The sequence below is a fragment of the Melanostigma gelatinosum genome (assembly GCF_949748355.1).
Source record: "Melanostigma gelatinosum genome assembly, chromosome: 15".
Lineage (NCBI taxonomy): Eukaryota > Metazoa > Chordata > Actinopteri > Perciformes > Zoarcidae > Melanostigma > Melanostigma gelatinosum.
The window spans coordinates 25059507-25131595 of record NC_136648.1 but is presented as its reverse complement, the minus strand read 5'-3'; the positions used below and the strand labels follow the sequence as shown (position 1 = coordinate 25131595).

General features: G+C 42.2%; 2 protein-coding genes across 2 annotated transcripts; one reads left to right on the top strand and one right to left on the bottom strand.

Moving 5' to 3' along the window:
• Window positions 1–3037: 3037 nt before the first annotated feature.
• On the top strand, window positions 3038–6005 carry LOC306789032 (homeobox protein engrailed-2b-like; the record flags this gene model as incomplete). Its single annotated transcript, XM_079284791.1, has 2 exons — window positions 3038–3539; window positions 5689–6005. The coding sequence occupies 2 exons, from the start codon at window positions 3038–3040 to the stop codon at window positions 6003–6005; spliced, it is 819 nt and encodes a 272-aa protein (XP_079140917.1).
• Window positions 6006–16378: 10373 nt separating this feature from the next.
• cnpy1 (canopy FGF signaling regulator 1) lies at window positions 16379–36979 on the bottom strand. The gene is made up of 6 exons (XM_079284877.1): window positions 36853–36979; window positions 33546–33648; window positions 31570–31685; window positions 19026–19238; window positions 17037–17133; window positions 16379–16545 (listed from the first exon to the last, which is right to left on the bottom strand). The coding sequence occupies exons 2-6, from the start codon at window positions 33637–33639 to the stop codon at window positions 16505–16507; spliced, it is 561 nt and encodes a 186-aa protein (XP_079141003.1). The 5' UTR covers window positions 33640–33648; window positions 36853–36979; the 3' UTR covers window positions 16379–16504.
• Between the last annotated feature and the right edge of the window lie 35110 nt (window positions 36980–72089).

The following is a 72089-nucleotide window of genomic DNA, read 5'->3' as shown; positions in this document are numbered from 1 at the left end:
ACACACATGCATCAAAGCCGAACACTGTTAGGCCTGTGTGTCCGTGAAGAGGATAACTCATCATCATCAGAAGAACAGCCAACAGGACGCTCGGGCCTGTTCTATAGGCCACATTAAATGCAATGAACTTATTGCGCTTATTGCAGCTTTGAAATGAACGGGCAGTGTGTCTATAAATGACCATATATGGACATATAGGCCAAAATCAGTGATCTCTGCAATATACTCAGAGGTCGGTCTTTGTGAGCAAACAGTATTTATTAAGTCGTGGATGGAGCCAGTCCAACATCTCATCATTTCACTTCGTTGCTTAATATTTATCTGCACATGAATGTGAAAAAGAAACATTTTAAGCGACGCATTAGCGACGGTCATGTGTTAGTATGTCAGCGGCTTCAAATAAACAGCCGTGCACTTACAAGCACGTTAACGGAAATGCTTTGTATTTTCCCTATGGAAGCCCACAATGTTCAATTCAAGTCAATTCAATTCAATTCAAGTAAAGTAAAGTAAAGTAAAGTAAAGTAAAGTAAAGCAAAGCAAATTATATTAGATGAAATTTTATTTTATTTTATTATATTTTATTTTATTTTATTTTATTTTATTTTATTTTATTTTATTTTATTTTATTTTATTTTATTTTATTTTATTTTATTTTATTTTATTTTATTTTATTACATTTAATTACATTTAATTAATATTGAATACTGGCATGAAAGCTTCAAAACAACAATGTTGCCAAATCATCAAATACAAAACTACGCAATAACAATACAAAAATACATTATTCTCTCCCTCTCTTTGCGCGCGCGTGTGTGTGTGTGTGTGTGTGTGTGTGTGTGTGTGTGTGTGTGTGTGTGTGTGTGTGTGTCACTAGGTTAAATGTGACTGTCACCACTTCAGCAGTATTCAGTTTGTTCTGAGGCTGTTCAGGTAACAAACGCATTTTCCTCTGAATTTAGCCGGAATGTTTCACTCAACCAAGCCAGTGTGCTGACACATGGCGGAGTATCACACACACGCGCACACACACGCGCGCGCACACACACACACACACACACACACACACACACACACACACACACGCACGCACACACACGCACGTATTGCGTCATTTTCCTCCAAGTCCACGCGTTCATTCACAGAGGACTCATACAGATCTTCGCCTCAGTTCGCGCTGGAAGCAGCGAAGCCGTCTCTGTTCGCCCGCTCGCGTGACAAAATGACTTGGTGCATGCACGCGCTGGTTTGTTACATTTGCCTCATTATCAGAGTGAACTGAAACATTCCCAAATGCAATGTAAAGAGCAGTCGCTTAGCAAGCACAAACTTACTTATTATTAAACTAACTGTATATTAATAACTATTACCTATAACTATATCCCACAACCATAAATAGTGCTGAGCTTGTGTTGGGAAACTTGACCCAACAAACTAAATAAATTCTGTTTTTTTAGTCTCTCATATTTAAAAAAAAAAAGATGAAAACATAATGATTAATATAATAAGGACCTCACAGTCCTAGTATGCAAAGAAGACGCTGGGCCACTGAGCCTGGTTCACCCATCAAGACCTCTGACGTCACTGGGACACAAACACATGCAGGCATTAAAAGCAGTGATGGCTTAGGCACAATACATGATGTAATGTCAATATTTACAATAGACAACTAAATGTTGCATAAATCAGGAAACTGGCTGATGAATATTCATATTATTCCAAAATGACTGAATGAGTCTTAAAAATAAAAGCAGGAGACTGAGACGCTGCAGTCACTGTGTTGTGATCCACTATATTTTATACTCTGGTGATATGACTGATGGGTGCTGCATTCAGGCTCTGTGGGAAAGATGGTGCAACAGCGCCTGCAGGTCATCCCAGTATTGCAACTAAATGTGAACGATACATTTCATGGTGCAAAGGCCACCAATAAATACACCTTACCTCAGCCTGCGTTAGCACTCCACAGCCGCAATTACATTTAATTACTTTTTCAATTCAGTCAAGTTAAATAATTATTCCTGCTGTTAAAATCCAAACCAGGCTGTGACACTTAACAGCACAAACAGCCCATAACTCTTTGGGCCACTGAATATAGCCAAACATCAGCCTCTCTGTCCTTTAACAACGCACCATGTTGTGTAGAAAAATGAAGTGCGTTGACTGTTTTACATGTCTTTGTTTTAAACTGAGCTATAAATCATGTTGGGCCCACACCACCAGCTCTCACAACAACTTGGAGTTATATGTTGAGCTGCATTCAAGGACGTGCAGCTGCGTTAGCTTGGTCTTGTGTAAATGTCTCTTATGGTCATGTGATGACTGTAAGCGGGCCATTCCTTATTATCTGAGAGCTGGGCTGAACAACCTTAACATATTAAGAATTCAATCTGTGCCTTCAAATGTTCAAGTATTAAGAAATGTCGGCTGTAACCTGAATGCATCATAGACTCACTGGGTGGATTGGAGTGATCTGCATCTCCAGGGAATTCCGGGAAGCTCACGTGACACCAACTCTTCCAATCTATTGGTCCGAGGCACGTGTCTAAGAGATCCGTAGAACAACGTCATCACAGTGTCTCGCAGCCAATCATAAATGAGAACCAAAATCCATAGTGAAAGTATTTCAGCGGCGTCTTCATCAGGGCAGTTAGTTCTGCTGGAAGCATCGAAAATTGTGTGCAAGGACCCGGAAAAATTCAAGAGGCTAGACTCTAGTTTTATTCAATCTTTTTACATTTTTGTAGATACATTTTTGTAGCACCAGGTCCAGCCATGAGGAGTAGGCTTTTACCAGAAACTGAAGCATGATTTTTCTTTGTCAAAATCATAAAAGGCGCGTTTTCACAGCAAAATAAATATCCGCAATTCTGCCCCAAAAGGAATTAGTCTAGCTCATCGACGTGTTAGCTTTTGGAGTCAGAAATATAGCAGGCGAATTAACTGATAAGAAAGTGAAAGGGACAACACGAAATTGGAATTACTTTGCAGCAGGGCGCAGAGAGAGAGGTGCTGAGGGTGAGCAGGCTTCATCATTATGGAAGAAAATGCTCGCCGAGACCCAGAGCGCCCTGAGGACTCCGGCGAGGAGTCCAACCGGGCAATCCGACCTCTCCTCCCACCTGGCAACCAGCAGTCCCACCGGATCACCAACTTTTACATCGACAACATTTTAAGACCGGACTTTGGCCGAACGAGGAAGGACGGGACTCTGGTGCGGGATGGAGACTGTCTGGGAGTGATCATAGGAAGAGAGGAGCAGACAGGGAGAAAGTCCTCCAAAACCGGCAACCCGCAGCAGGGTGGAGCGGGAGGCGAGGAGGAGGAGGAGGAGGACGACACGGGAGCATCCGACGACCAGCATCCGGACACTGAGACCAGGAGGCCTGACCTGATAGCCGGTGATGTGGCCGTGAAGGGTCGTGGGGGCGGTGGGGACCGCTGCAGCAGCCCCGAAGCCGGCTCGGCCCCTGCGTCCAAGCCGATGCTGTGGCCAGCCTGGGTTTATTGTACCCGCTACTCAGACCGTCCGTCAGCAGGTTGGTGGGGGAATATTGTTCGGCCACTTTTTGTTAGTTGAAAGACGAAAAAATAAATAAACAAACAATTGGAGGTAAATTAAGGACGCCTATACTTAATTTACCGAGTCCGTTAAAAAGAGGTGAATTACAGAAAGCAGAGTTCTTCTTCCAGAGAGAGAACAGATCAGATTCAAAGCTGTGGAGGGTTAATGCTTTAGAAAAGAGAGTGACATTTTATTCGGTCAGCCCTGCAACCCCCAATCCTACTTAATGGACATATCACTTGTAACAATTGACAACGCAGTTATTGCACCATCATTACTATATTATCTTAATTATTTCACAATTTAAAAATTAAAAAAAATTATTTAACATTCCTAGAAAAGACATGGAAATATTTCACATACAACAAACTACTTTAACACAAATTAGAAAGTAATTCGAGTTATTTTGGGTGGAATTGTGGTTTTTGGCTTTAAATGACGATAAAGTGCACGAGACGATACGCTGTTGTTGAAGATTGTTGAGCAAATGAAATTAAAATTAAATACGAGTCGAACATAAAGTGAGAAATATGGAGAAGTGAAGTAAAACCAAGTTTAACGCCATTGTTCCTCAGTCTTCTTTGTTGATGGTGCATTAGCATATTTCTTTGACAATGGGGGGTCTAAAGTGTGTCCCAAAAAAACAGCAGCATTCGATGCGAAATATTAAACAGAATTTCAATGTCGTTTCATCCGCCAACGAAATAAAAAACGCTTTTTGACAACATGTCTACGTTATGAACCAGATGTGAAATGTTTGGGCTTTGAGAGAGTTGCTATTTGAGACGTTCCGCGTCTGTCGTTGTTTCGTCGCTCCGCTGAGCTCTTTTAAACGAACAGGTTCCGTTTGATAAGATACAGCGGAACCTTTGCTCGATCCAGTTGTTTGAGGTGAAAGCAGCGCACTTGGACTTTTCCTTTGTCGTGCTTTGGAAAAGGCCTTCAACTGTTAAATAATGTTTCTCCAACAAACTAGCAGCCAGCGGAGGGAAGATGTTGCGATGAGGAGCGTCTGAAACAACTCAGACCGAAGCGGAAACAGTCACATGTTGTTGACTGTTGTATGAAAAACAAAAACAAAAGTTTCCATCGAGGTCTAGGCCGAGCTTATGGAAATGATCACAAAGGGCCTTGAGAGAGGTCAGCGAGGCTTCTGCTAAACCAAGCGCAGCGTTGAAACCCTTTTATATTATATCATACGATTATATTTGATACGATTGTATAAAAGTGTAATGATTGTTGTCAAACCAAACGGAGCCCTTTGCTGTAATGGGATAATACATGACTTTGAACTGTTGGATGCTATATTTTTACACTTCTGTTCCGAAGCTGAAACATATGTGATTGCGTTCCTTCTCATTCATTTGCTCTTTGACTTCGTCACCATAGAACCATAGAAGCGTCCGGATATGATAAAAGAAACAACGCTCTTTTTAGGAAACGACTTTTTCTTAAATGGAGTTCCTATGGTAACAGGGAGGGAAAGAGGCGCCTAACTCCCCATCCTCCATCAGATCCTAACCCCACCCCCATCTGCACCCCCCCCCCCCCCCCCTCCGGTCTCACTGAAGTCTGCAGCAGAGCCGGAGGACGTGCAGCCTGCAGCCTGATGGCTTCTTACTCTAAACTCCATTTCAGTGCTGTTGAGGGCGGAATGAAACGTTGTGACTGAGGTATATCTCAGAGTATTTCGCTTTAGATTGACATAACCTCCTCTTTCAAATATTTGACTTACCGGTACAACAAAATGATAAAGTATCATAGAATATATCAAGAAGTATAACTTTAGTTTGATCAAGAAAAGTCAGGTCGAACCCTCATAGCCCGTGAGATCGGTTCATCATGTTACTGAGAGGTAAATCCTTACAAATATGATTTCATAACTTTTGTATTGGTCAAACACTAAAATTATTCCTTGACCTCGAAGCATATTATTGAACTTATTCCTTTATATCATGGCACCATGTTATCATAAACCTGATGAATAATTTGTTACATTATAACGACCGTAATAACTAAGGTAATGATAATTTCAGTTATTATTATGTAGTAAAGTGATCAGTGATCAGATCCTGTTTTCAGAATCCTAACGTGTTTTGTTTTCACCCCCGCCCTCACCCAAGGGCCCAGATCCCGTAAGCCAAAGAAGGCCCCGACCCCGAGTAAAGAGGACAAGCGGCCCCGGACGGCCTTCACCGCGGAGCAGCTCCAGCGGTTAAAAACTGAGTTCCAAAACAACCGGTACCTGACCGAGCAGCGGAGGCAGAGCCTCGCCCTGGACCTTGGCCTTAACGAGTCTCAGATCAAAATCTGGTTTCAGAACAAACGGGCCAAAATCAAGAAAGCCACCGGAAATAAGAACTCTCTGGCGCTGCATCTCATGGCGCAGGGACTGTACAACCACGCGGGGTCCAAGGATGGCAAGTCGGACAGCGAGTAGAGGGCCCCTGGGACCGGAGGGGGTTCTGAGCCATGCAATAAAATCACTCCAGTACCAGCATTCATATGTAAAACTCAACCAGAGACGATATTGGGACATTTGCTTTGACAGTGTGTGTGCGCGCGTGTGTGCGTGCGTGCATGCTATACGTGTCGTCGGGGCTGCAGTAGGCTGATGACAATATCCAATCCGAGCCAAAAATTCGACTGCGTTCATGTTACAGCCAGAAGTCAAAACCAGCTATGGGTGCGCGTGCACTCACCTTTACTGTTAAAGGTGTTAAACGGGTTAAACCCGCTCAGACGGCCTAGTGCGGCACATCAGGGACTCTTCAACATCACCTCAAAAGGACAGCACCGTTTCCTCGCTGCTGTAAACATGCATGATGTGATGAGGCGCTATAGTTTGCGACATGCTGCCATTTATACTCGGGACGAAACACTGATGGGACTCAAATGATGCGCGAATAAAATAAGGACTACTTGACATTTTTCAACATTATAATTAATGTCACCATACGGTGACGTCACACGACTGGAGTTGTATTTTCCAGAATAGCGTTATTGACGCATATAGAACGCATGCACTATCGGGTCTAGCGCGAGAGTCGAGGTCCATAGACGTGGACACCCGGGACACATCAGTGACCGGGGCTTTGGCCCGATGGTTCAGGACTTTAGAAAGAGTCCCTCTGCCCTCCTCCGACATTATGTAGCCCACAGACCCATTCAGAGACACGGACGGCTGTTCTCCGTGGACACACTGAACGCTTCAGCTGTAGAGAAAAGGTCAACATAGATGGACCGAGTGTCTCTGATGTTGTAAGAGGCGGGGAAAGCGAGTTAACGACATCCAATAGGAGCCGAGAAGACAACGAGCTCGAGGCATGGGGAAAGTGGACTGGACATCCGTCACGCGCACTGTCCCGTTAGGCTCGTCTGTTGTGTGTGAGGAACTTTAGTGGTTATGAAAACTATATGCTGAAATCCAAAGATATTTTTTTTCTGCTGCATTCTGGGAACTGTGAATTAAGAAAATAGCCTCTTTCGTGTTGTCTGTGTTTTGTACTTTCTGACTTGATTGGCTCCGTTCTGCTCTTTTTCCCTCTTCGTTCTTATTGTGTTCTGTCGGCGTAGACTGCAGTGAATGTCTGTTTAATACTAAATAAGTCCTCACTGAAGAGCTGGCAATGTGCCCCGCACGCGACTGAACACAACAACCCATTCCAGGTCCCATTTCAATTGATCAAGTGTTTTTATTTAAGGATCACATTCGTTTTGATTTAGATTTTCTATTCACGCTTATTTGAAAAGATAAATTACCGGGACACTCGGATTTGTTATGAACACCTCCAAACAATCATCATTCTGTCCTAAAGCCAGACGTCCGTCAAACATGACTCTCCCCGTCAACGCAGACCGTCGGCCGCCTCTGGTCCGCACCCTCCGGCCCAACCATGGACCATAGTGCAGGCTGTCATGTACTTCTACGAATGTTCAAGAAAACAAGCAAAGTGTATGAGTTGTTAACAGAGACCATTATATGTTTTATTTATACATGGAACATCTGCAGCCATGAACCGGGGCTCTGGAGTGTTTACATAACTTATTTTTCCTGCAATAACTCGTGCGTCAGAATGCTGCACGCGTCAGGCCTTCTGCGGGTCTACATGATGTGGATCCAAACCAAACGGTGGTCTTACGATGCTGTGAATGTTTCTGTTGATTTTCTCGACTGAGGTCCGTTTCTCTTGCATTCAATCCCGAACCTGGACGAGCATCTGCCTTAAATCTCAGTAATACAAGCAGCGGATATTTACTGTGGTAAAGAAAGAGCAGCTGTGTTTTCTACAATTACATTTTGACATCAGGATTTTTAACGAACACAATTGGTGTTTTTCCCTCTGTGCTGACGGTCTCTTTTATATGATGTAAATTATTTATATCATAACAGTGTGATGGTAAATAAAAGACAGCAATGCAAATGTGTATTTCCAGAAGGTCATTTTATTAGATACCCTGAAACACACACAAAGAAGTCACACGGACAAACATTTAGTATTTTGCTGTGAAGTTGATTTGATGAGTCAGCAGGTGGTTGTATTGAAATATCTTCCTGATGATTAGCATGACAAAGAGAGACGGAGGAGGCAGACACATGGAGGACACTTCTAGTCTGCACAGCGATCATACAGACTAAAAACCAAAGCCTTCTACTCACCTTCACTTTTAAAAATACATAACCAAAGACAGAGAACTGATATCAACATACTGTATCATGTGTGTCTGCAGGCTGGAATAATGGGTCAAATGATACCCGCGTTCATGACCATGCAATAATATCACAAAGTGAAGCTCATATTAAATATAACAAAATCTATCCAGTCTAATGTAATGTCAGTTCATATGTTGTCCTCACATGTTAAATACACTTTGTTAATAAACCCCAATGAAGCTCTGATATCATGTTTTTAGACGAGTTGAAGGACTTCTCTGATAAAAGAACACTTCTTGGTTCACAAGCATGTTGAACTTGATTGCATTGTGTCAGAGGTGTATTTTAACAAGTTATTTTTCTATGCTCATAATCATGATATTTTGGATTTTTGGAGATACGAAGTTCTTAAAAAACAGATTATGTAAATAGTCAGATTCAGTCATAATCATAATTGCTGGTCTTGACAGTTCTGACACTCCAAACTGGGACCAGAACATTTTGAGAAACTGTAATTTAGGCTGAAAATCATATAGTACACCATCGTGACATGAAATCAATCACATTCATTAAAGAGACGACTCCGGCCTTTCTGCTCCGGCTGGGCCAACACCGCTCTGATGCAATGACATCATCATACAAGTATGAAGATGCATTGTGCTTTATTCATGTAGCAGCGTGTTTAGCAACGATCAAACTCTCAAGCAGAAGCAACATTCTTTGCTCCAGGTCATCAGAACTCTGATCTCTGATGACCTATGAACTGGATCATATTCATGTTTAACTCAGTTTCTGTGCTTGATCACACCAACACAATAAGAAAGACTTATTATAATAAGGAAGAACTGAACTGGTCCCAGAGGAATGATCTGAGAATGAAAAGGTATCAAATAATGACTTCGATAATGAAGATTGTGAGAACAGAGTTCTGAAGCACAACATATAACCTTACACATGAAGAAGTTAGCATGTCATCTTTGATAATAAGTGTGCTTGTGTCTGTCTATCAGAGTCATTCAGAGGATTTGAGAAAATGTTTGTGGAGTCTTGTATTTTTGAATACGCAGCATCCACACAAACTGAGGGTTCCTGTCTTCTACACATGACAAACCAACTGACAAAGTACTGAGAGTTCTGAGTGTTTGCAGATAAAACAGTAAAAAGGCAGGCGACGTCTGGAAAAGGCAGGCGACTCCTGAAAGCTAAAGTGTCCATCAGAACACTGAGACCACCGAGTATCTGAGAGCATCACGGATACTTTCTGCATGTTCACCTGAACATCTGCCCGAGTTGGAGAAATAGAGAGTGATATGGCGAGCAGGAGGAGATCCATCAAGAGAAAGCCAGAGGGTTTCCTGCGACTCGTCCACTGGCAGCAGCATTGACCGGAGTTCTGTGAATGGCTGCTGAGGCCTCATCTGCATTTCCTTTCTTAGCTGGCTTGTATGTGGAAGTAACGCCCAACGGCCGCTGACTTGATGAGCTGAGCTCCTCTTGACTTAAGAGAGGAAAGAGGGAGAAAAGCTGCGAGCTGGGCTTCTGTGCACAGTGTGGGGCTGTCAGTCTAAAGGGCTGTGTGTGGGGGGGGGGACCTGGATGAAGGTCAAAATGCTTTGGGTGTCCATGCAAAGAGCAGCAGGTGACAACACTACAGCCAAGAAATGAACATCATGGCTCTGATGTTGCATCAATTATATTCTGTTGAAATTAAGTCTATTTCTCAGATGTATTCTGATATTGGGTCTGAGCCAAAAGCTTTTTATAACTTTCCAAATGTCAAGGATTTCATATCCAACCTCTTAGAAACATGATGAACCATTTGGAGGAAAGAGAGCGGTGACAGTGAAACCAAGCACCGGCGTCGTGTCTGCTTGTTGAGGCAGATGCTGCTACATCTGTCCCGTTGGGGGAAAAACATTAAAAACAAAACACATCTTATTTACTCAAAGTTCATCCATCTCCTTGTCATAAACTTAACCCCTCCAGCAGGCAGAGGCAAAGGGCAGACGAGCAGAGAAAAGAAAAGTACATATCACAAAGTATTGATGTCCCCTGTGTCTCCGTCAGACAAAAGACGGCCGTCCTGTCCCCCTTCCCCCCACTGAGTCATTTAGCCATCGTTCTCTAAATGCTTCCTAGTCAAACGTGGAATATGGAATGAAGGGGACGAGGGCTTTGTGGCGGAAATATAATTACGGCAGCTAAAAGCTGGTGAAGGAGGAGAATGGGGGATGACATCAGACCAATTTCACAGCCGGGCCTCGCAACACTGATCAAAGCCGGCTGCAGCCGCCCAAGAGCCAGAAGAAGGGACTTCACTGTGCTAATCTCCAGCACAAACACATTTTAATCTTGTTAGAATACAAGTTAATGCTCAGTGACCAAACTTTATAATATCGGAGCAAAAGGACAAGAACACTAAATCACACTTTGTCTCCAGGTTTCTATTTAACAAGTGAAGGTTGAGCATCAGAAGAACAGTTGAGGATTCTCAAGTCATGATCCTCTGCAAACACTGGACGTACATGTCCTAAAGTAACCCATAGACCTAGCTGTGCCATCATTGGCTGTAATGATACATCTCTCGGTCATGACACACATAAAAGATAGTGCTCTGCTCAATAATCAATATTCAGAAGAGGATTAGGTCATTATTTCTCAGAGACAGAGCTGCTTTGGGAGGCAGAAACCCCTCATCAGCTGAAGGAAGGACATCTGTAGTGAACCGTTGCACACCTCATTACCTATGTCCCAGGTGAATGTTCAGTGTCCATGCAGGACATTAGTGTGTCCTGCATGAGGTGGTGGACGGGTTGGTCCACTTTCATGCAGGAGACAGAAGTTCATGTCCCATCACAGACCAACCATAACCTCCATCTCTTCCTAACAGTGGAAACGTGCTACTTTTCATGTGGATGTCCGATCAGTGCTGATGGTGAATGTAGTCCACTGAAGAATCAAATCCCGCAGTGCTGTTGTGCCTACATGTACCAGCATGCATTGTGCGTGAGCTGCGAGCCTGAACGCACTCAGGGCTGCTCGCTCTGGTTTGTTGTCGGCAACAGTATCCAACACAAACTGCCCACATTGACATTCATCACAGCGAGAGGATTCTGCTTCTGTTGCCATCAGAGGAAGATTTGAGCAAAGGGTCCACCGGCCGGTGTGCTCTGGGCAGCTGTGCTTCTGGAGGGCCATATGCTCCCTGCAGCAGCTGGCTGTGTGGACGTAGACATCTTGGTAAACAGCGTTATCGGCGTTCACAGCGTGGGATCTTATTTTCACTGTTGGAAAAGTCACTCGTTTGCAACAGCAGCAAAGAAAAGAAGGATGCCTTTAAATGCAGTGAGTTGGATGTAAATGTATTTCTTTAGTTGCTGTCGGTAGACCTGCTGTGCAGAGGGGAGACAGCGTTGATGTAGAATTGTTGTAGGTTTAGGGAAGATCTATAGAATGATTGTTTGTGTGTGTTGAATATGTTGTTAGTACTTGACAATGTATCATAAGAGTCTCCTGAGTGATGATTCTACGTATATTAACATTCTCACGCTTTGTAAAGGGTCAATTTAATCTTAAATTCTGTTTTGAGGTTTACTTTGTAACATCTGCCTCTTGGGACTACAGATGAAGAATCGCCTCTCGGCTTTAACTCTGGTGCATTTACAGTTGTTATTAATGTGCACTGTCCCTTATCAAAGAAACCAATAAATACAGTTGTTTGGAATGTTGTTTGTCTGGACAGACATTCTTAGTCAGTTTGTAATCAGACATTGATGGTTGTGGGTCCCATCACTGAAACAGTTATCGGTCCTGTGATCCACAGACAGAACCGTGTGCCTCCATCCAGCTGTGGAACGCTGACGCTAAATCTTGCAGTCGAGCTAAAAAGCTGAAAAGTTCAGAGATTTCCAACTTGAAGCGGCGGCGGCAAAAAAGTCTGAGCGCTTTGAGAGAAAGATGCTTGAGGCAGCGCTTTGTCTTCAGGCGGTCACATGCGCTCTGAAAAAAGAAGCCGTCAGTCAGAAATAAATGCTGTCTGGACATCTGCTAGTGTTCAAGTTCATGTGGATGCAATCCACCCAACATCTCACACCACGTCTCAGAGGGTTTGGTGTCATCGTGATCTGTTCAGCATAACTCACAAGTTTCCTCCATTTTGCATTGTCAAAGAGAACATTGTTAGTGTAATTAACTCAGAGGGTGACAGGGCAACAAAGTCATTGTCTAAAACATCTGGTCACTACGCAAACAGCAGGGAGTAGTGCATTTGTCTACTTTCAGCGGCGGATTTATCCACATTTGGTGCTCTAGTGAGCGTTTGTGGCAGCAGGACACACACACACACACAATAGCAAAACTATAGAATACCACCAGTCAGCGCTGTGCTTCTTATGACTGAGCGTTACCCAAAATTCCTCACCAATCTTTTGCCAAACTTAGGGGGAAGTGGAATATTCGAGAAGCCAGGTTTCTCTAGAACGTCTGTAATACTGTGTTGTTGATGTTGCATTGAGTTTGGGCTCGATGTGAAGCTATATTTGACCATCATAGAGATCCACCTCGAACCTGACTGACCAGCGCTACACGACATGCTAGGAAGCACCAAGGCTGCCTCACAGCAAGCGCCAAAGCACCAACCTGTCCAGAGATCAGCGCTGTGTGACCCGATATGAGCGTTGGTTTGGCCACACCCACTGGCCCTCACATAGATAAACATGGACAGAGCTGCACCATGATGAACAACAACTCTTTCTTATTGTTTCTAAATGCAGCACTTGAAGGTGATGACTTGCATGATTACTGCTGTGTTCGGGCTTTACCACATTGTATGAATGTGGGATCGATTCAGAGGCACAAGTATCTTAAAACGAATAAGATTTACAAATGTGCACTTGTGTATTTGTGTGTAATTTGGGGTATTCATGAATGTGTGTTTCAATGCACACACGAACACCAATGAATCAGTATTACAAATGCACACAGAAATAAATATGAAGATCTTTTACTTCAGTGTGACAGATCTGATTTATTTGGCCTTTGAAGAGCTTCCTGCATGTGCAGAAGTCTAAAAACATGTGTGACATGCTTCTGTTTTAACTGTGCACACGGATCAGGTTCACCTGGACTTCTGAGGCTGTTTCCTCTCTTAGAGCTTCAGACACATCCACAGATGCATGCTGCGTTTAAGTGCCGGTGGAAAGCAGCACTTTTTAGAAAACAGGGATTTAAAAAAAAAAATGTCTGTCCATGGTTGCAGGTTACAGAAACACCGTTTTAAGACGTTACATTCCTACAGTTCAGTGGTACAATGTGAGAGGTTGGTTTGAGTAATGTTTGAATATATGGAGAGGAGCTTCAGTATGACCCAGTCTCTGTCACCAACATGCTCCCCCTGCGGACGAGCATCCTTCAGCATATCAATGCACAGGGTGCTAGCCAATCACCAAGCAGCTGCTGCTACATCTGGCCCAATCAGACAGCGGCTGCTGCAGTCTGTCGACCTGCTCGTGTGTATGAGAAGACACTGGACTGTTCACAGCTTCACGCTCCGCATCTTCATCACCTCAAAACTAAAATCATGATGGGACTTTGCACCAGCAAGGATTATATCACGATATTTACAATAACAATGTTATTAATATTATGAATAATAACAACACAAAGGAATGTGAAATTAACTGAAAAAATCATTTCAAAATTGTTTCTTTCAATTTCTTGATTTATCATTTAGTCTACAGAAGATCAGGACATAGAGAGTCCCACTGTGATAGTAGAGGTTGAATGTTGAATGAGCTCAAAGCGACGGACTCACTGACTGAACATGCAAAGAGCAGCAGCAGCTTCATCAGCGTGAGGCTCGTAGCTGTGACTCGTGAAGCAGCAGCTTCATCAGCGTGAGGCTCGTAGCTGTGACTCGTAAAGCAGCAGCTTCATCAGCGTGAGGCTCGTAGCTGTGACTCGTGAAGCAGCAGCTTCATCAGCGTGTGGCTCGTAGCTGTGACTCTTGAAGCAGCAGCAGCTTCATCAGCGTGAGGCTCGTAGCTGTGACTCGTGAAGCAGCAGCAGCTTCATCAGTGAGGCTCATAGCTGTGACTCGTGAAGCAGCAGCTTCATCAGCGTGAGGCTCGTAGCTGTGACTCGTGAAGAAGCAGCAGCTTCATCAGCATGAGGCTCGTAGCTGTGACTCGTGAAGAAGCAGCAGCTTCATCAGCGTGAGGCTCGTAGCTGTGACTCGTGAAGCAGCAGCTTCATCAGCGTGAGGCTCGTAGCTGTGACTCGTAAAGCAGCAGCAGCTTCATCAGCGTAAGGCTCGTAGCTGTGACTCGTGAAGCAGCAGCAGCTTCATCAGCGTGAAGCTCGTAGCTGTGACTAGTGAAGCAGCAGCTTCATCAGCGTGAGGCTCGTAGCTGTGACTCGTGAAGCAGCAGCAGCTTCATCAGCGTGAGGCTCGTAGCTATGACTACTGAAGCAGCAGCTTCATCAGCATGAGGCTCGTAGCTGTGACTCGTGAAGAAGCAGCAGCTTCATCAGCGTGAGGCTCGTAGCTGTGACTAGTGAAGCAGCAGCTTCATCAGCGTGAGGCTCGTAGCTGTGACTCGTGAAGAAGCAGCAGCTTCATCAGCGTGAGGCTCGTAGCTGTGCCTCGTGAAGCAGCAGCTTCATCAGTGAGAGGCTCATAGCTGTGACCAGTGAAGCAGCAGCAGCTTCATCAGTGAGGCTCGTAGCTGTGACTCGTGAAGCAGCAGCTTCATCAGTGTGAGGCTCGTAGCTGTGACTCGCGAAGCAGCAGCAGCTTCATCAGCGTGAGGCTCGTAGCTGTGACTAGCGAAGCAGCAGCAGCTTAATCAGCGTGAGGCTCGTAGCTGTGACTAGTGAAGCAGCAGCAGCTTCATCAGCGTGAGGCTCGTAGCTGTGACTCGTGAAGCAGCAGCAGCTTCATCAGTGTGAGGCTCGTAGCTGTGACTCGTGAAGAAGCAGCAGCTTCATCAGCGTGAGGCTCGTAGCTGTGACTCGTGAAGCAGCAGCAGCTTCATCAGCGTGAAGCTCGTAGCTGTGACTAGTGAAGCAGCAGCTTCATCAGCGTGAGGCTCGTAGCTGTGACTCGTGAAGCAGCAGCAGCTTCATCAGCGTGAGGCTCGTAGCTATGACTACTGAAGCAGCAGCTTCATCAGCATGAGGCTCGTAGCTGTGACTCGTGAAGAAGCAGCAGCTTCATCAGCGTGAGGCTCGTAGCTGTGACTAGTGAAGCAGCAGCTTCATCAGCGTGAGGCTCGTAGCTGTGACTCGTGAAGAAGCAGCAGCTTCATCAGCGTGAGGCTCGTAGCTGTGCCTCGTGAAGCAGCAGCAGCTTCATCAGCTTGAGGCTCGTAGCTGTGACTCGTGAAGAAGCAGCAGCTTCATCAGCATGAGGCTCGTAGCTGTGACTCGTGACGCAGCAGCAGCTTCATCAGCGTGAGGCTCGTAGCTGTGACTAGTGAAGCAGCAGCAGCTTCATCAGCGTGAGGCTCGTAGCTGTGACTCGTGAAGCAGCAGCAGCTTCATCAGTGTGAGGCTCGTAGTTGTGACGAGTGAAGCAGCAGCAGCTTCATCAGCGTGAGGCTCGTAGCTGTGACTCGTGAAGCAGCAGCAGCTTCATCAGCGTGAGGCTCGTAGCTGTGACTAGTGAAGCAGCAGCAGCTTCATCAGCGTGAGGCTCGTAGCTGTGACTCGTGAAGCAGCAGCAGCTTCATCAGCGTGAGGCTCGTAGCTGTGACTCGTGAAGAAGCAGCAGCTTCATCAGCGTGAGGCTCGTAGCTGTGACTAGTGAAGCAGCAGCTTCATCAGCGTGAGGCTCGTAGCTGTGACTCGTGAAGCAGCAGCAGCTTCATCAGCGTGAGGCTCGTAGCTGTGACTTGTGAAGCAGCAGCTTCATCAGCGTGAGGCTCGTAGCTGTGACTCGTGAAGCAGCAGCAGCTTCATCAGCGTGAGGCTCGTAGCTGTGACTCCTGAAGCAGCAGCAGCTTTATCAGCATGAGGCTCGTAGCTGTGACTCGTGAAGAAGCAGCAGCTTCATCAGCGTGAGGCTCGTAGCTGTGACTCGTGAAGCAGCAGCAGCTGACTCCAGTGAGCAGCGACTTCAAGCCGCAGACAAAGAACAACGGGAACAAAATGCTTTCTCAAGATTTCATCCTTTCATTTATTTAAAAAGATTGACAATTATTTGTGAAAAACAGATTTTGCTAAAGCCTCTTTTTTATGATCTCTATTACAAAAGTGGTCCCGCCTTCACCGCTGAGGCTGGTGAGCTACAGCTCCTGGTTCGTGTGACGGCTGTCTTTACAGTAGTCTGAAATCAAAGACAAGAGACAAGAATATGAGCAGTGGTGTTGAGGTGGTGACGTTCATAAACATTTCATTAAAGGTTGCATTGTGTCGCATTGTAAAACCACCATGATGTATTGTGCTCCGTTTGTGTGAAATGGTATAATTCTGTCTTGTGTCTTCCAGCTGAGTCACATCCTAACAACATGGCATCTCCCTCACTGTTACATAAGACTGTGGATCCAACACCCAGCAGGGGAATACTCAATACAACCAGACCAGTACATTCTACACTCATCTTCATCTTTCCAAGCAAAGAGAAATACATTCAGCTGTGAAAATGCAGAAACAAAAGCATGTGAGCTGTTCTATCAATGTTATGAATATTACCACATCCGTGTATTGAGATAAATTGCCATGAATTTCCCGGCTTTATTGTAATGAAAGCGATTGCAGCTGATGTGAGGAGTGCTGTAGACGTGCTGTAGACGTGCTGTGTGCACTAGGGCTCGGTACCTGAGGCAGTGTTGCATAACTCCTGGTGCACATGCTCCGTGTCCTGGCTGAACAGAGAGATGATCTCATCCTCCAGCTCCTCCACGACGCTTTCACACTGAGAGAAAAACAAGCACAGAAGACAGACTTGGCCTGAGGAAGCAGAGCGGAGGCTGGGCCATGCACGCACAGCGCACAGTGCTGCTCACACTGTCTGCAGCGCGGACGCCATGTTTCCTCTCCGCTTGCCAAACTCTTCAGCCATTTTGACCACACCGCTGAGACACAACTCCTCAGATTCACTTATATTCACAAGCTGATACCAGTTCACTCCATTTTGATTTCAGCAGCTAGTCCTGGCAATATGTAGATGTGACGTGAACGTCAGGTTCAGGGTAATAAATGAGGCGAGCAGCAAGATCAGGTTGGAGCTTAATACATCTTGAATCCTGAACAAAGCTTCCAAGCTTCAGGTCTGTCTACGATAACCAGATCATACCGATGTGTAGTACAGCAAACACCATGTGGACATGCACCTCGAGTCAGTCAGACTAAAGCACATGATAAAAGGAGTGAGTTTAAAGCAGGGGTGTCAAACTCATCTTCTCTCCGGGCCACATCAGTATCACGGTCGCCTCAAAGGGCCGGTTGTAAATGTAACTACTCACAACATATTGGTAAATAACTCTCTGCATTTGATTATTGTTTATTCAAGTGTTAAAATATTGTACATGCAGTTATATAAATGTAAAAATATATTTAAGCACATTTCTGTTATAACTTAAATCCTTTTAATTTAGGGTTAAGAAACCCACATTACTCTATCAAAGATCAAACTATTAAAGAAAATATCAAAGACAAAATATCAAACAGAAGTTATTACAATAACTTTGTTGAATGCTTAAAATCCTTTCAAGGGTGCGTTTGCACAATCCCAGATGAAGTATTTCATGTGTTCTTCAGTAGTCTTCAATGTACTCACAATACATTTCCATGTTACATGTACAGTAACCAGCCAAAGAGCTGCTTCTATGTTTAAGTATCTCATCATTATGACTTTCTATCTCATAACTTAGACTTTCTATCTCATAATTTCGACTATGGGGATATTTTTATTATCAAGTCTAACTTTAAAAAAATTTAAAAAAAAGTTTTCTTTTAACTTTTTTTGTTTTTTTTCGCTGGCGGATTCACGGGCCACATAAAATGATGTGGCGGGCCGGATTCGGCCCGCGGGCCGGGAGTTTGAGACCCCTGGTTTAAACACTGACTAAAGCCTTTGAGGTGCTTCTGTTCTTGCATGGGGAACCTTTATCGGATCCACTGCCCTGTCCTGATCAAACCTCCGTTGGGTTTACGACATGTTGAATTTAAAGAGGGATGTTTTTCAAGAGAGACCTCGCCGTGTGACCGTACTACACTAGAACATTACATCGAGCATCTCACATGCAAGACAGATACAGCTGCTCTCTGGTTGACTTCATCCGATCATAAATGTCTGAACCAGCACAAAGCTCACGATGTGTGCAGGTCACTCTGAATGTGAGAGTAGTTATTGTATCACGTCAACACGGCAGGAATCATCTGTTCTATTGCACCTGGAAACATGATCCACATTTAAGTCCCATTCATAACAAAACTCTACCGATGCGGCACATGGCGTAATGTTGCAAAGCCAGCAGCTGTTCATATAAAGCCGAGGGCCAACCCGCTACAGTCGTCACACACATCAGTATATCTCTTCATTTTTATGAGTTCTAACTTCTTTGATACGTGTCGTTCCAATATTTCTTTCTCTTTTGATTTTAAGTTTAAATTATTATTGCATATATGCAATAATTCCTGTTTACAAAAACAGATATGCATCCAATTCACTGGTGGAAGTAGCCAGTTGTTACTCAGACTTTAGGAAGGACACAGACCGTGAAGGGTTAAGCTGGTGAAACCCTAAACCAGTCCACGTTATAGCTCCATCACAAATACACTTTCATTCTGCACTTTTGCACTCACTGCGAATTTGAGGGCGTTGGATGCTTCAGGTCCGTCGAACTGGAAGTTTTTAAAGTCGGGGAAGTCCCCGGTGGCCCCGCTGCTCCTGGGAGCAAACCTCATGTACCCTCTGTGCTGGCTGTGGGGGTCCACATGGAGAGCGTAGTCACTCATGCTGCTGCACACCCCATCAAGGAGCTCGCTGAGGTGAGTCTCTGAGCGAGCCAGAGGTACCTGGCCCAGAGAGAGAGGAGAGAGGAGGGGAGAGCGAGAGCGAGAGCGAGCAGACGTTGAGATGTTTGGTGCTCTGACGTCCTGGTCCGGTCTGGATCTTTTGTCCGATGACATTCCTCTCATTTCCCAATGTTTCCCATACTAACTCAAATGAATTTTGGGTAAACACAAGTACCAAGCTGAAGATATGGTAAAACAAATTAAACAACGAACCTAAAATATTAAAAGTACTTCTAGATCTACGATGGCACATGTGATGCCATGACAACCAAAGAACACAAATGGTCTTTCTGAAGCACTGTGCCGCTGACAGTCCTCAGAGGTCAGCTGTGCTACACCACAGGGCTCTGTGCGGGTCAGCAGGGTGACCTCTTGTTTCCGCCGTCCTCACTAACAAACCTCACCCTCCAACTCTGACTTTTAACCTGAGCGCACACCCTCCCCACCTCTCCGTCCAAACTCCACCATCCTCTTCCTCTCCCCCCTTTTGAGGACAAAACAGCGAGGCGGTGGTGTCTAGACGGGTCAAGACAGGTGCAGCACCCTGCTCCACCATCCCACCAAGGAGATTGGGTGACAGAAGCCAAGTGCAGGGTAAACAGCTCCTTTTCTCAGCCTCTGCTCTGCTGCTTCTTTTGGCCTATTCATCCCCCTCCATCCTCCAATGATCAAAGGAGGAAATCTTCCTTGTCTTCTTTGGTCAAAAGGTGTCAGGGTGGGTGTGGGGGAGGGTTGTGGGGGTGAGGAACAGAGAGGAAGAGGGAAGGGTTGGAGGGCATCTTACCGATGAACTGGATTTTGTAACGGTGCAGATTTATTATTCCCTGAACCCTTTGTCTCTTTTCAGAATGGACTGTGTTCCTTTCCGGGCCAAGCCTACTGATTACATCTCTCACTCACACACACACTCTCTCACACACACACACACACACACACACACACACACACACACACACACACACACACACACACACACACACACACACACACACACACACACACACACACACACACACACACACACACACACACACACACACACACACACACACACACACACACACACACACACACACACACACACACACACACACACACACACACACACACACACACACACACACACACTTCGAGATGTCACAAAGTGACAAAGGGCCTCTCCGCCATCTGTTTTCCTGCCTCTTCCTCCGCTCAACAGAGAGCTCCTTCCTAGTGAAAACGAGTCTCATCCCTCCATCTTCCAGGTCCCCCACCTCTCTAACTGTTGCATTCATTCACAGGAGATCCCTTGAGCTTGACAACACTGTTGTGCTGAGGAGGAAGGAAGTTGGCCGGTCAACAGAATGTGTTCCAGCGCAGGGCCAAAGGTTGGAGGGCGAGCACCGAGGGATGTAGGTCAGGCAGGCCAATGACGATGAGGTTCACCTATCAATCAAAATCTGCTTGTGATGACTTTGACACCAGTGGTGACATGTCATCCACTGCGTAGGTGAAATGAGTGATTATGTCTCGTCCAGCATATCTGAGGGACAGATTTAAGTGGGCTGATGTTTTTATTATCTACGTTCTCGATCAATAAACCATATTTTGGTCTAAGAATGTACAGAATGTTTTCTATATTCCAGATATTTTCTTTCCCATCAATAAAAACTAAGAGAAGCAGTGAGTCGCCGCTGTTGAGGGGCTGGAACCAGAAGTTACTCGTGCCATTAAGCCCAAATGACAGTTGTTGGTGATTCATGTGCTGGTGCTGGACCAACACAGGACACAAGAAGCTCTGCTTACAGGCTGCTGTTGATCTTAGGGTGGCATGATGATGGCTTCGTGGACATTATTCATTTCTTACTTTTTTAATTTCTATTTGTTCAGTTTATATTGTCAAAATGAATACAGTTATCAAACTACATGGACAACTCGAGGACATCATGACACCTCAAAGGTGCATTTTCTCATCAAATATATGAACGTGATACAACCGGGTTTGGAAAGTAAACTCACACTGAATCCTCAATCTCATCCAAACCCCATTAAAAAAAGAAGAAAAAAAGAAGACAACTCCCCCGGCCCGACAATAAGACCAAGTCGGTCCATCTCAGCCCGAGTCTTTATCATGCCATGCTACAAAATGGTTTGGAATTAAAGCCCTTCCTTGCCAGTCGGAGTCGTGTGAAAGGGAGCTGTCAGTCACAGTGTTGTTTGAAGAATGGGGCTGGGGGGCGGTGGTGGGCCGGGGGGCGGAGAGACCGGTTGGGCCAGAGAATAGGCTTCTCAGGGATGCTATCCTCCATTCAATTCCCATTGGACAGGGAGCCGCTGTGGACAGGGGCCTTTCAATTGCATTGTCCTGGTGTTATGGACCAATGAAGACCCATAAATTAATAATAATAACGATAGTCATTAAAGCGGTGAGTAGAAAGAGAAGCTGAAATGTCATTTTGACCAATATGCCATTTAAAGCATGGATTAGTGAATAAGAAAGTTCAGCATAATGGTTCTGATGATCATAATAATATCACTTCATTGTGGCAAGAGAGAAATGGTGAAGCCATTTGTAATTAGCTGGCAATTGGGACTGTAAATTACATCATCCTTAGCATAGCATTAATTCATAGCCTAGAGCTGCTTAACTGCTGAATGTGGAGGATGGAGAGCAGCTGGTGCCAGGCACAGTGCTTAGAAGTGATGGGGCAGATCTTTGAGAAAGAGGCTGTTCTGTTTTCCAGTCATTGTCAATGACAAGATCAACATCCATCCAGAGTCAGGAAGTGCTTAGCTTAGCTTAGCATGAGGCACTAAAGAAGGGCTAAATTGTGAGCCTGGCTCTGTCAAAAAGAAAATAATAATAATTGTAGCTTTAGGAGGAGATAAGTGCTGGAACTATCTCTCAGTGGCAAACATTTCTGCTTATCGATTTAACAAACAAGGAATATGGCATGTTGGTAGCGGGATGTCAGCCCACTCAGTCACATGATATGTGTCACTGTGTCAGGTGGACATTGTGCATCCTCTCATTCTCAATGCATGGCTTCACACCGGACACCATGAGATCAGATCACCGCTCCAACTAAGTTCAATGTCTTTGGAGGCCTTAAATTTGTCATTGTTGCAGCAGGCAGGTTTACCTTTTGTGCCACAGAGCAGCCCCATGCCCCCAGGAAGTCCTACTGTGAGGAGGCCAAAGAGCAGAGACTTAAAACCTGCAAATCCTCCTCACTGATGGCATCTAAGCTGTGACATCCCTCCCTCTCCGATTCACACCAGGTCAAAAGCTTCTGAAAAGGAGGGAGCCGGGAGGGCACGGGATCAAGGTTTGGCTCCTTCTGTGGCTCAGTAACATTTCATTGACCAAACAATGCAACAGGTGGAGGTTAGTGTCAGCCAAGGACAGAGGAGGAGCTCCTCTCTGGTGGAACCACACGATCCTAGCCTGGTGACTCCAGCATGACAGCAGTAAAGCTGAGCACAGTTACACTAACCTATCCAAAGGAAAGAAAAACCGCTCTCCACCGTGAGACTAATGAACCACTGATGCTATAATGTTCACTGTATCTGTTCTTTATTCAATACATTACAATCTGCATGTTAGCACACGCACACACACACAGTAATTAGCATTCATATCTAAATGAATTCACCTGAAGACAACTGCTTCATGAGAAGCCAGGAATGACAGGCAGCAGCATCAGGAGCACCATGAAGGACACTTGGATGACAGGAATGCAGACTCCATTATTGAGAAGAACATAGTTCCATCAGGGCTGCTGTTCATGGTGTCAGACTTTTGCCAGAGAGTCAAAACATTTTTGTCAAAAAATGGAGTCCTGGCTTTTTGTTGGTGCCATTTACGCAACCCAAGTAAGACATGGTGTTTGCTACCACATGAACTTTTCCCTCTGCAAGTTATAGTGAGGGGGAGCCAACTCATTGATCTATGACGTCTCTTAGTGTCACACAAACGCTACATCACCAGTGTTTCCACAGCTCCACACTAGTCTGGGTTAAACTAACTCTGTGTTCTAACACTAGTCTTTTCTCAACAATTTGCAGTGGGATTTGAACACCATATCCACTCATTCAATATTCAACACTAATAATGTCATGGTACAGCGCACATTGTTTCTTGAAGGTGTCCTATTCTCTACAGATTGTTCATCCCCTTGAGACAAATCTGTGATATTGGAGTATAAATAAAACTGGCTTTTCTTTTTATACACGAGATGGACAGGTGTGTAGCACTACAAGGGTCAACTCCACATTTCCCCTTTACACCCGTTGTAAACATGTACTCAGTATGTTCCCCTCAGCACCATTACAGAGTTTAATTACAGTCTAAACATCACTTCCTGAAAATCTGTTGAAGCTGTCTGTAATAAATCACATTTTATCAGAATAACTTTATTGTTGTAAGAACTATAAATGGTCAATTTGTTAAGTCTTACACAAATTGATAACATTATCTCTACTACTATCAATCCTATCACTCCTAGAGTTATAATGAGCCCTGGGCATATTTACATATTTAACAAAATCAAAATGAGCAATGCAAACACAGGTGAGAACGAAGGCAAAAGGTTGAAGCAATTATATGAACCGTATGTACAAGGTCAGTAAATCTGCTTTGATAACATCTTCTCTTCTTCGTCTAATATTTGACTTTGTAGCAGTGGCGGCTGGTGGAACATGTTCTAGGTAGGGCCATCCTATCAATTTCAGCAAACATCCCAGTATGATTTAATGCAAACAAATTAAAGTATCAAACACGCATTATTACTTTGCAGTTAAATATTTAACATTTATAACACGAAAAAAGCAGTAAATAACACTTATATAATATAACATGTGTATTTATTGAGATGTCCTATGGACCTTGTTATAGGAGGTAAAGATCAGGAGAAGTAAACATGAAGTGTAATTATGAATACTGATGTTAAATTAAGCTATGATGAGTTTTCACTGTTAATTTAACATCTCTATTACATGTTGATGCCTCCATGACCAAGTTAAGCAGATGAGACTGAGGACAACTATGTAGAAGAAAAGATGTTATACAAATTATATATATTGGGCAATAATATTTATTCATGTTGTATACAGTACAATGCTACACACCAATTTTCTTGTGCAATAATTTCGTGCAATAAGTGATAAGTGAGAGCTGTGTATATGTACTTTGCTGTGCTATTTTATTTGTAGTTGTTTTTTATCCAACCTCATTTTTATTAATCACTCAATCATTTTTCTTCTTAAGACTACTGAGCTGCTAGAACAATTGAATTTCCCTGATGTGGGATCAACAAAATTCGTATCTATTGTATTGTATCTTAAAATGTGCTCAAACTGCTTTTTTAGTTACAGCAACAAAACAGTAGAATGTTTACTACCACGCCCTAATTTCTCTATATAAAGAATTATATTTGCTGAAAGGTTTATCATGAAGAAAGCGGTGAAGTTCTTGTAAAAGAGAGAAGCACAGTCCTCAAACTGAAAAACAACTACTGAAGAAAGTCAGACAATAGTGTCCGAGATGGAAGACAAAAAAGGCACATTTTTCCAAAATGTTTCCAAGGGAGTGATGAAGCTAAAGAAAAAGGAAGCTTGGGCTGCGAGGTGGTGAATGTTGTGTCCCCTGAGATACGGACTGTGGCTCAGGTGAAAAATAAATGGTTTGATATAAGGTCATGTGACAAAAAGAACTATGGAAGCCCGTTTCCGCCACTGTGAGGAAAAAATAAAAGGTTCTGTTATCTCGAAATTTCGACTTAGTAAGTCGAAAGTTCGAGATCGTATCTCGAAATTTCGACTTTTGATGAAGTTAGGGTGCTTTTATTCTGAAATTGTATTTGACGTTGCGAACTGTTTCCGCTTCCGGTTGCGGTCGAATCAGATCGTCATTGACGATGTAAGTCATAGAACTGTAACTCTGAACCTATGTGGCGTAACTGTTCCGTTTGTAGTTGTAGTTAATGTTCTTTTACTGCATTTACTGTCAGTAAGTGTTTGTCATGTAATTAGCCGTTGAAATAATAGCCCAAAGTTGAGCTAAGTGGCTAACCTGGCGAGCGAGCCTGTATTCCTGTGAATGTATGTGTGTTTTATATAGGATGTATGGATGGTGATATCCTACAATAACCTTCCTTGTAATGCATGCCCACAGAATGGATGACCTAAGTGTCTTCCTGAGGAAACGACGGCGCGGGACGACGGCGCGCGATCACGTGATCTTGGGAGATCACGTGACCAACATGGCGACTAGTCGTTTAGCTGTAATTCTGCTCGTAATTTTCTTGAATTTTAAAACTAGTTCGCAAACGACAAGGCCCTTGTTTGATAGGGGAGGTGTGTTAGTGCCTCTAGAATCATATACGAAAGACTTTCTACTGAAATATGACCGAGAATCGATTCTATTCTGGTTGAAGCGATGGGTATTGAGCCTACTGGTGACGACCGCCGGAAGTTCTCTTGACAGACGAGATCTCGACCGCAGCGCGAGACGTAAACAAAAACAAACATGGCGGCGTCCTGTTGGTGCAGGATGGTATCCGTTTGTTTTGTTGGTGCTAGTAGCTGGTGATGTACAGCTCCATCCCGGCCCCCCAGCTGTTCAGTTTCCGTGTGCTGTGTGTGTATCGAACGTCAGAGGTAACCAAGCAGCGCTCTGCTGTGATGCGTGTGATACTTGGGTGCATCGTAAGTGCTTGGACATGCCTTTGTCAGAGTACCGGCGATTGGGTAAATCGGCGGTTGAATGGTTTTGTCCACGGTGTTCACTACCTACGTTCACGGATTCATTCTTCAACGATTCCAACGTTCCAGGTGTCCATGATGACTTCGTTGGACCACAGGACTCAACCGACGACGCAACTCAGGTAGACCCCCTGGTGTACGAGCCTTTGAAAAATAAGGCCTTGACCTTCCTTCACATAAACACCCGCAGCTGTAAATAAAATATATTCATTCACTGTTAAATAATATGCGCTATACTTGTAAAGCTTATATTGCGGAGTTGTGAGGTCACTGTAAGTAGGTCAAAAACGCCGAATGGGGCATTCCGTCACCCGTTCGTACGATAGGAACAGATACAGTGGCCCTGAAAGTAACGCTTGCTTAAACCACCAGATTAGGGCAGAAACTGCCATCTTAGAGTAGGAGAAGAGCTCTTTTTATCTATTCACACAGAGACTTCGAAATAGTTTAGAACTGCACCCTTTCCTTTTCTGCACCTTAAGTGTTAACAATATGCTGTACACTAACATCTCACACACACTGACGTTCCAGAGAAGGCAGGTTCCGGACGTGAGCCAGTGTGGGCGAAGTTGCCCAGTGCTCCATCAGGCCATTTGAATGCTAGAAACAAATCCGCCTCTGCTTTGATTTTGACCAATGGCTCCACAAGGAGAACCAGATGGACACGCCTGCTTACTCTGTATAAGCACTTTTAGGTTTCACTTTTGCACTCTTTGCCTTTGCTAGAGTCCGTGCACGTTTAACTGCTGGACATAATACTTCTGTCACAAATAAATGTTATTGCTTGAATTGAGCTAAATGCCTCGATCTCAGTCTGTTAACTCGATCTTCATTCTTAACACAGCCTTCTTCCCAAAATGGAGGAGCTCCGTATCATCGCAAACGAGACTAAAGCGGCGGTGATCGGGGTCACGGAGACGTGGCTTGACAACTCCGTCTCCAATGCCGAGGTAGATATCTCGGGCTACCATTTCGTGCGCAAGGATCGTAACCGCGAGGGAGGTGGTGTTGGTGCGTACATCAGAGATGACATCACGTTCAACGGCAGGACTGATTTAGACAAGGACACAGAGACTGTGTGGTTTGAACTCTTACTGCCTAAGACTAAGCCTATTATAGTGGGCATCTGTTACCGTGCTCCCAAACAAATGGACTTTTATGATAATCTTGAAAAATCCTGCTTGTCTTGTGATAACTTTGCTTGCAATGAGTGTGTCATACTAGGGGATTTTAATACTGACTTAAAGACGAAGAAAACCAATCATCTTCGCAAATCGTTGGACCATTTTATGTCAACATTCAATCTTACTCAAATAATAACCAGTCCAACCAGGGTTAATCCCACTACGTCCACCATTCTAGATCTTGTCCTTGTGTCTGACGCAGATAGAATTGCGTATAGTGGTGTATCAAGTATTACGGTCAGTGACCATATGTTAGTTTACTGTACCAGAAAATGTAAAAAGGTGACCACCAACCAACATACTAGTAAACAAATAAGGTGTATGAAAAACTACTCCACAGAGGTGTTTGAAACCAAACTAGGTCTAGTAAATTGGGGTGCTGTTTTATGTTGTCAAACTGTCGACGAAGCATGGGAAACCTTCAAAACTAAATTTGTGTCAGTCCTGGACCAAGTGGCCCCAAATAAAACAGTTCGTATCAAAAACAATTCTGATCCTTGGATCACTGGGGAAATTATTCATCTGGTCAACGAAAAAAATAAAGCTTCACGTAAATTTGTCAAAACAAAAGACCCTGTCTGGCATGAGAAGTTTATTTACCTTAGAAACCAAGTCCAATACAAAAAAAACAAGGCTAAATCGGACTACTATAAGGAAAAGGTGGATGAATTTAAAACTCAACCTAAAAAACTGTGGAAGCTTCTAGGTAGTATGGGGCCCTCTGACTCAACTAAACCTAAACCCCAGAATATAGGTCTAGATAAAAATGGTAGTATCTTGTTCGACACACTGGAAGTGGCAAACACTTTTAATGATTATTTTTCTACAATTGCCTCCAATCTAGTCAAAGTGTTGCCTTCCAGTCTGGGTAAATATGGTCCAGAACATGTAAAAAAGTTCTATACAGAAAAGGGTGTTCAGCCAAATGGTTTTAGCTTACGTGTGGTGACGGAGGATGAAGTGCTGGGCCACTTAACTTCTCTAAATTCGAACAAGGCTACCGGTCTCGACAACCTACCCTCTAGATTTCTTAAAGATGGTGCCAAGTTCATTACTAGTCCGTTAACGTATATTGCAAATTTATCCATTTCTAGCGGCAAAATTCCTGCGGAATTAAAAGCTGCTAGAATAACTCCCATCCACAAAAAGCGCTCTAAGACAGAAGTGGGCAACTATCGACCTGTCTCGGTTTTGAGCATTGTATCAAAGATTATAGAGAAAATAGTATACGAACAAGTCAATCACTATTTAAGTGATAGTAAACTCTTATATGAGTTCCAATCTGGATTTAGATCACAATACTCCACAGATACTTGCTTGATCCACTTATTGGACTATGTCAAACATGAGCAAGACAAAGGCAACTACACAGGTATGACTCTTCTAGATCTACAAAAAGCCTTTGATACTGTGGATCACAAAATTCTCCTACTCAAATTAGAAGCCTTAGCATTTAATGAACCAACCATAGCCTGGTTCAAATCCTACCTTGATGGAAGGCTGCAGGTAGTAGATGTAGGGGGCACCCTGTCTACTCCAGCTATAGTTACATGCGGGGTTCCCCAGGGTCAATCCTGGGTCCCCTTCTATTTCTCATATATGTCAATGATATGCCCTCAGCAGTTAACTGCAAGCTGCTGTTGTATGCTGATGATTCTGCTTTGTTGGTTGCTGGCAAAAATGTAGCAGAAATCCAGCAAACCCTGTCCTCTCAACTTGAGTCGGTGAGAGAATGGTTGATAGACAACAAACTGTCTCTCCACTTAGGAAAGACTGAATCGATCTTGTTCGGATCCAAAAGACGACTCCTGGTTAATGACACTATCGATGTAGCCTGTGCTGGTACTGTTATCAGCAGTAAATCCTGTGTTAAATACATTGGTCTGGAGCTAGATCAGACCTTATCGGGTGATCACATAGCTGATAAAGTTATCAGCAAATCTAGTGCAAAATTGAAATTCCTATATAGGCAGGCCAAACATTTAGATCTTCAAACAAAACGGCTACTCACATCAGCTCTAATCCAGTGTCATATGGACTATGCCAGCTCTTCTTGGTACTCTGGCCTGACCAAGGTTACAGATTATGCAGAACAAAATCATACGTTTCCTCCTTAATGCTCATAGGTCCTACTCAATTCAGACAGGTCAATATGCTGCCCATGAATCTTAGAGTTCAACAACTCAAACTCAACCATATGTTCAATATTGTCAATAACCAGGCCCCTGAATATTTATCAGGTTCATTTAAACTAAATTCTTCCAACCACAATACTAGCACCGTGTCCTTCGTCATTCCACATGTAAAGTCCTTCGGATCTACTTCTTTTGAGTTCACGGGTGCAAAGCTGTGGAACAGCCTCCCTAGTCACATCAAGGCCAGCGATTCTAAACCGGTTTTTAAAATCAGGGTTAAGCAATTTTTTTACCATGAAATGGCCCTTCAAGATAACAACCAATTTATTTATTATTAGTATCATTTTTTATTAAGTCGTCATGTTTGTCTGTGATTTTTCCCTTCTGTGGGCCACAATGGAAACAAGTGTTTTTCGCTTTTTTGTGTCACCCTGTATTCTTTAATGTATTTATTTGTATTATTTGTATTTTTATATTTATACATGTATTTACATTGTTTTATACAAATAAATCAAATCAAATCAAACAATAGAGACCCTGGAGCATGAGAAGAAGTATAAATGAAACAGCGTGCATGTCCGTATGCCCTGCACTGTCCATAGTGCTGATAGACCCCTAACTATGAGATAATACGCATAAAACGCAAATTATTGTCTCACAAACAGTTTCACTCTTTTTCTGTCCATTATAAAGGTGGAGCTTGATGAAGTTGTAACTGCCTGGAATGACCATCGCATAAGAAAAACAAACAATGGTAAGACAGGTCAAGGTACAGGATTTATGAACACGGTTCTCATACCAGAAGGGTGGCTAATAGTCAGCCAAGTGGAACCTCATCCAGCCCTGTTGTATTTCTTGCACACACCATTCATGGCAGCTATCAGTGATTAAAGGCCAGGAAATCAATGGCAGAGCTGTGCCCCTCATGATAGCCTGGTCCCTGGGCAATAGAGGATGTGCAGGTTCCAGTGGGATGTGACCTCATTAGACCAAGAACAACAACCTGGATGCATCGTCTGAAGGATTATAAAAAACTAACTAATTGCAATTATTTGGACTGATATTGCAATTGCTACATGATTTGCGATATTAGAATGATATATTTAAATGTTTGCCGAGTATGTAGAATATGATGTGCAGGCCGAGACATCACTGCAGACTACAATATATAATATGAAATGGTATTTTCAAACATTTCGCAATATTGTGCGTGCTGTCTGTGAAACTGCAGTAGTAGTATTGCTGCTATATTTTGTGACTGTGTATAGTCAGAGATGTCTTCTTGTCAGGAATCCTTTAATACTGCTTGTGAATATAATCTATTTGATCTTATTTCCATATATGTATTTTGTATGTAGCGTGTATCCTTCAGTTAACTTCACTAAGTTCGTCATTGTCAGCTCTATCTGGGCCGTCAGAAGGCATTCACTGTCAGCTGATTGGATGCAAACATTTTAAGTCATAAGAGGAAGCGACACTTTGCTTCCTGAGACAACTGCATTAAAAATGTTTGAATCATGTCCGCTTAGGCCTTCCGTAGAGTAGAGTAGGCCATACTGCCATTCATTGTGCATCCCTAATGCATATAAGCTTAAAAAAGAGGGAGCATTATGAATTATGAGTATCCTCATTCACATTTTACTACACTAGTGATTTGTTATCGCACTTCCATAATGTCGGGGAACAAAAAGAACCTACAATGTTCAATACTGAAATAGACATTTCGCATAATTCATTAGAACTTCCCTGCATGTTAACCTCCACACCTAAAGTCTCAAACATCTTCAGCTGAGACAACCCAAACATTGCTAATGACATCATAGTTTGTCAGACTAGACAAAGACCCTCCAGAGCCACAGAAGACATCACACTTCTTACAATAGTACTCTGTAAGTACATTGAAATGTGACGCTGGTGTAGTGCCCCGTTAAACAATGTTAGTTTATCTAATGGACAATAAACGAGCCATGTGATCATAGAATGTATTGAATAACTGATGATATATGACTACATAGATGGTGAAATACTCAACAGCTGATCTGTACACAATGATGTCACTCTCTTTCTGCAAGTTTTTATAGTTGTGCATTTTCAGTCTGTCAGTATCTCCACTCTGTCTCCAGGGATCCTCTATCAGCGCCTGTTGACATGCCACTGACCTGCTGTGAACAAAAGCTAGCTAAGTGTGAAGCAGCATTCACTTCAATCACTACATGTAACCAAGAGCTGGAGGAGACAGAGTGGTGTGTTCACATCAGTGTGCTGTACCTTTTTGTCTTTCATGGTTCCATCAGGGTTGAGTCTAAAGCCGCCGACGTTGACAGTTTTCTTTGGGTCCACCTGACTGATTGAGTAGTTCAGTTCATCCACAATTGCTTTGCATGCTGGGAAACACAGGTAAACCTCAGTGATGGCAACAAGACAAGCTGTAGCTCATAGGGAACATCAGTTGAGACAGTACACGTACAAGTCATTTAGAAGGTCACTCCTGGTAACTAAAGAGTGCTACGTGTCACTATCACACTGAACTGACTAACTCGTCTGATGAGCTGCAACAGGCGTCTGTCCAACACACTCATACTTAAGGTGACACTGAGTGTCTGATCATATTTTATACAACATAATATACAAAATACCAGCTGAAAGTAATGAAAGCACGATTAGTATTGAATACAAACATCTGTCTTTTTATCGTCTGGATTTTATTGTTGGATTTTGATTCATTATTCTTATCGGCACAGACGGTCAGACAATCGTCTGAAGCTTCATGTTCACTTGGGCTGAAAGCGATCGCTGAACCAAACTGATTTTGGGATATTTAAGGCCAAGACCAAAATCAATATTTGAGTGAAATACATGACCCAACAAGAATATAATATACAGGCCAAAATGCATCATATAAGATAAATACATATCATAAGCATTTTTGAAGAGTATTTCTCAGATATGGTGACTGTGACCACGACATAGAGCAGTGTTATCGGTGCTCTCTGGAGGACGGACTGCTGAATGGAGACATAGAGCAGTGTTATCGGTGCTCTCTGGAGGACGGACTGCTGAATGGAGACATAGAGCAGTGTTATCGGTGCTCTCTGGAGGACAGACTGCTGAATGGAGACAGAGCAGTGTTATCGGTGCTCTCTTGAGGACAGACTGCTAAACGGAGACATAGAGCAGTGTTATCGGTGCTCTCTGGAGGACGGACTGCTGAATGGAGACATAGAGCAGTGTTATCGGTGCTCTCTGGAGGACAGACTGCTAAACGGAGACATAGAGCAGTGTTATCGGTGCTCTCTGGAGGACGGACTGCTGAATGGAGACATAGAGCAGTGTTATCGGTGCTCTCTGGAGGACGGACTGCTGAATGGAGACATAGAGCAGTGTTATCGGTGCTCTCTGGAGGACAGACTGCTAAACGGAGACATAGAGCAGTGTTATCGGTGCTCTCTGGAGGACAGACTGCTAAACGGAGACATAGAGCAGTGTTATCGGTGCTCTCTGGAGGACGGACTGCTGAATGGAGACATAGAGCAGTGTTATCGGTGCTCTCTGGAGGACGGACTGCTGAATGGAGACATAGAGCAGTGTTATCGGTGCTCTCTGGAGGACAGACTGCTGAACGGAGACATAGAGCAGTGTTATCGGTGCTCTCTGGAGGACGGACTGCTGAACGGAGACATAGAGCAGTGTTATCGGTGCTCTCTGGAGGACGGACTGCTGAACGGAGACATTGTTTTTGGGCATGTTGCACCACTAACTGCTGTTCTTTGTTGACCAGCGTATACACTGATACAACAGAACTGTGGCGTGCAAACATTGGCTGATGTTACACAGCAAGTGTAGATCTTCCACAGCTCCTTCCTGGTGTAATGTTGTGCGAGTGCGTATACTGAGCAGATTACAGACATTAAGGTACAGCTGCTGACAGTCTGACCTTCAGATAGAATATAAAGAAAGATCACAGCAACTCATTTATTCTTTTTAAATGATGCTGAACATGAGCAGGCACAACAGTGGTTGCAGGTAATGTTTTTGTTCAGCCCAGATAATATTCATATGTATCAACAAACTCAAAACCAACACCTTCAATGGTGTTAATCGAGAGGGAGTGGACCTTAGTGTCACTGGGTCAAATAGCAGAGCAGCTTCAAACCTGACAGATTGAATGTCTGTTAAATAACTCTGGAACAGACTGGTCATATCACGACCAGTGTCCTCGTACAGTTAGAGCACCGGGGTCTTACCAGAGCAGTAGATCTCTTTGTCCCTCTTCCCCTGGCTGCTGCTGGTGAAGACAGACAGCACCATCACAGTCATCTGAATAATCCATGAGGCCATGTTGGTGACCTAACAGGACAGGCAGACCGTTATAGTGAGTCTAATTAGACCGTAGCACATTACATCCCATCATCATCATGTCTTTAATAAAGGACTTCAATGAGCAAAACTGCCCTTTTCCATTCAACTGAATTATTCACCAGCACATGAAGTGAGTCAGAACATCTCTCAACTACAACCTTTTACTAACAAACAGCTGGAAATGCTTACGGTTCTGAGAAAATGGATTTTACAATTTGCAGCTGAAATCAATTCACTTTTGGACTCTGGGTCAATTTTGGATGAATTCAAGAATTATAACAATGTCAACAAAGAAGCGTTTGGAAGAGCAACAGGGGCAGAGGCTCATGGGTATTGTAGTATTTAGAGCCATTCGCCAAAATGACAAAGCGCAAACCTGTTTTGTCAGAAAGAAAGTGCACATAATTCAAACTGCTATGAGCGTTACATTATCCCGCAGAGCACTGACTGTGCTCATTTAAAGAAACAGAATGTAACGGGAACACAGAACAGGGAAACCAGGGGCTCTTTCTCTCTACTTCTATTAACTGTCCACATACTGGCATTTTGATTTTTTGACAAGCTCTCTGACTTATAAGAGAACAGACAGTTACACTTTAAATTAATTTGGAATCATTTGTAATTTGTAGTCACCAAAACCCAGTAAAGGTGGAAGTTGACGCAACCTAACAGGTGGAGTGAAAGCAGATGTGGGGGATATGTCAAACTCAGTGTCTGTGTGTCCACATAGTCCTGAGAGGTTCAAACAGGCCAAAGAAGAGAGACGGCCTGTTGGGTGGATGCTCATTGTTCAGGGGCTTTAAAGATGTGGGACCTGGCTATGCTGCAAACAAATGGGTGCAGCATTACACCTCTAATACTGGGCCCATACAGTCTAAATGATTGTGCCATCAGGTATCACACACTCAAATATTCAGGCATGCATCGGGAGTGACAGATTGAAACCCCCTCACTCTCATGAATCACGCTGGTGTCCTATTTCACATTCAAAGCGGACAATTCTGCTTAAAAGGTGACAAGTTTGCGTGTTTGAGATTTAAAGGTATTCCAGCTTCTAAAGTTCAGTTTCAAAGCATACAATGAATGTGAGTAACTGTGCAGCGTTCCCATTACATGTGTGATGGGTGTGTCTTCTTTAGGAACCAATGATTGGCTCAGGATCAGCTGCAGCATGCTGCTGTTGTGTTTATCATTAAGCCTTTTTACCTTTGGTGCCAGTCTGGATTGAAACAACCACCTCGCTCTGACGTGTAAGCAGTGGTTGGCTGGAGTGAAGGTGGGACACGATCACCAAGGTATAATTTAGGATTTAAGCAGAACGCAAAGTCCACAGTTCAGTATTTAGCTACCGGAGCTCTGGGGTCACAGCTCGATGTGTTTTTGAGGTTTAAAGAGCACTTTGGACAAATAAATGTATTCTAAAACATCTCTGACATTTAATTTACATCTAAATGTCTATTTTGACTGATGTTGCATTTGTGATATTCGAGAAAATTATAATTTATTATTATTGTCATTAATAAACATTGTTTTTTGTTTTGCTGTGATCTGAACCAAACAAAGATCTTTAGTTCAGTAGAACATGACGTGCAGACCAGGACAACACTTCATTTAGAATGCTGTTTTCAAACACAGATAACATGAAGCTGCAGCAGGCCATATTGATAGTTTCATACAGTTTAGATTCATTGTTCAGCCATATTTGGAAGGTGACTAATAGACGCAGCAGTGCCTCTGGTAAAGTAAGGGGCAGCATGCGACCTCAATAGCAACGGTTGCAATCTGTCAACTACAATGGAATGTTTGGCCCACTGTTCCATTTCAAGGATAACGGTACATAGAACAGGTTGCTCTGCAGTGGTTTCCTCTGACCGGTAGCTCAGGGTCACTGTCTCTGCGTCCCCTTCGCTTAGAGACATCTGTGCTTTGTTTGGGACGGTCTCCAGACTCCAGGAACATTTGTGTGGACAATATGCCACACAACGGTGAGATTTAACCCTGACCAGAACTGTTTCTTTACACTTTGTTTCATTCAGAGTCCAGAGTCCCAAGCCGTGTTCTGAGTCTCTTACACAGAAATATGACTTTATTCTAACACTGCACAACAGACTAGCAAATGAAAAGACATTCTCACCATGAATTGGTACGCAACAATTCACCAGGACGCAGGACATATGTTTGCTTGAGTGTACAGTAGGTGTGTATGGGCTTTCACATGCTCTCCTGTATCTAATCATTTAAGTTGACAGCATCATCAGTTGGCCTTAGATGGGACACATGTTTTTAATTACACCTAAATAGCTCAAAATTTTAAATAACTAATATTACATGTGGCAAAATGCATATAAACAATTAAGGCCGAGGTTACATTACAATAAAGAAGATCATCCTGGACTTTGCTTGGGTCCAGACCTTTCAATGCGCTCGTGGACTGCGTGTGAAGAGTTGTCAACTCCGTATGATGTCGGGCAACCCTAAAGTGGCCTGCATCGCCACGTGACACGCATTTTTTCAGCCTCTCCTACCTTCCTTGTTAGCTCAGGTTAGGTTACTTTAGCCATTGCAAAGACAACTCTTGGCAGCGTGTGCTGCACACAAACGCCTCTCAGTGATAACGCTAGAGGTGTGTAGTCGGTCGTGTGATGGTTAGCAGATGGCGACTGCACCCGAAACCTCTGGCAGTGTTGGACCGCTGAGCCTGCGGGCAGACGTGCATCGTGTGTTCTGTTGAATAAATCTTGGGACACATGTGGGAAGTAAAGCAAACAAGTGTACACGGTGACAACGAAGTGCAGTTGGGTACTTCGGTCAAATGAGAAGAACAGGAGAACCAACATGACGTCGACCTAGGATCCTAACCTGTGGTGCTGCCGCAATGCATGCCGCAATGTGGGCTGACTCGAGACAACATGTAAAACCTATTTTAGTACGTGTTTACCGCGACCGGTGACGTTGGCCATTACGCGAGACCAAATGACGTTCCTATATCTGTCAGTAGTGCCCGCGGTACATATGGAGGCTGCGGGGTAGCTGGTCGGCTAGCAGGTAGCTGGTCGGCTAGCAGGTAGCTGGTCGGCTAGCAGGTAGCTGGTCGGCTAGCAGGTAGCTGGTCGGCTAGCAGGTAGCTGGTCGGCTAGCAGGTAGCTGGTCGTCTAGCAGGTAGCTGGTCGGCTAGCAGGTAGCGTGTCTTACCTGTCGATGAGAGCGCTACAGTCAGCTGGCAGCGGACGCGGAGTTGTGACTGACGATACAATGACGAGCTGTCATGAACCACTTTTCATGTACATGCTTATCTCACCACAACTCACTGACAGTTTCATTCACACTACTAGTGTTTACTTTCCGGTCGGGACTTTCAAAGTAAAACACATTTTTAACAACATTTTGCAATACTTGAGTACACGACTATACTGACTATGGTAATAGATTGAGGGCACACTTAACATGAAGACGGTAAGTCCCAGTAAGTACACATTGATTATTGGCCTACTCAATACGAGACGAGTTCTGCTTTAATCTTGAAGGCACAGCGACGTCTCGTGTCCCTCCGCCTAGTTCCTTCTAACTTGGCGCGGTTGTCATTTCAGCGTGTGTCTTTACGTGCCCGGCTGTTGTGCAGCCACGTTGGGTCAGGCAGCGGTCTGCTCAACCAATCATGTTCCCAGCTCACAGAGCACCGACCAATCACACAGCTACGTGTCTCAGGCGGTGCGCTCCAGAACGCTTTCGTTGAATAAGGAAATAAGACTTCAATTTCTGCTAACAAATACCAGAATATAGATAATTAATATGGGTGCATAATATACAATGTAATAAATACAACGCAATCGAATTACCATTTCCCCAAAAACCCTCTCCCTGTTATGGTTAGGTAAATGCATACACAGATGTAAGCTTTAATAAAAAAACAGATTTTATTTAAGTATAAAAAGTTCCATGCAAATTAAATGTATGCTAAAATTAAAAAAAAGATCACATTAAAACACTACCTAAAAACATAAAATCTGTCCTCTATAGCGTTAATCAACCAATACACTGTAAATCGTTCTCACTTGTGTGCATGTGTGTCAGTGAGTGTTAGACGGGGAGCCAGGTGGTGTCTTCACGGGGGGATCTGACCTGGTTTCCCTCCTACTAATTGAATGTCGTCTATAACATCAAGGTGGAGATAAATGTCCTCAGTACATCATGACGTGCAGCACTGCATGTGAAAGGTAGAGTCAGACTAATCCGAGCTGGGTAAAAGCTGTTAGACAACATTTAACAAAAGTGTGCTTTTGAGTTGTAGGTAGTGGACTGTAAATAGTTCACTTGTAATGTTGTTTTAGAATCTCTATTTGAGAACAAATACGAAGGATTTGTGCTCAGAGCTGCAGTCTTTTAGATACATGTACATTAGAGACATTTAAATTAATTTTGCAAAGTAATCAACATTTTTTTTAAAGAACAGAATGCATTCAACACATTTGTTAGGCCTCAGGGAATCACACAATTCTTCTTGGTGAGTTACAATGAATAACTCACAACATAACATGACTTTTGTCTGTTTACAAAACACAGGTCAACTTTAACATGGATCACCCAGAACTTCCACCGGGGGGAATCCCCGGCCTATGATATCCCTCATCAGGAAAACACATGCGAGAAGCAACACGGATGCAGCGTTATGATGTTGTCGTCGGCACACAAAAAAAAGTCTGTTTCCACAGTCTTTTACTATTACCCCTATGCAGATCTGTCACTGTTATGTGTGATGTTTATTCATGCAAAAATCCAACAGTCCAGGTGCAACAACTGCAAATGCAACACAAGTCGAGAGCCTCTCGACTTGCGTCTTTCAGTAGTTCACAGATGCTCGAGTGACGATTTCAGATTTGTCTTTGGGACTTTTGTCCATGAGCTTCAAAAACTGTCCGCGAGAGGAAAATCAAGGCTTCAGTTGTGAAGTGTAAACTGAGAATTACTTGACAAACAAAAAGTGATGATACATTTGAGATGAAATTGGAGCCTTATTTTTTCACTCTTTGCTAATGCTAAGCTAACTTTATCTTTAGTAGCACTCTCTAAAAGACGAAAACAATATTTTATTTCACAAAGGGCAAGTAGATCATTTTAATGGACATTGCTAGGCAACAGCTTGGGTTCATGTTTACTTCCTGTCACTTCCTGTCACATACACTGCAGCAAGGATTATATTAAGGTCATTACGTCACCGAACTCTTGGTGCCACGCCGTTAGTATACATGTATTTGATTGTAATGGAATATCTTTGTTATTACTGACTAACCAAACATCAAACTCTTAATGATATTTAATAATATTCAGGAGGGCTAATGTCAGCCTTTTCTCTCTATTATTGTCAGGAGGTGGCGCCAATTGCCACATTTTATAAAGCGGTTTGGCCGTCGCCATCTTGGATCACGGCTGTCAGCATCTTGTTTTCTGAACAGAGGTGACCATGTTTGGAATGCGGAGGAGTGACGTAGAGACACCGTATACAACTCTGCTAGCCGCAGCAACTTGTCAATCACAACGTAGCCCCGCCCTAAAGAAAACTCCGCTTTACAGTCAACTCTAAATGGACCATAATGTACTAAATGAACATCATGCTGTATTGAAGACTTGAAACTAGAGATTGAGACCATAAACTCATGTTTACAATGTTTACTGAGGTAATAAATCAAGAGAGAAGTAGAGTCATTTTCTCATAGACTTCTATACAACCAGAGGAGTCGCCCCCTGGTGGACACTAGAGAGAATGCAGCTTTAACACATTTCTGCATTGGCTTCACTTTACAGAACCGGAGGTTGCCGTTTGGTAAAACCATATTCTGTAAATCAAAAGAGCAGATTCAGAAAACTTTCAAGAAATGTTTCATTATGGGCTATTTGTGTTAGGATCTCGGTCTGACCCACTGACAGGGGGAAAACAGAGGAGCACCTCTGTTTTCCCCCTGTCAGTGTTGTTGAAAACTCACCTCTTCAAGAGGTACTAGCCTGAGCCTTCCACTTAGCACTTATTGTATTCATACTAGTTTGTTGTACTTATTGTATTCATATTAGTTTGTTGCACTTATTGTATTCATGTTAGTTTGTTGCACTTATTGTATTCATGTTAGTTTGTTGCACTTATTGTATTCATGTTAGTTTGTTGCACTTATTGTATTCATGTTAGTTTGTTGCACTTATTGTATTCATGTTAGTTTGTTGCACTTATTGTATTCATGTTAGTTTGTTGCACTTATTGTATTCATATTAGTTTGTTGCACTTATTGTATTCATATTAGTTTGTTGCACTTATTGTATTCATGTTAGTTTGTTGCACTTATTGTATTCATGTTAGTTTGTTGCACTTATTGTATTCATGTTAGTTTGTTGCACTTATTGTATTCATGTTAGTTTGTTGCACTTATTGTATTCATACTAGTTTGTTGTACTTATTGTATTCATATTAGTTTGTTGCACTTATTGTATTCATGTTAGTTTGTTGCACTTATTGTATTCATGTTAGTTTGTTGCACTTATTGTATTCATATTAGTTTGTTGCACTTATTGTAGTCATATTAGTTTGTTGCACTTATTGTAGTCATATTAGTTTGTTGCACTTATTGTCTTCATATTAGTTTGTTGCACTTATTGTATTCATATTAGTTTGTTGCACTTATTGTATTCATATTAGTTTGTTGCACTTATTGTAGTCATATTAGTTTGTTGCACTTATTGTCTTCATATTAGTTTGTTGCACTTATTGTATTCATATTAGTTTGTTGCACTTATTGTATTCGTACTAGTTTGTTGCACTTATTGTATTCATGTTAGTTTGTTGCACTTATTGTATTCATATTAGTTTGTTGCACTTATTGTATTCGTACTAGTTTGTTGCACTTATTGTATTCGTACTAGTTTGTTGCACTTATTGTATTCATGTTAGTTTGTTGCACTTATTGTATTCATATTAGTTTGTTGCACTTATTGTATTCGTACTAGTTTGTTGCACTTATTGTATTCGTACTAGTTTGTTGCACTTATTGTATTCATGTTAGTTTGTTGCACTTATTGTATTCATATTAGTTTGTTGCACTTATTGTATTCATATTAGTTTGTTGCACTTATTGTATTCGTACTAGTTTGTTGCACTTATTGTATTCATGTTAGTTTGTTGCACTTATTGTATTCATGTTAGTTTGTTGCACTTATTGTATTCATGTTAGTTTGTTGCACTTATTGTATTCATGTTAGTTTGTTGCACTTATTGTATTCATATTAGTTTGTTGCACTTATTGTATTCATATTAGTTTGTTGCACTTATTGTATTCATGTTAGTTTGTTGCACTTATTGTATTCATATTAGTTTGTTGCACTTATTGTATTCATATTAGTTTGTTGCACTTATTGTAGTCATATTAGTTTGTTGCACTTATTGTCTTCATATTAGTTTGTTGCACTTATTGTATTCATATTAGTTTGTTGCACTTATTGTATTCATATTAGTTTTTGCACTTATTGTAGTCATATTAGTTTGTTGCACTTATTGTCTTCATATTAGTTTGTTGCACTTATTGTATTCATATTAGTTTGTTGCACTTATTGTATTTGTACTAGTTTGTTGCACTTATTGTATTCATGTTAGTTTGTTGCACTTATTGTATTCATGTTAGTTTGTTGCACTTATTGTATTCATATTAGTTTGTTGCACTTATTGTATTCATATTAGTTTGTTGCACTTATTGTAGTCATATTAGTTTGTTGCACTTATTGTCTTCATATTAGTTTGTTGCACTTATTGTATTCATATTAGTTTGTTGCACTTATTGTATTCGTACTAGTTTGTTGCACTTATTGTATTCGTACTAGTTTGTTGCACTTATTGTATTCATGTTAGTTTGTTGCACTTATTGTATTCATATTAGTTTGTTGCACTTATTGTATTCGGACTAGTTTGTTGCACTTATTGTATTCGTACTAGTTTGTTGCACTTATTGTATTCATATTAGTCTGTTGCACTTATTGTCTTCATATTAGTTTGTTGCACTTATTGTATTCATGTTAGTTTGTTGCACTTATTGTATTCATGTTAGTTTGTTGCACTTATTGTATTCATGTTAGTTTGTTGCACTTATTGTATTCATATTAGTTTGTTGCACTTATTGTATTCATATTAGTTTGTTGCACTTATTGTATTCGTACTAGTTTGTTGCACTTATTGTATTCGTACTAGTTTGTTGCACTTATTGTATTCATGTTAGTTTGTTGCACTTATTGTATTCATATTAGTTTGTTGCACTTATTGTAGTCATATTAGTTTGTTGCACTTATTGTCTTCATATTAGTTTGTTGCACTTATTGTATTCATATTAGTTTGTTGCACTTATTGTATTCGTACTAGTTTGTTGCACTTATTGTATTCGTACTAGTTTGTTGCACTTATTGTATTCATGTTAGTTTGTTGCACTTATTGTATTCATATTAGTTTGTTGCACTTATTGTAGTCATATTAGTTTGTTGCACTTATTGTATTCATATTAGTTTGTTGCACTTATTGTATTCATATTAGTTTGTTGCACTTATTGTCTTCATATTAGTTTGTTGCACTTATTGTATTCATGTTAGTTTGTTGCACTTATTGTATTCATATTAGTTTGTTGCACTTATTGTATTCATATTAGTTTGTTGCACTTATTGTATTCATGTTAGTTTGTTGCACTTATTGTATTCATGTTAGTTTGTTGCACTTATTGTATTCATGTTAGTTTGTTGCACTTATTGTATTCATGTTAGTTTGTTGCACTTATTGTATTCATATTAGTTTGTTGCACTTATTGTATTCATGTTAGTTTGTTGCACTTATTGTATTCATGTTAGTTTGTTGCACTTATTGTATTCATGTTAGTTTGTTGCACTTATTGTATTCATATTAGTTTGTTGCACTTATTGTATTCGTACTAGTTTGTTGCACTTATTGTATTCGTACTAGTTTGTTGCACTTATTGTATTCGTACTAGTTTGTTGCACTTATTGTATTCATGTTAGTTTGTTGCACTTATTGTATTCATATTAGTTTGTTGCACTTATTGTATTCGTACTAGTTTGTTGCACTTATTGTATTCGTACTAGTTTGTTGCACTTATTGTATTCATGTTAGTTTGTTGCACTTATTGTATTCATATTAGTTTGTTGCACTTATTGTATTCATATTAGTTTGTTGCACTTATTGTATTCGTACTAGTTTGTTGCACTTATTGTATTCGTACTAGTTTGTTGCACTTATTGTATTCATGTTAGTTTGTTGCACTTATTGTATTCATATTAGTTTGTTGCACTTATTGTAGTCATATTAGTTTGTTGCACTTATTGTCTTCATATTAGTTTGTTGCACTTATTGTATTCATATTAGTTTGTTGCACTTATTATATTCGTACTAGTTTGTTGCACTTATTGTATTCGTACTAGTTTGTTGCACTTATTGTATTCATGTTAGTTTGTTGCACTTATTGTATTCATATTAGATTGTTGCACTTATTGTAGTCATATTAGTTTGTTGCACTTATTATATTCATATTAGTTTGTTTCACTTATTGTATTCGTACTAGTTTGTTGCACTTATTGTATTCGTACTAGTTTGTTGCACTTATTGTATTCATGTTAGTTTGTTGCACTTATTGTATTCATATTAGTTTGTTGCACTTATTGTATTCATATTAGTTTGTTGCACTTATTGTATTCGTACTAGTTTGTTGCACTTATTGTATTCGTACTAGTTTGTTGCACTTATTGTATTCATGTTAGTTTGTTGCACTTATTGTATTCATATTAGTTTGTTGCACTTATTGTAGTCATATTAGTTTGTTGCACTTATTGTCTTCATATTAGTTTGTTGCACTTATTGTATTCATATTAGTTTGTTGCACTTATTGTATTCGTACTAGTTTGTTGCACTTATTGTATTCGTACTAGTTTGTTGCACTTATTGTATTCATGTTAGTTTGTTGCACTTATTGTATTCATATTAGTTTGTTGCACTTATTGTAGTCATATTAGTTTGTTGCACTTATTGTATTCATATTAGTTTGTTGCACTTATTGTATTCATATTAGTTTGTTGCACTTATTGTCTTCATATTAGTTTGTTGCACTTATTGTATTCATGTTAGTTTGTTGCACTTATTGTATTCATATTAGTTTGTTGCACTTATTGTATTCATATTAGTTTGTTGCACTTATTGTATTCATGTTAGTTTGTTGCACTTATTGTATTCATGTTAGTTTGTTGCACTTATTGTATTCATGTTAGTTTGTTGCACTTATTGTATTCATATTAGTTTGTTGCACTTATTGTATTCATATTAGTTTGTTGCACTTATTGTATTCGTACTAGTTTGTTGCACTTATTGTATTCGTACTAGTTTGTTGCACTTATTGTATTCGTACTAGTTTGTTGCACTTATTGTATTCATGTTAGTTTGTTGCACTTATTGTATTCATATTAGTTTGTTGCACTTATTGTATTCATATTAGTTTGTTGCACTTATTGTATTCGTACTAGTTTGTTGCACTTATTGTATTCGTACTAGTTTGTTGCACTTATTGTATTCATGTTAGTTTGTTGCACTTATTGTATTCATATTAGTTTGTTGCACTTATTGTAGTCATATTAGTTTGTTGCACTTATTGTCTTCATATTAGTTTGTTGCACTTATTGTATTCATATTAGTTTGTTGCACTTAATGTATTCGTACTAGTTTGTTGCACTTATTGTATTCGTACTAGTTTGTTGCACTTATTGTATTCATGTTAGTTTGTTGCACTTATTGTATTCATATTAGATTGTTGCACTTATTGTAGTCATATTAGTTTGTTGCACTTATTGTATTCATATTAGTTTGTTGCACTTATTGTATTCATGTTAGTTTGTTGCACTTATTGTCTTCATATTAGTTTGTTGCACTTATTGTATTCATGTTAGTTTGTTGCACTTATTGTATTCATATTAGTTTGTTGCACTTATTGTATTCATATTAGTTTGTTGCACTTATTGTATTCATGTTAGTTTGTTGCACTTATTGTATTCATGTTAGTTTGTTGCACTTATTGTATTCATGTTAGTTTGTTGCACTTATTGTATTCATGTTAGTTTGTTGCACTTATTGTATTCATATTAGTTTGTTGCACTTATTGTATTCGTACTAGTTTGTTGCACTTATTGTATTCGTACTAGTTTGTTGCACTTATTGTATTCATGTTAGTTTGTTGCACTTATTGTATTCATATTAGTTTGTTGCACTTATTGTAGTCATATTAGTTTGTTGCACTTATTGTATTCATATTAGTTTGTTGCACTTATTGTATTCATATTAGTTTGTTGCACTTATTGTCTTCATATTAGTTTGTTGCACTTATTGTATTCATGTTAGTTTGTTGCACTTATTGTATTCATATTAGTTTGTTGCACTTATTGTATTCATATTAGTTTGTTGCACTTATTGTATTCATGTTAGTTTGTTGCACTTATTGTATTCATGTTAGTTTGTTGCACTTATTGTATTCATGTTAGTTTGTTGCACTTATTGTATTCATGTTAGTTTGTTGCACTTATTGTATTCATATTAGTTTGTTGCACTTATTGTATTCATGTTAGTTTGTTGCACTTATTGTATTCATGTTAGTTTGTTGCACTTATTGTATTCATGTTAGTTTGTTGCACTTATTGTATTCATATTAGTTTGTTGCACTTATTGTATTCGTACTAGTTTGTTGCACTTATTGTATTCGTACTAGTTTGTTGCACTTATTGTATTCGTACTAGTTTGTTGCACTTATTGTATTCATGTTAGTTTGTTGCACTTATTGTATTCATATTAGTTTGTTGCACTTATTGTATTCGTACTAGTTTGTTGCACTTATTGTATTCGTACTAGTTTGTTGCACTTATTGTATTCATGTTAGTTTGTTGCACTTATTGTATTCATATTAGTTTGTTGCACTTATTGTATTCATATTAGTTTGTTGCACTTATTGTATTCGTACTAGTTTGTTGCACTTATTGTATTCGTACTAGTTTGTTGCACTTATTGTATTCATGTTAGTTTGTTGCACTTATTGTATTCATATTAGTTTGTTGCACTTATTGTAGTCATATTAGTTTGTTGCACTTATTGTCTTCATATTAGTTTGTTGCACTTATTGTATTCATATTAGTTTGTTGCACTTATTGTATTCGTACTAGTTTGTTGCACTTATTGTATTCGTACTAGTTTGTTGCACTTATTGTATTCATGTTAGTTTGTTGCACTTATTGTATTCATATTAGATTGTTGCACTTATTGTAGTCATATTAGTTTGTTGCACTTATTGTATTCATATTAGTTTGTTGCACTTATTGTATTCATGTTAGTTTGTTGCACTTATTGTCTTCATATTAGTTTGTTGCACTTATTGTATTCATGTTAGTTTGTTGCACTTATTGTATTCATATTAGTTTGTTGCACTTATTGTATTCATATTAGTTTGTTGCACTTATTGTATTCATGTTAGTTTGTTGCACTTATTGTATTCATGTTAGTTTGTTGCACTTATTGTATTCATGTTAGTTTGTTGCACTTATTGTATTCATGTTAGTTTGTTGCACTTATTGTATTCATATTAGTTTGTTGCACTTATTGTATTCATGTTAGTTTGTTGCACTTATTGTATTCATGTTAGTTTGTTGCACTTATTGTATTCATGTTAGTTTGTTGCACTTATTGTATTCATATTAGTTTGTTGCACTTATTGTATTCATATTAGTTTGTTGCACTTATTGTATTCATATTAGTTTGTTGCACTTATTGTATTCATGTTAGTTTGTTGCACTTATTGTATTCATGTTAGTTTGTTGCACTTATTGTATTCATGTTAGTTTGTTGCACTTATTGTATTCATGTTAGTTTGTTGCACTTATTGTATTCATGTTAGTCTGTTGCACTTATTGTATTCATGTTAGTTTGTTGCACTTATTGTATTCATGTTAGTTTGTTGCACTTATTGTATTCATGTTAGTTTGTTGCACTTATTGTATTCATGTTAGTTTGTTGCACTTATTCTATTCATGTTAGTTTGTTGCACTTATTGTATTCATGTTAGTTTGTTGCACTTATTGTATTCATATTAGTTTGTTGCACTTATTGTATTCGTACTAGTTTGTTGCACTTATTGTATTCGTACTAGTTTGTTGCACTTATTGTATTCATGTTAGTTTGTTGCACTTATTGTATTCATATTAGTTTGTTGCACTTATTGTATTCGGACTAGTTTGTTGCACTTATTGTATTCGTACTAGTTTGTTGCACTTATTGTATTCATATTAGTCTGTTGCACTTATTGTCTTCATATTAGTTTGTTGCACTTATTGTATTCATGTTAGTTTGTTGCACTTATTGTATTCATGTTAGTTTGTTGCACTTATTGTATTCATGTTAGTTTGTTGCACTTATTGTATTCATATTAGTTTGTTGCACTTATTGTATTCATATTAGTTTGTTGCACTTATTGTATTCGTACTAGTTTGTTGCACTTATTGTATTCGTACTAGTTTGTTGCACTTATTGTATTCATGTTAGTTTGTTGCACTTATTGTATTCATATTAGTTTGTTGCACTTATTGTAGTCATATTAGTTTGTTGCACTTATTGTCTTCATATTAGTTTGTTGCACTTATTGTATTCATATTAGTTTGTTGCACTTATTGTATTCGTACTAGTTTGTTGCACTTATTGTATTCGTACTAGTTTGTTGCACTTATTGTATTCATGTTAGTTTGTTGCACTTATTGTATTCATATTAGTTTGTTGCACTTATTGTAGTCATATTAGTTTGTTGCACTTATTGTATTCATATTAGTTTCTTGCACTTATTGTATTCATATTAGTTTGTTGCACTTATTGTCTTCATATTAGTTTGTTGCACTTATTGTATTCATGTTAGTTTGTTGCACTTATTGTATTCATATTAGTTTGTTGCACTTATTGTATTCATATTAGTTTGTTGCACTTATTGTATTCATGTTAGTTTGTTGCACTTATTGTATTCATGTTAGTTTGTTGCACTTATTGTATTCATGTTAGTTTGTTGCACTTATTGTATTCATGTTAGTTTGTTGCACTTATTGTATTCATATTAGTTTGTTGCACTTATTGTATTCATGTTAGTTTGTTGCACTTATTGTATTCATGTTAGTTTGTTGCACTTATTGTATTCATGTTAGTTTGTTGCACTTATTGTATTCATATTAGTTTGTTGCACTTATTGTATTCGTACTAGTTTGTTGCATTATTGTATTCGTACTAGTTTGTTGCACTTATTGTATTCGTACTAGTTTGTTGCACTTATTGTATTCATGTTAGTTTGTTGCACTTATTGTATTCATATTAGTTTGTTGCACTTATTGTATTCGTACTAGTTTGTTGCACTTATTGTATTCGTACTAGTTTGTTGCACTTATTGTATTCATGTTAGTTTGTTGCACTTATTGTATTCATATTAGTTTGTTACACTTATTGTATTCATATTAGTTTGTTGCACTTATTGTATTCGTACTAGTTTGTTGCACTTATTGTATTCGTACTAGTTTGTTGCACTTATTGTATTCATGTTAGTTTGTTGCACTTATTGTATTCATATTAGTTTGTTGCACTTATTGTAGTCATATTAGTTTGTTGCACTTATTGTCTTCATATTAGTTTGTTGCACTTATTGTATTCATATTAGTTTGTTGCACTTATTGTATTCGTACTAGTTTGTTGCACTTATTGTATTCGTACTAGTTTGTTGCACTTATTGTATTCATGTTAGTTTGTTGCACTTATTGTATTCATATTAGATTGTTGCACTTATTGTAGTCATATTAGTTTGTTGCACTTATTGTATTCATATTAGTTTGTTGCACTTATTGTATTCATGTTAGTTTGTTGCACTTATTGTATTCATATTAGTTTGTTGCACTTATTGTATTCATGTTAGTTTGTTGCACTTATTGTATTCATATTAGTTTGTTGCACTTATTGTATTCATATTAGTTTGTTGCACTTATTGTATTCATGTTAGTTTGTTGCACTTATTGTATTCATGTTAGTTTGTTGCACTTATTGTATTCATGTTAGTTTGTTGCACTTATTGTATTCATGTTAGTTTGTTGCACTTATTGTAGTCATATTTGTTTGTTGCACTTATTGTATTCATGTTAGTTTGTTGCACTTATTGTATTCATGTTAGTTTGTTGCACTTATTGTATTCATGTTAGTTTGTTGCACTTATTGTATTCATATTAGTTTGTTGCACTTATTGTATTCATATTAGTTTGTTGCACTTATTGTATTCATATTAGTTTGTTGCACTTATTGTATTCATGTTAGTTTGTTGAACTTATTGTATTCATGTTAGTTTGTTGCACTTATTGTATTCATGTTAGTTTGTTGCACTTATTGTATTCATGTTAGTTTGTTGCACTTATTGTATTCATGTTAGTCTGTTGCACTTATTGTATTCATGTTAGTTTGTTGCACTTATTGTATTCATGTTAGTTTGTTGCACTTATTGTATTCATGTTAGTTTGTTGCACTTATTGTATTCATGTTAGTTTGTTGCACTTATTATATTCATGTTAGTTTGTTGCACTTATTGTATTCATGTTAGTTTGTTGCACTTATTGTATTCATGTTAGTTTGTTGCACTTATTGTATTCATGTTAGTTTGTTGCACTTATTGTATTCATGTTAGTTTGTTGCACTTATTGTATTCATGTTAGTTTGTTGCACTTATTGTATTCATGTTAGTTTGTTGCACTTATTGTATTCATGTTAGTTTGTTGCACTTATTGTATTCATATTAGTTTGTTGCACTTATTGTATTCATGTTAGTTTGTTGCACTTATTGTATTCATGTTAGTTTGTTGCACTTATTGTATTCACGTTAGTTTGTTGCACTTATTGTATTCACGTTAGTTTGTTGCACTTATTGTATTCACGTTAGTTTGTTGCACTTATTGTATTCATCTTAGTTTGTTGCACTTATTGTAGTCATATTAGTTTGTTGCACTTATTGTCTTCATATTAGTTTGTTGCACTTATTGTATTCATATTAGTTTGTTGCACTTATTGTATTCGTACTAGTTTGTTGCACTTATTGTATTCATGTTAGTTTGTTGCACTTATTGTATTCATGTTAGTTTGTTGCACTTATTGTATTCATATTAGTTTGTTGCACTTATTGTATTCATGTTAGTTTGTTGAACTTATTGTATTCATGTTAGTTTGTTGCACTTATTGTATTCATGTTAGTTTGTTGCACTTATTGTATTCATGTTAGTTTGTTGCACTTATTGTATTCATGTTAGTCTGTTGCACTTATTGTATTCATGTTAGTTTGTTGCACTTATTGTATTCATGTTAGTTTGTTGCACTTATTGTAGTCATATTAGTTTGTTGCACTTATTGTCTTCATATTAGTTTGTTGCACTTATTGTAGTCATATTAGTTTGTTGCACTTATTGTCTTCATATTAGTTTGTTGCACTTATTGTATTCATATTAGTTTGTTGCACTTATTGTAGTCATATTAGTTTGTTGCACTTATTGTCTTCATATTAGTTTGTTGCACTTATTGTATTCATATTAGTTTGTTGCACTTATTGTATTCGTACTAGTTTGTTGCACTTATTGTATTCGTACTAGTTTGTTGCACTTATTGTATTCATGTTAGTTTGTTGCACTTATTGTATTCATATTAGTTTGTTGCACTTATTGTATTCGTACTAGTTTGTTGCACTTATTGTATTCGTACTAGTTTGTTGCACTTATTGTATTCATGTTAGTTTGTTGCACTTATTGTATTCATATTAGTTTGTTGCACTTATTGTATTCTGTCAAGAAGAGTTGACCTCTCAGCGCTGCCTCGGTAACATGTCGACACATTCAAGGGAGAAGTAGTCAGGCTATAAACGCACAAAGCATATATTCAACGTTGAAGTATAATCAAACAGATAAAAATGTATGAATAACATAACGAAATGTTCTAATCAATTGTGTAACAAATGTTTAACTGCATAGAAGTGATTTAAACAAATGTAATGAATGTTTCTGTGTGTTCTGTGGAGCTGAGATAGATGTATTGGGCAAGTATTGGGCAAGAATGACATTGCTGTAATCAAGACCAGATGTTGGGCGTAGTCAAGTGGAAAGATCTAGAAACTGATGTAATAAGTTGAGTCATACAGGCAATGTTCGGCTTAACGCCCTTTCCAGAGGGAGGGGGGATGAGTAATGGACCAAACAGGTGGGGGCTGATCACAGCCCATATGAGGAATATAAGGACATGCTTGCAAAGAACAAGCTGGGATTTCATCGCGGATGCCGTCCAAGCGCATCGGAAGAAGATACTAAAGCCTGCAGCTGATGTATTGAGGGCTTCGTCTCTGTTCACGGAAAAGAGACCTCTGTTCGTGGACTTTGAGATTAAAAGACGAAGTTTCTAACTCTCCCCACCGCTCGCCTCTTAACATCTGGACAAACGGAGAAGCCGCAGCTGCCTGAGAAAGACTTTGTACTGAGTTTGGAAGTCTGCTGAACGGGCTCCGTTGCGGAGCGGGAGGATCGAGGGTCTGGCCAGACTTTCACTCCTAACAACTCCAAAATAACTCTTTTCATCGCACCATTGGAAATCCAGCTCCAACCGAGCCGTCTCGGCGACTAAAACTAATGAGTATAATCGAAGAAGATAATTAAATTGACTAATCATGTGTAGTGACATTTTATGTGAGCTGTAGCTGTAACCCCTGCAAACTAACTAAATATAACCTGCAATAAATATCTAATCTGCATTTAAAGTGAAATCCTCAAGTGCATTAATTTGCCGAAGTAGTAATGAGTTCCTCGTGACAGTAAAAAGTTAAAGCTATTGTATGTCTAACAACTGAGTTCTGAAAGGTTATCCTAGAGACCGAATCCACTTAACAACCCCTTACGGTTTTAGCAAGAATTAATCCTAGCCGTTAAAACCTAACCTGGCATTTACCAAGAGCGCGGATCCATAAGAGGGAAGCTGCCATAACCGACGCGACTGGTAGGAGCGCCCGGGGCCAGGACTGGTCTCTCGGCCGAGCGCGCTCTGACCGGAGGAAGCAGGGTAGACGTCGGGAGTAACGGCAGTTAGCGGAGCCAGGCGAGTTCCCTCGCCAGAACACCAGCTCGAGAATCTTTTAATAGAGAGCTGAGTCAGTAATTAGCCCCGTATCGGGCCAGAAGTACCCAGGATCTCACACGTGGCGCCCAACGTGGGGCTCGACGGAAAAGGAGTACGTTGAGTCCAAAAGAAGAACCCCGGCAGCAAAGAGAGGCTGTCGTTCGTGTACGAAAAGACCTGAGGTGAGGCGTTGGGGTAGAAAGTAAAGCTGCCCAAGCCTCGAAGAAGTCCGATTGCGAAGACATCCACGAATCGAAGCTGTGTGTGGTATTTACAGGCCAACACAGGAGAATCCGCAGGCGACGGGGAGCCTCGACCAGACTCGCCCGACCTGTAGAGGGACCAGAGCCTGATCCCATCCCTTCCTCAACGCGCGACGAGAGGCTTTGGGAGGAAGGCGACTCGAGACAACAAAGACAAAGACAAAGTCCAAGATGGAAGAATCGCCCGGAGGATCCGATAGCGGCGGAGGCGACCCAGCGGTACGAGCCAACGGCCCTGATGGAGGAATCGCCACCGGACAGCAGAGAGGACCCAACGGCGACGGAGGAAGCCCGCAGACGGAGACGACTCAGCAGGACGTGCCAGCGCCATCGACCCCGGACCAGGCAGTAGACGACAGCCCGGACCAGCAGACGGACGCCGCTGGACCACAAGGAGCGACATCGGGAGAACCGACACCGATGCCGTATCCAGGGGCACAACGCAGAAGCGAGGTCCAACATCAGATCATCCTGAATGGCAGAGGATGGGACACCTGGGACAAATCTGTTCAACAACACCTATTCGTCCTGCATGAAGAAGCAGATAAGGCGAAGGTGGGGGAAAAAGTAAAAGCAATTTGCAAAGATAAGGGGGGTTATCTTGCTCCCCTTGCCCTTGAGTCAGGACTGGTGGTGGCAGTAGTAGAGTGTGAAGGACTGCCGAAAAGCAAACCGAAGATAACAGAATGGCTACGTTGGTGGCTGGAAGTGATGAAAGTCATAAAAGGAAAAATAGTCACCGTAATCAGCCCGTCAAAAGACTATGACTCAGTCGTAAAGATGCTGGCCGCAGAAATTGTAGCGGGGGCAGTGACTATACAGAAGAATGTAAAAGCCACCCCCCGCTACAGAGAAAGTGAAAAAGAGCGAGAAGCCATAGCGGCATGGATAGCCGAACAACCAAGTTACCACACGGCTCCCCACGAAGATCAGCTCAGCGCCCAAGGGACCTCGGTGCACACGGACTCCTCCACGGGGGTGTCCTCGGAATCCGACATAGGGGACAAACAGGATAGCGGCAGCAACGGGGAGATCTCAGAGGAGGACGAACCGAGGGACGACTCAACGCTGGATAGGAGCGCCGAGTACCAACTGCTCCCGCCCTCCATGGGATCCGGGACTCCCGCTGCCACTGCAGTACGCACGATCCTGAAGGACTACAACGGCCCAGAGCCGAGGCGGCCCCAGAAAGCTAGGGGTAAGACCAGACATGTTCACTCCCCGAACCCAGAAGAGCATCTTCAAAAGTTGAAAAAGATGCCCGAGGGGACCAAGAAATATGCGAACCAGACAGGGTTAACCGCATATAACCACTTCGGAGAGCCTTGGGACATAGACAGCCATGGACTGGTTGTCTTAACCAACTCACATCTAAAGCCTCATATCTCCCGGTTCAGAAAGAATCTGGTAAGAGAGGCAGGCAGCCTCTACAAAGAAGAGCTTGAGGGGCGCCTCCCGGGATGCAGACAAAGACAGGAGGAGGTGGTGGTTACGAGCGGCGGAGAATCAAGACATTATGCGGTGCTACACGTACCGATCGAAGGATATGAAGATGGCGAAGATCAAGACGCCTATCGGGACAGCATAGAGGAGGCATTAGAAAAAGGAGTCACCCGAGCAAGCGAATTGTCCTTCAAAAGAGTCGTTATATGTAACGACGGCGCCAGGTCCGGCAACCTACCCTGGGAGGTAGCAGAAGAAGCGGCAATGAGGATTCTGCACCTCCTGATGAACGCTCCCCACGGGTGGAACAACATCCGCGAGTTGGTGATAGTCACCTCGGTGGCCCAATACCAAGAGAGAAAAGAGAGAATACTGAGACCCCTCTTCAAAACGGAGGGGCCAAACAACTGGAGGGCAGGACCGCCGGAATACAAGGACGAGAACGCCCCAGTTGCGAAAGCAGTTCTGCCACGGCTCCCGCAATCAGCAAGATTGAAGAAAGAAACCAGGACGGAGCAGAGGAGCTACCAGGAATCAACACCCGGTCCCTCAGGACGGGAGGAGCGACGTCCACAGGTCAGCTCAAGCCAGGAAAAACCACAAAAGGAAAGAAGAACTCCAATCCCCTCTCCCCGGACAGTAGCAGTACAGACCGACGTGGAAACCCCCGTGCCAACCAAACCACCACGAGGGATCCCCAGCCCAGCAGAGTCCGTCGGCGTGCAGACAATGAGCTACTCCGGAGGCGGAGAAGCGCACATGATAAGGTTCGAAAGTCCTGTCGGGAGCAGGGAAAGTCCCAGGGCTCCACAAAGAACGCCAGAACCAGTTCAGCCGGCCTCGCCGTCAGCAGAACCAGAACGAGAGGCGCAGGAAGAAGCCGCAGATGTAAGTTCAGATGAAGAAGAAACAGCGCCAAGCCTGACCTCCATCGAATACGATGCTCCAGGAGGAATGACCGACCTGAGAATAGGAAGCAGAAAAGGCAAGAAGAACGCGCTGCCCCTAGTTTCAGTGTGCACGGCTTCGCTGAAATTCCCCCGAGACGATCGTTACGGGCCCATGACCACCAAAGACGGAAGAAAAGCCTATGCTCCAGAGGTCGGTCAAACAAATTATGATGTTCCAGAAATATGGCTGCACGACCTCGAAGGAATGAAAGGAACAATGGTCTACGCGACAAAAAGAGAATGGGCGAATTTTCTAATGACCCCGACCTACGGCTCCCTCGCAACAGCCACGGAGCTGACGGGTAACTTTCGCACAGGCTTTGTGACAATCGTGTACGACGTCATGTTGCGACGCCTGAAGAAAGCAGCCTACAAGCTGGCTGCGGAGGAAGACAAAGCGCGGAGGCAAGACATCTCGGGCAGCGAGGACGAACAGCCACCTCAAGGGCAGGGCCTTGCACGAAGCAGCTGCCCCACCACCGCTGAAGAAAATGACTGCATAACAAAGATGCGGGCTTCCACCCAGAGCTTTGGTGAGTTCAAAAAGATCAAGGCGATGGTGACAAACCGAGACCCAAAAGAATCGGTGCAAGAATATCTGACGCAGAAATGGCTTATGGTAAAAGCTAGCTCCACAAACGATGAGGCGAAAAGATTGTGGCTAGCTCATGTGACGGACCAACCGATGGGTCCCGAAGAAACCGCGGAACAGCACTACCGAAGATTAGTGTTGGAGGACTGCGAAGACGAGGAGTCACACATCGACAAGGCAAGAAAAAGCTTAGACAAAGGGCAAACTCTCACCCAGGCGTGGTACGCCTTGCGACAGGCGATTCCGCCGGACAGAAGTGTGCAAGTACTTAGGAAGTTGACCAAGGGCCTAATGAATGACATCGATTTTGTGACCCTAAACATCAGCAAAAGTACCACCGAACAAATCCAAGAAACAGTAAGAAAGTGGGACTTGAAGAAAAAACACTTGGAAGAGAAAAGAGAAAAAGGAAACCAGCCGAAGCCGCCGGCTCCCAGGCCCTCGTATGACAACGCAAGGCCCACAGAGGGACCCGGTCCTTCACAGACACAGAGAAGGCAGTCGGGAGGATTCCAGAGGAGTCCACAAAACTACGAGCGTGAGCCAGGATTCCGGAGGGGTTCTCAAGGCTACCAAGGCTACCCGCGAGAGCAAGGACCTCAGCGGGGTCCACAAGGCAACCAGAGAGAGCAGGGAGCCCCAAGGCAAGACGGCTTCCAGAGGCAGGGCGTTTACCACAGGACCCAGCCGGATCAACAACCGGAGGGGCCACGGCCCCCACCAGCCAACAAGAGCGGTTTTCTCTCTTCCGAGGATTACAACAAGCTGACGACAGAACAGAAACAGGCCCTTCGTGCCTCCCGCCTGGAAGGTGGGAGCGAAGGGCAGAGAAAGTAATGGCTAAACGGGCGCGGGTCACAGTGGATCATGCCTACTGGGTGGGGGACGACATATACACCGACGTGGATGGAATCCCCTATCAGGTAGATACTGGTGCAGAAGTGTCGATGACCCGCAAATGCCTTGAAACAAAAGGACACCTGACTGTTCAACTAGCCGACGGAACCATCAAAAAGATTCCGTTTGGCGTCTGGAAAGGAGTTGTATGGGCTCTAGGACCCTACAATTTAATGACAATAACCGACTTAAAAGAGCTGCATAGCAGCCCAGGAAATCGAACCCCAATACAACAGCGACTCAGAGTCCTCGGGGCAAAACTAATCCAGATGGGATCGTTATCACCGGAGTGGTACAAACCAGTGAACATTCCAGAAGTGACCAAGCAACAAATCGAAGACAGCGACCTTTCTCCGGATGGAAAAGAAACGCTAGAAGACATACTTTCCAAAGCCGGAGTGGCTAGGTTCAAAAATGACTGTGGAGACATGGGTGCAAAGTACACCCACACCATAGAAGGGGGTGTACACCCGCCCGTCCGCCAATACCCCCTGAATCCAGGGGCCGTTGCAGAAATGGACCTAATAGTCACGGAACTCAGCGAACTAGGAGTGGTGCGCGAGGAGCCAAATCCCATCACAAACAGCCCAATACAGGCAGTCAAGAAGCCTGAGTCATCGGGAGGTGGCTGGAGACCTGTTATCAACTTCAAGGCCCTCAACCGCAGGACTGTCGCCAACCGCGCCAGCCTGATCAACCCACAAGGGACGCTGAAGACACTAAGACTGAAAAGGTACAAATCCTGCATAGATCTGGCAAACGGATTTTTCTCGTTGAGGCTAGCCAAAGCCTCCCAGGGCAAGACAGCGTTCACCCACAAAGGTAAAGCGTACGTCTGGGAACGGCTACCACAAGGCTACAAAAACTCTCCGAATGTTTTCCAGTCAGCCGTAATGGATATACTCGACGGCCTAGAGACAACAATCTACATCGATGATGTATTCATTGCAGATGACACCGAAGAAGAACATCTGCAAAAATTGAGAAAAGTCGTAGAACGACTAACAGCGGCAGGCTTGAAATTGAATCTGAAAAAATGCCAATTTGGACGATTCCAAGTGAACTACCTGGGATTCCAGGTCTCCAACGACCTGGGACTCTCAGACGGATTCCGGGAAAAAGTGGAGCAGATCGACCCGCCAACCTCGCTGAACGAACTACAGCAGGTGCTGGGGCTCTGCAACTACGTTAGGGACCATGTCCCTAGCTACCAGAAGTATGCAAGACCACTGTATGTAAAACTACGAAAAGAAAAGCCAGAAGATGCCCACAAGAAGTGGGAATGGACCGCAACGGATCAAAACAGTTTGGAAAACCTGCGGACAGCCATTAAAGAAGCTTTGCGGCTGGAGCCACGAAGCCTTACAACAAAGCTGGTGGCAGAGGTCAGTTGCAACGACGATGACGCAGTGGTAAAAGTGTGCAACGAGGGCGGGGGAATAGTCACTTTGTGGAGCTACACCCTGTCCTCCGTGGAAAAGAAATATCCAGCAGAAGAGAAGGAGTTGGCAGTTCTGGCAAGGTATTGGAGCACCCTGAAAGACCTTGCTCAGGGGCAGGGCATCAGGGTCCTCACGCAAAGCCAGGTCCATCGATTCCTAAGAAAAGCCACGGTGGAGAGCACGAAGGCGACGAACGCGAGGTGGGGACGTTGGGAAGACATCCTGCTGGACCCAGACCTCGAAATCGGCCCTGCACAACCCGTGAGTAAGAAAAAGGCGACTCAGGCCGAGAAGCCAGCCGAACCGATAGAGTGGACTCTATACACCGACGGCTCGCGAAAAGGACAAGACGACAAAGCCTACTGGGGCTTCATTCTCAAGCACAATGAGAAGGAGCGCTTCAGACAACGAGGCCAAATCCCCGGCAGTGCCCAGACCGGGGAGGTGACAGCAATACTGGAAGGTTTGCTCGAGTTAGAGCGAAGAAAGGTGAAAAGAGCTAGAGTCATAACTGATAGTTATTACTGTGCTCAGGCCCTTAACGAAGACCTGTCCATATGGGAAGAAAATGGTTTTGAGAGTGCTAAAAACAAGAAAGTAGCTCACGAAAACCTATGGAGAAAAATAGCCGAATTGAGGCTAACAATGGAGCTCGAAGTGGTGCACCAGAGGGCCCACACGCGAGCAGGAACTCATTGGCAAGGAAACGAAGAAGTGGATCGTTTCGTCCAGATGAGACAAATTGTCTTTGTTGGGATCGAGAAATGGGAAGATTTGCCCAAAGGACGGGTAGTCCCAGAAGAGAACGTGAAGGAGGTGGTGCAAGCAGTGCATGGAGCACTTGGACATGCAGGCACCGTTCCAACGCGAAGGGAACTGGAAAAGCAGCGACTCTGGATTCCTGAAAAAGAGGTCCGCAGAATCCTTCAAGACTGTGAGTTGTGTGGTCGATACAACGCAGGAAGGAGAGGACAAAGAGTGGGAGGACTCACCATTAAAAGTACCGTACCCTGGGGTTCTATCTGCATGGATGTGGCAGGACCCTTAGGGGTACCGGGTAAATGTGGAGAAAAGTACCTGTTGGTGCTTGTGGACTCCATGTCAGGGTATGTAACCACAAAAGCCGTAAGAAAAGCTAATGGCAACAGTGTTGTTAGCATGCTGGACCAAGTCTGTGGCTACTTAGGGTTGCCTAAAGAGCTCAGGACTGACAACGGAACGCATTTTCGCAACGCTAAAGTGGACCAGTGGTGCCAACAGCATGGGGTAATGAGGATCTACTCTCCCCCATACACCCCCCAGGCTAACGGGGTGGTGGAAAGGACCATTGGCTTGGTGAAAAGTTGGATTGGGAAAAATGCCAACTCGAGAGAATGGAGCACTAAGACCCTGGAAATCGCCAAAACCCTGAACGACCGCTACCGAAGTGACAGGCCCTCCCCTGCGGAGGAGCTGATGCGCCGCCCCTTCACATCACAGGAAGTGGGGCGGGGCTCCGAAGATAAAGAGCCCAAGCTTGAGCAAAAAGTGCCACTTCGAGTAGGACAGCGCGTCTGGATCAAGGCTCAGGTCGGTGCTTCTAACTCTGCAGTCAAAGCCAAGTACGATAAATCAGACATAGTTGTCAAGATATTGGACAGTAATACTGTTCAACTCAAGAAGAAAGGAATCCAAGGAGTAGGGCAGCTGAAGCCAGTTCCGTACTAGGAGAAAACCAGGAACTCAAAAATGGCCACCCACATACAAGCTTTACCACCCTTTGTCAGAGTGGCCAATGTCAAAGGGGTGGTTAACATGAGAAGGAGTACTACGGGGCTCTGGGCAGGAAGAGCCATGAAGAAGTTGGAGTATGCAAAAAAGGGCTTTCTCTCAGAAGAGAATGAAGTCTTAACATGGAAGGAAATCAAGAATGATTGTGTGGTCTGCCTGCTGCCGACCACCCTTAACCTCACATGGCAGGGACCCGGAAACAAGAAACCACACCGGGTCTCTGGACGAAGAAAGGAATTTGACCGTATGACCCACAAACCAGTGAAGGTTTTGGATGCATATGTGTGCGGTTTTTGTCGTATCGCGCTTTTACCAAGGTTGCACTTCGTCATCCAGTGGGATCTGCGGGGGACAAAGCTGAACCTTAAGGACTGTGTCTGCCAATGGGATGGACACAGGCTGCTCCTCTGTGCGTCTTGCTCCGTACTCCAGCTGAATGGCCTGCTGGTGCAAGCTGGAGCAGCCGACGGATGGCAGGTGAGAAAGTTTCTTCAGCCAATACAAACCCTGGCACCCGCCTTGTGGGAAGGTGAGGGTGCTGTCGCTCCTGTTGATCTATCACACAAGGAGACTGGAGGACCCTCGGCACCAGCTATGAGCCCACTCAACGGCGATCCACACGAAGCAAGTGGAAACAGTAGTGCTGTCCCCATGAGATCCTGGTGGGAGTCGGTGGAAAGGAACTGGCCATACAGCCCAGGCCAGGCCGAGGTTGCCAACCCGCCCCTGTCTTCCGTACAGATCCCAGGGGCCTTCAGGGTCTATCGCAGCCCTGATGACCCAGGCTACGCAGCCACTGCTGCATCCTTACCCGATTGCCGCTTGGAAATGGTAACACGAGAAGGGTGGATGGGGCCCTGGGAATTAACAACCTGGCGCGTGTTAATCGAAGATGTGTTTTGTGATCCGGATGTGCCAATACGTGAGCTTGCCCCAGTACCAACAGAGGCTGGTGCTCGCGGCACGAATCTCCAGTATAACACCACGGATCTGGACGCCTTCCACCACACCGGTGCCAGGACCAAAGAAAAGAGTAAGATTTTCACGGTCACCCCAGAGGGGTGGCGGAGAGACGGTGTTATGCAACTACCGGGCTCTTGGGCGACCAGAGCGCCAACGCCTACATGGGAGGCCAGCACAATGCGCGTCATGGTGACGCTGAAAACCGTGATGGTTCCATTCGACGGAGTGTACTCCGTCGGGGTGGAGCTGACCAGAGCGGATGAGGCGGAGCCTCCTCCAAACCCACGCGCAGACGCAAAAGGTTTGACCGCTTGGGCACGGAAGTCATTTCGCAAACTGCAGCGGAGTGAAAAGCCTCGCAGTAACAGCTCTTAGAAAAAGTATAGCTGCTAGAAAAAACGAAACTTGATTGTCAACATGTCGCTGCCAAACCCACCAAACAAAGATTGCAGGGACCTATCAATAGTCTCTCAGTCCCTCCTCGCACAAAGAAGGCCATATCTGCAATTGCCGAACGAAAATGTCTTTTTGGACGGACCCCAACGCGATTTTGCCTACCGAAAAGGCCTCTGTGGATCCGGCGCCTATTTCTGCAGCAATGGCGAATATAGGCGCTCGATTGACCTGTCAATACCCGGGAAGGCGGAATTGCTGACTGCTTTTCGCACAGGATGGCAACTCCAATATGACAGAGTCAATCGGACCCATCCGTGGCTGCTGCAGCCAGTCCTCCCTTGTCCTGACCAATCCCCCTGGATCCTGAATACCGTTTTCATCTCAGTTATGGGTCTGCGGTTGAAGTTGCGCTGGGGTCCTAACTATGCTGATTATTTGCAAAACGACTATGTTGATCTTTCGCTGGGTGAAAATGTGATCTGGACCACCAGCCCGGTCATGCGGCGTCTCATAGCGCTCCACGTGAAAAACAGCGCGCGCTGTGTAATTGAGAACCAAGACATAGAGTTGCGTATGGTTCATTACCGCCTGCCAGGCCTTGGCCCACCGAACCCGGACCCATGCCTGACCATGCGGGAATTGCCTCCTTCCAGATTACGGACTAAGGGGCTTGGCCGGCTTAACCTTCACGAACCCTCTGCAGCATGGGCTAAAGTAACGGAGCTCCAGACGGACGACGGTCAGCCGTTATATGCATCTCTTGCCAAAGTCCGGATCCTTATCGACCCAGTGGACAGACAGATCTACGCATGGCTGCGGCAAAATAATGCTGTGAACGAGGGTTGCTTTGAACCCCCCCCCTGCTCCCCCTCCTTAATCGTCACCTACTACCAGTGGGTGTGGCGGGGGCTGGACTTAGCCATTGGCAGATACCCATCGGTGCTATATCACCAGCTCCTGAAGGGCAGGATTAGTCAGTGCGATCCTGACTCTCCCCCGCGCCTCAGCTCCGGATGCCTAGCTCCTCTTCCAGAGGTGCTACCGACCAGAGCACTGCAGAATCCGAAACCATGGATCTCCCACTACTTCATGGGAGAGTTCATGAATTTAGGCGATCCTCAACCTTTACCCCCGTCTCCTTAAGACGCCCCGGCAAGCGACTGGACCAATCAAGTAAACGACCTCGGAATGGAATACGACTATGGCTTTGCTTAATGGCTAAAGTAGTAGCAGGACTTGCAGGACTGTGCGCTGTCCTGGCTATACTGTACTACTATGGTAGTATCCCATGGGCCCTCACTCATGTGAGGGTGTCCTACACTACCTCAAAGAAGTTCGACCAGACATGCTGGACGGTCGACTCTGGAACGATCGTTCTCTCTCAACTCGCTGGACAGAAGCGCGCCTCGCCCTGGTTGGACCTTGAGGTTGGATCTAATGCAACCCGTCAAGTCCAAGAAGGGGGTGGGACGCCTCCAAACCTGACAGCTACTATCATCGCGTGGATGACTATCTGGGAACAGAAAATCAACGATTCGAAAATCAACGACACGGGTGAAGAAACAGACTGGGCAGGCGAATTCCAGAAGGGAATAGAGAATTCGACATGGAGGATAGATGAAGTATCTACGCTAGGAGCGGAGATGAAGATCACGGTAATGATGAAGAAAGCACAAGAAGAAAAACGGGCACAGTGTAATTGGATCTACCCCGAAAACGGTGTCCCAGGCTGGTACTGTTCATGGGCATGTGTCTCATGGTCAGAGCAAGGGAACGAGGGATACTGGAAACCCGAGGTAACCTATGCAGCGAGCCACCGCAATGATACGTGTTTGATGATTTTACCGGCAGACGGAATGTTCTGGGGACACTACAATCTCACCTGTGAAGCCACACAACCGCGACGTAAACCACGACGGTTTAAAGCTAAAGTGAGGCCACTAGGTGACACAGGAAACACCACACTAGGTAACTCCACCGACTGCCAGCGGAACAACCTCACCAGCCGAGCCGTGAATGACACGCAGGAGAAGGAAGAAGAAGAAGAGGAAGTACAACCTACGGCTTCAGAGACGGCTCCAGAGGAAAAAGAAGGGCAGCCGCAGCTGCCACTATTCAAGTCAAGTGACAGTCTTCGGAGAAATCGGAGCAGGAAATGGACGCAGCATTGTAAAAAGAACAAGCTCCCTCTCCTGGATAAGTGCTTCTGGAATGTGTTCTTTTATTGCGAAGGTCAGAATTACTTCGTAATAACTCCGGTAAACAAACCACAGTATCAGGCTCATAAGTTCATCTATCTACCCGAACCTAATGCCCGGCACGAGGCCTGGCTCAACAACACCCTGCCGTGGATATGGATAACCGAGCTAACGCATTTCAAAGGAGCCTTCACGGAGGGTTACTCCAGAGCCAGCTTCGGCCTTTTGGGACCAAGGACGACCGACATGTATGTACAAAAGCTGCCGAAACCCGAGGAGTTAATGACAGCCCCAAGAGGGGCTGTCATTAACTCCTCAAAAGATTGACACTTGTGTGACCAACAAAATGTTCATCGCTCTGAACGGAACAGAGTATCTAGCCGACGGCGCCTCCCCGAGATGCACACTCTGGCAAGAGTGGTATCGGGCTTGGGGAACGTGGCTATATGACTGCACAGGCCTGAAGACGAACAAGACGATCAAAGGAACCCTGCAGGCATGGAAAGAGGCCCACACCCGGGACGACGGTTCAACCTGGTGGGGCCTACAGAAGGATGAAGTGTTAGAATGGGTGGTGCCATGTCTAACTCAAACCAACAACTACTGGGTGAAGTATCAGTACCTGGCCACAGTGTACTCGAAAGAAAGAGACATCTGGCCTGGGGTTTGGAGCCGACCAGAACCATATGTGGGCCCACGGCCCTGGAAGATGGAATGCAATCGAGGAAACACGACCTGCAACATCAGCCTGGCCGGGGGACATTGTGAGACTGTGCCAGGATGGGAAGACCATTGCCAGACCCACTATGGAGCAGAATATGAAACCCACGTGCAAGAAGTAACCTGGGTGAAGGCTAAAGACGGGAAATGGAGACGGTCAGGGCCTCTGACTAGCAGCTGTACCAACTTAATCCTGGGCCATCGCATGAAAGACCGAGTGAACGTGAACGGCCAAATCATTCCCCCAGTAACCGACCCTACAGTCTTTCTAGCTGAGGGCCACGCCTTCAGGAAAAGCCTCTGCGAGGGTAAAGAAGACAAAGGATTTGAATGGGTAGGAGCTAACCGCCTCTACGGGAACGGAACCTGCTACGAGCCAGAAGAACACTGGCTGAGTTGCGGGAGCGGCCGACGAGAACACGAGTGCAGTTGGATCGAACTAACGGGCGCCTCCATAGTCGGGACCGCAACCATCGTAGTGGAAGAAGTGGCAGGGAAGATTGGAGAAGGATTCACGGTCATAAAGGGATGGATGGGGAGTTTGTTCTCCTGGCTTTGGCCTTATTTGTTGATGATAATTGGAATTGTCATCTTGGGCCTGATAATCTGTGCCGCCATTAAGGGCGGGGTAGCAGCCACTGTTGCCTCGTGCTTTAAGGGGAAGTTGAAGGAAAAAGGAGAAGTGAAGAAGGGACTCCTCCCACGAAGGAAGGAGGAGTCCACCCACCTATAAAGGGTGAACAACTGGAGCGCCATAGCCATTGCAGACCCGGAACCTCAACCAAGAGCCTCATACTGAAATAAGAACGAATAAACCTAAGAAAGCCAAGATGACCAACATGACCAACACCACAACCATTGCACCTCCAGGCATGAACACCACTTCTCACCCAGGCATGACCACCTTCGGAGTGAGTATGACCAACACCACAACTATTGTGACTCCAGGCATGACCACCTTCGGAATGAGTATAACTGAAGCATTACAGAACTCCTCCGACACAGCACGCAGATGCAGGCCATTTATTCGCTTAACCGACCTGGACTTTTGGGTCCTTGAGATCATATGGTTCTTCTACTGTTGCATGGGCGAATGGTCCATGAATCAGCCGCTAAGAATACTGGCCCTGGCTGTAGGGTGTCTGAAAACAGCGATTGAAAACATCTATCGAGGATCGCTGTGGCTTACCCTGACATGGTTTGCTACATACCTCCTGGGGAGAATCCACATCGACTCTACTCGCTGCGGTCTAGTAAAGGGTGGAATGGTGATCATCTGGCTGGTAATCGACGTCGCTGCAGTTTTCTACAACCCCCTGAAGATGGTCTCGGCAATCGTCGAGGCCTTTCTGGCGGTTACAGCCCTGACGTATCTCGTGGTCATGACCATGGCTATGAAAGAAAGAGGAAGAGGGCGTTGGCTCCACAAGATCGGCGCCATTGCTCTTTGGGGCATAGGTTGGGGCATAACTGTCGCCATCTACTGGTTGGGTTCTGAATCATCAATCGGGATAGCAGCCTGGCTCATGCTGTATGAGCCTTTGTTTCCAAGAAGGGTTAGGCCTACAAGCCCAGGCCTAACACCTCCTCCAATGGTGTTGGCATCTCCATGGCTGCATTCTCTGGCTCAACGGCGCTCTGCAAAGCGCTCCAATAATGAGAGGGGGCCTTAAAAAAAGAATGAAAATAAGACCACCCCCTGCTTGCTAAAGCTTGGCTTGTAAAAATGCGCTGAAAAATGTAATGATTAATGAAGTCTTTGTGTTCAACAACATTCAGGAGGAGGTCTGCTGTGTCCGCTGTGGGATTCCTCCGGAGCTAATGTTGCACCTGTGGGAGGTAAACCAAGCCCTATGGTGCACCCAATGCTACCTGGGGCAATTCCCGGTAGGAGCAGCCAGCGGCCTCTTCTGCAAAGGAAGTACCCCTTATATGCCTGCGATGAATGTAGTCGACTGTATGGAATTAGAGGCTAAAGCAAAACCAGTGTGGACTTCCGCTGGGAGAACCCCACCGGAGGTCCTGCTCTATGCTGATGGTGTATACTGCCCAGTATACACAAAAATATGGGCGTATCCTGATGGCATCCGGGTGTCCAGCACCCACCTCACCGATGGCCGCTTCGTCGTCATTGGACCACGCCTGCCCGCCCTGCAGTATCCACTACCAACTCCAAAAGAAGACGACGACACGGCAAGCATCCCGGGTGTGGAACACCGAGACGTGGGTAGCCAGACGATGCTCGCAGGAGTAGTACCAAATCTAATGGGGATGTGGGGATACGACGAGGACTGCGGAGAGCTGGTGGAGGTAATCCCTGAAGGATTGATAGTTCCAGGCGAGGATGAGGACAAAGCATCAACCAGCCCCGTCCCTACTCCGGCCTCCCTCTCCCCAGACAGCATTCTGAACCAGAATGTGTTGGCCCTGGTGCTGAGCCTGGACGAGCAGATGAAGGATGCCATAGATGACGAGGAAGATGACAACGCCCTCCTGGATTTCCAGCCACCAGGTCTGGAAGGCCTGGTGGTGCTCGACAGCTGGCAACACGAATCCGAGCCGGAAGACGACGTTCTCATCATCACCGCCGAGGACGACGATGAGTTCCTAGAGGATTACTTGGGGCACAATGCGGCAGCTTGAGACCTCAAGAAGGGGGTGTCAAGAAGAGTTGACCTCTCAGCGCTGCCTCGGTAACATGTCGACACATTCAAGGGAGAAGTAGTCAGGCTATAAACGCACAAAGCATATATTCAACGTTGAAGTATAATCAAACAGATAAAAATGTATGAATAACATAACGAAATGTTCTAATCAATTGTGTAACAAATGTTTAACTGCATAGAAGTGATTTAAACAAATGTAATGAATGTTTCTGTGTGTTCTGTGGAGCTGAGATAGATGTATTGGGCAAGTATTGGGCAAGAATGACATTGCTGTAATCAAGACCAGATGTTGGGCGTAGTCAAGTGGAAAGATCTAGAAACTGATGTAATAAGTTGAGTCATACAGGCAATGTTCGGCTTAACGCCCTTTCCAGAGGGAGGGGGGATGAGTAATGGACCAAACAGGTGGGGGCTGATCACAGCCCATATGAGGAATATAAGGACATGCTTGCAAAGAACAAGCTGGGATTTCATCGCGGATGCCGTCCAAGCGCATCGGAAGAAGATACTAAAGCCTGCAGCTGATGTATTGAGGGCTTCGTCTCTGTTCACGGAAAAGAGACCTCTGTTCGTGGACTTTGAGATTAAAAGACGAAGTTTCTAACTCTCCCCACCGCTCGCCTCTTAACATCTGGACAAACGGAGAAGCCGCAGCTGCCTGAGAAAGACTTTGTACTGAGTTTGGAAGTCTGCTGAACGGGCTCCGTTGCGGAGCGGGAGGATCGAGGGTCTGGCCAGACTTTCACTCCTAACAACTCCAAAAGAACTCTTTTCATCGCACCATTGGAAATCCAGCTCCAACCGAGCCGTCTCGGCGACTAAAACTAATGAGTATAATCGAAGAAGATAATTAAATTGACTAATCATGTGTAGTGACATTTTATGTGAGCTGTAGCTGTAACCCCTGCAAACTAACTAAATATAACCTGCAATAAATATCTAATCTGCATTTAAAGTGAAATCCTCAAGTGCATTAATTTGCCGAAGTAGTAATGAGTTCCTCGTGACAGTAAAAAGTTAAAGCTATTGTATGTCTAACAACTGAGTTCTGAAAGGTTATCCTAGAGACCGAATCCACTTAACAACCCCTTACGGTTTTAGCAAGAATTAATCCTAGCCGTTAAAACCTAACCTGGCATTTACCAAGAGCGCGGATCCATAAGAGGGAAGCTGCCATAACCGACGCGACTGGTAGGAGCGCCCGGGGCCAGGACTGGTCTCTCGGCCGAGCGCGCTCTGACCGGAGGAAGCAGGGTAGACGTCGGGAGTAACGGCAGTTAGCGGAGCCAGGCGAGTTCCCTCGCCAGAACACCAGCTCGAGAATCTTTTAATAGAGAGCTGAGTCAGTAATTAGCCCCGTATCGGGCCAGAAGTACCCAGGATCTCACAATTCATATTAGTTTGTTGCACTTATTGTATTCGTACTAGTTTGTTGCACTTATTGTATTCGTACTAGTTTGTTGCACTTATTGTATTCATGTTAGTTTGTTGCACTTATTGTATTCATATTAGTTTGTTGCACTTATTGTAGTCATATTAGTTTGTTGCACTTATTGTCTTCATATTAGTTTGTTGCACTTATTGTATTCATATTAGTTTGTTGCACTTATTGTATTCGTACTAGTTTGTTGCACTTATTGTATTCGTACTAGTTTGTTGCACTTATTGTATTCATGTTAGTTTGTTGCACTTATTGTATTCATATTAGTTTGTTGCACTTATTGTATTCATGTTAGTTTGTTGCACTTATTGTCTTCATATTAGTTTGTTGCACTTATTGTATTCATGTTAGTTTGTTGCACTTATTGTATTCATATTAGTTTGTTGCACTTATTGTATTCATATTAGTTTGTTGCACTTATTGTATTCATGTTAGTTTGTTGCACTTATTGTATTCATGTTAGTTTGTTGCACTTATTGTATTCATGTTAGTTTGTTGCACTTATTGTATTCATGTTAGTTTGTTGCACTTATTGTATTCATGTTAGTCTGTTGCACTTATTGTATTCATGTTAGTTTGTTGCACTTATTGTATTCATATTAGTTTGTTGCACTTATTGTAGTCATATTAGTTTGTTGCACTTATTGTCTTCATATTAGTTTGTTGCACTTATTGTATTCATATTAGTTTGTTGCACTTATTGTATTCGTACTAGTTTGTTGCACTTATTGTATTCGTACTAGTTTGTTGCACTTATTGTATTCATGTTAGTTTGTTGCACTTATTGTATTCATATTAGTTTGTTGCACTTATTGTATTCATGTTAGTTTGTTGCACTTATTGTCTTCATATTAGTTTGTTGCACTTATTGTATTCATGTTAGTTTGTTGCACTTATTGTATTCATATTAGTTTGTTGCACTTATTGTATTCATATTAGTTTGTTGCACTTATTGTATTCATGTTAGTTTGTTGCACTTATTGTATTCATGTTAGTTTGTTGCACTTATTGTATTCATGTTAGTTTGTTGCACTTATTGTATTCATGTTAGTTTGTTGCACTTATTGTATTCATGTTAGTCTGTTGCACTTATTGTATTCATGTTAGTTTGTTGCACTTATTGTATTCATGTTAGTTTGTTGCACTTATTGTATTCATGTTAGTTTGTTGCACTTATTGTATTCATGTTAGTTTGTTGCACTTATTGTATTCATGTTAGTTTGTTGCACTTATTGTATTCATGTTAGTTTGTTGCACTTATTGTATTCATGTTAGTTTGTTGCACTTATTGTATTCATGTTAGTTTGTTGCACTTATTGTATTCATGTTAGTTTGTTGCACTTATTGTATTCATGTTAGTTTGTTGCACTTATTGTATTCATGTTAGTTTGTTGCACTTATTGTATTCATGTTAGTTTGTTGCACTTATTGTATTCATATTAGTTTGTTGCACTTATTGTATTCACGTTAGTTTGTTGCACTTATTGTATTCACGTTAGTTTGTTGCACTTATTGTATTCACGTTAGTTTGTTGCACTTATTGTATTCACGTTAGTTTGTTGCACTTATTGTATTCACGTTAGTTTGTTGCACTTATTGTATTCATCTTAGTTTGTTGCACTTATTGTATTCATGTTAGTTTGTTGCACTTATTGTATTCATGTTAGTTTGTTGCAATTGTATTCATCTTAGTTTGTTGCACTTATTGTATTCATCTTAGTTTGTTGCACTTATTGTATTCATCTTAGTTTGTTGCACTTATTGTATTCATCTTAGTTTGTTGCACTTATTGTATTCATGTTAGTTTGTTGCACTTATTGTATTCATGTTAGTTTGTTGCACTTATTGTATTCATGTTAGTTTGTTGCACGTATTGTATTCATGTTAGTTTGTTGCACGTATTGTATTCATATTAGTTTGTTGCACTTATTGTATTCATATTAGTTTGTTGCACTTATTATATTCATGTTAGTTTGTTGCACTTATTGTATTCATATTAGTTTGTTGCACTTATTGTATTCATATTAGTTTGTTGCACTTTTGTAGTCATATTAGTTTGTTGCACTTATTGTCTTCATATTAGTTTGTTGCACTTATTGTATTCATATTAGTTTGTTGCACTTTTGTAGTCATATTAGTTTGTTGCACTTATTGTCTTCATATTAGTTTGTTGCACTTATTGTATTCATATTAGTTTGTTGCACTTATTGTATTCATATTAGTTTGTTGCACTTATTGTAGTCATATTAGTTTGTTGCACTTATTGTATTCATATTAGTTTGTTGCACTTATTGTATTCATATTAGTTTGTTGCACTTATTGTATTCGTACTAGTTTGTTGCACTTATTGTATTCATGTTAGTTTGTTGCACTTATTGTATTCATGTTAGTTTGTTGCACTTATTGTATTCATATTAGTTTGTTGCACTTATTGTATTCATGTTAGTTTGTTGCACTTATTGTATTCATGTTAGTTTGTTGCACTTATTGTATTCATGTTAGTTTGTTGCACTTATTGTATTCATGTTAGTTTGTTGCACTTATTGTATTCATATTAGTTTGTTGCACTTATTGTATTCATATTAGTTTGTTGCACTTATTGTATTCATGTTAGTTTGTTGCACTTATTGTATTCATATTAGTTTGTTGCACTTATTGTATTCATATTAGTTTGTTGCACTTATTGTAGTCATATTAGTTTGTTGCACTTATTGTCTTCATATTAGTTTGTTGCACTTATTGTATTCATATTAGTTTGTTGCACTTATTGTATTCATATTAGTTTTTGCACTTATTGTAGTCATATTAGTTTGTTGCACTTATTGTCTTCATATTAGTTTGTTGCACTTATTGTATTCATATTAGTTTGTTGCACTTATTGTATTTGTACTAGTTTGTTGCACTTATTGTATTCATGTTAGTTTGTTGCACTTATTGTATTCATGTTAGTTTGTTGAACTTATTGTATTCATATTAGTTTGTTGCACTTATTGTATTCATATTAGTTTGTTGCACTTATTGTAGTCATATTAGTTTGTTGCACTTATTGTCTTCATATTAGTTTGTTGCACTTATTGTATTCATATTAGTTTGTTGCACTTATTGTATTCGTACTAGTTTGTTGCACTTATTGTATTCGTACTAGTTTGTTGCACTTATTGTATTCATGTTAGTTTGTTGCACTTATTGTATTCATATTAGTTTGTTGCACTTATTGTATTCGGACTAGTTTGTTGCACTTATTGTATTCGTACTAGTTTGTTGCACTTATTGTATTCATATTAGTCTGTTGCACTTATTGTCTTCATATTAGTTTGTTGCACTTATTGTATTCATGTTAGTTTGTTGCACTTATTGTATTCATGTTAGTTTGTTGCACTTATTGTATTCATGTTAGTTTGTTGCACTTATTGTATTCATATTAGTTTGTTGCACTTATTGTATTCATATTAGTTTGTTGCACTTATTGTATTCGTACTAGTTTGTTGCACTTATTGTATTCGTACTAGTTTGTTGCACTTATTGTATTCATGTTAGTTTGTTGCACTTATTGTATTCATATTAGTTTGTTGCACTTATTGTAGTCATATTAGTTTGTTGCACTTATTGTCTTCATATTAGTTTGTTGCACTTATTGTATTCATATTAGTTTGTTGCACTTATTGTATTCGTACTAGTTTGTTGCACTTATTGTATTCGTACTAGTTTGTTGCACTTATTGTATTCATATTAGTTTGTTGCACTTATTGTAGTCATATTAGTTTGTTGCACTTATTGTATTCATATTAGTTTGTTGCACTTATTGTATTCATATTAGTTTGTTGCACTTATTGTATTCATGTTAGTTTGTTGCACTTATTGTATTCATGTTAGTTTGTTGCACTTATTGTATTCATGTTAGTTTGTTGCACTTATTGTATTCATGTTAGTTTGTTGCACTTATTGTATTCATGTTAGTTTGTTGCACTTATTGTATTCATGTTAGTTTGTTGCACTTATTGTATTCATGTTAGTTTGTTGCACTTATTGTATTCATGTTAGTTTGTTGCACTTATTGTCTTCATATTAGTTTGTTGCACTTATTGTATTCATATTAGTTTGTTGCACTTATTGTATTCATATTAGTTTTTGCACTTATTGTAGTCATATTAGTTTGTTGCACTTATTGTCTTCATATTAGTTTGTTGCACTTATTGTATTCATATTAGTTTGTTGCACTTATTGTATTTGTACTAGTTTGTTGCACTTATTGTATTCATGTTAGTTTGTTGCACTTATTGTATTCATGTTAGTTTGTTGAACTTATTGTATTCATATTAGTTTGTTGCACTTATTGTATTCATATTAGTTTGTTGCACTTATTGTAGTCATATTAGTTTGTTGCACTTATTGTCTTCATATTAGTTTGTTGCACTTATTGTATTCATATTAGTTTGTTGCACTTATTGTATTCGTACTAGTTTGTTGCACTTATTGTATT

What these genes read in the sequence shown, in the direction of transcription:
- cnpy1 (XM_079284877.1), bottom strand. Translation starts at nt 33,639, where the DNA reads ATGGCCTCATGGATTATTCAGATGACTGTGATGGTGCTGTCTGTCTTC. An exon ending in GAACCATGAAAGACAAAAAG is followed by an intron (nt 19,239 to 31,569) that starts GTACAGCACACT and finishes TCTCTGGGCCAG; the next exon opens with GTACCTCTGGCTCGCTCAGA. An exon ending in GTTATGCAACACTGCCTCAG is followed by an intron (nt 16,546 to 17,036) that starts GTACCGAGCCCT and finishes CTTTGATTTCAG; the next exon opens with ACTACTGTAAAGACAGCCGT.